Here is a 72089-nt window from a genome sequence, read left to right as displayed (position 1 = left end):
GTTTTAAAAAAATCAAAACAGTTTAGAAATCGTTTTAAAATTCAACTGATAATTCTACTTAAAGATTGAGGAGTATATCTTCCCATCATCGATGTTCATTCACCCTGCCACCACCACCGGTCCAAGATGGCGGTGCTGTTGCTGTGTCCCTCCTCAGTTATGAGGCGTCTAATCTTTATTATGTCTATGGCCACACTGACATGATCGCCTTTCACTAACTACTTTAGGAAGCCCTCTAACACCTTTCCTTAACCCCGTGACGTCATCCACGGGGTTAAGGTAAAGTCGATAGATAAGGCGTTAGGAGGGACAATCCGGACTCCGACAAACCCGGAAATATAAATACGATGAGTGGACACGCCCACATTACACCAAAAACCAACATAGCCAGTGGATTTCCTAATCAAACTAAATACTTTTGTTACCGAAACAAAGAAATGACATTTACAATATTGTACAAGAAATAAGAAATGTGTTAAAGGAAAAATAAATTAAATACTTCAAACTTATACTTAATGCAACAGTGCCATCTATTGGCATGAACAAAATTTGCTCAACATGACGTCTTTCAAGCAGGAATGGTGTGATCAGGTATCGACTAGTCACGCTGAACAGAAAGACCCGCGAACAGCCCTTGCTGATTTGCATTGCATTGCTTTTGTCTTTTCCAGACGGCTTGACTCATCGAGTAAATGCAATGACAAAAAGCAAATGGAAAAGACAAAGACAAAACAGGAGAAGCATTGACAAAATGGAATAAGCAAAGACAAGATAGAAAAAGAACATGACTGCCTTTGTATATGTTTTGTATTGTTGATTGTCTTTATATTTCCACATTTATTTCCTTTTAATTTTGGCACTCCTGTGATTCCATAGCTGGCGACAGATCAATGTGATGCTATTTCAAGATTCAGGGAGCGTTTAAATATTCATCGACATAATGGAAACTCTTCATTTCCATAACTTGAGAACAGTGTGCATGGTTTCACAGCTGACACACAACAATTCAATTGTCCAAAAAAAAATATAAAGGGAGTTTGACAGTTCATTGTCCAAAGTGCACACAAAGCCAACCAACTAATTTCAACAGAGAGGCATGCCGTCAGTGTTTCCAGCTGAGAAACATTTCAAATAAATAAAAAGGGTGTGGTGATTGTTCACAAGAATCAAATCAGGAGTGTCTTAAAGATCATCCTGTAAGAATGGACAACACACCCAGTAATTAAGGTTGTTACGCACACATTTTTCATCAAGTACTTGAACACCTGAACAATATAAAAAGGCAAGTGATGCTCAGCAGAGACAGATCCAGCCTTCAGGAAGACTCCTGAAAACTCCTGATCATCATGATGAAGCTGATCCTCTCTTTCGCTCTCCTGTGGGCATTCTCCAGAGCAGGTAACCAAACTTATTTTACAATACAACTTATGCAGGTACAACACAAGTTCATTTATTATTAACACGGAAATACAATTTAGAAATTGTAAAAGAAAGTTTAATGATAATAATAATATTATAACATGTATCCATTAGTAAATCTGCTGAAGCTGTTAAGTTTTACTTTGATTTCTGGAATTAATGACGGATCAAAATAATAGATGAAACATAATTAGTTATTAATTCCTATGAGAGATATTGAAATGTGACAGCACAGGGAAAAACCTCTGGAGATAGGAATTCAAGAACAAAAAACTAAACTAAAACTGTGAAAGTAGTTATGTACATATGTATAAACCAGGATTAAAGCTCAATGTTAAATCTAAATGATATTCTGACAAAGGCTTCAGACATTCAGGATCTTCAGACATTTCACCGTTCACACATTTCTTTTCATAAAATAATATTTTTTCTATGTTTGTTCCCATTACAGCTGGAGCAATCCAGTGTGACGTATGTACAGATGTCAATGATCTGAGGTGTGCTTTCGGAGAGACAGTTGAATGTGCGCCTGGAGAAATGTGTTTGAATGCCTTCATCACAGGTATTCTTTTCTTCATATCATCTTTTCCTTTTCACTGAACTATTGAAAAATTCAACATGTGTTCCATGAAATTCACAATACTCTTTTTTTGACAACAGAAACCGGTGGAACAGAGAGAATCTACAGGGACTGTGCAGGTCCCGCTGTTTGTCCAACCACAGGCACACAGACTATTGCAGCCAACCTGGGTGGGATACACACAGTTGCAAATGCTGAGTGCTGTGATGACGTGAATGAATGCAACTTGAGGACCCTAAGCTGTAAGTATATTTGGATCAGAAGAATTGTGATGAAAAGAACAAACAACAAATATTTCAAAATACTTTTAAAGTTAAAAGGCTTAAATATTCACTCTGTGGTTTCATCTCTTTTGTTTCAGTCCCTGCTATTCCTGCAGTAAATGGAATACAATGCAATGGTTGTGATCCCAGCACTGATCAGTGTGATGCAGTAGTGAGTTGTAGAGGAGAGGAGGACACCTGCTTTCAGTCAGATAGTGAGTATTTTTATTGTACATTTAAAAAAAAATCTCTGAATCATTTTTACTTCTGTTTAAACTTGTTTCATGAGTATAAGGACTTAAAATCACTGCATGCCTTTGAACAGGAAAAAGATTGATATACATATTTCAAAGTTATCATGAATACACTTTTTCTTTCTCTATACATACAGAAGACTCTGAATCTGTTTTCTTCGTACTTTAATCATCGACATATATTTGTCTGGCATGACTAATGAAGAAATTGTTTGACTCAAATTCAATCTTTTCATCCACAGTCTTGATAGATGGCCAACAGATCCGTGTCAATGGATGTGGAACTTCAAATGTGTGTGACATCGCTGTTGACATCAGAAATCTGCCTTTCATGGAAGAAGTGGGAACAGTTATTTTTACACCAACCTGTTTCCTTTTTACCACAACAACTACACCTGCCCCAACCACAACTACAACCACTCCTGAGCCAACTACAACCACAACTACAACCACTCCTGAGCCAACTACAACCACAACTACAACCACTCCTGAGCCAACTACAACCACAACCACAACCACTCCTGAGCCAACTACAACCACAACTACAACCACTCCTGAGCCAACTACAACTACAACTACAACCACTCCTGAGCCAACTACAACCACAACTACAACCACTCCTGAGCCAACTACAACTACAACTACAACCACTCCTGAGCCGACAACTACTGTTACTGAATCAACAACAGTTTACACTCCGTCACCTGAACTGTTAGCACAAATAAAAGCTCTGCTACAGGAACTACAGCAACTGTCAGCCAAGATAAACCTTGAGCTGCTCCAGCAACAACAACTGGTGCTTTTCAACCTGCATCTAAAGCTGCTTGGTGACCAAAACAAGCTGCTGGAACAACAAGAAGAACTGCCAAGTGACCACCACCAGCAAATTCCACTTCACTACCAGCAATGCCTGCTTGTAAACAACCACCAGGTGCTCCTGCATCAGCTCCACCTTTCTCTCTGTGGGCAACAGAACCTTTTGGGGCTCTTCCAGAAAGAACAACAGGTCCTCCACCAACTCCAAGAACTACTCCAGAGCCACCACTATAACCTGCTGCCCCACTACGCCAGTCACCTGCAGAACTACTGTGACCATAAGGGCTCTACCACAGCTGAAGATTAGATATATTCTGCCCTCCTTTAAATCATTTAGAGATCATCAACATGCATAATCACTGTGGTTAACTTTTGGATTTCAATTTTGATTTTTCTTCTAGAACTTTTTCTTTAAGACAGTTCAGTGGTTTTAATCAATCAAGTGTTTCTTAATGGTTGTTTGCAAGTATCAGATGGGATTTTTCTCTTTTGACAAATATCAAAACAAGTGATTTCATTACACCTCAAAATGAATCATCTTTGAATGATTTAAGTAAATCAGGTTCTTTCTATGCTTATGTTGTAAGTCTATTCAATACTGCTCCAAGTTTAAATTGTCAGTTCAATAAAGAACATCTGCAAGTAATTATGATTTTGACTTTTTTGTTTCACACCTTCATGACAAAAGACTTTTCTATTTGAGGGGATGCAGTTGACAGACAGACAGACAGACAGACAGACAGACAGACAGACAGACAGACAGACAGATATGAAGAGAGAGACCTTTAATTGTCTTTAAAAATGCACACATGAACACAATTCCATTTCCATTGGCTCAGATAGCAACACTCAAAGCACAAGCACTTACAGTATTGAGAAATGTGTGCAGTCAGTTGGTGGCTGTGTGCAGTGAATGGAATTTAATGTCTTATCAATTGAGAAAAACTGTAAAAAAATTAAAAAAATTTATAAAAAGTGTCTAAGAACAAAACAGCAGTCAAGTAATAAAATATTGAGGTCTCAAGATGCATAAAACACTGATGTTGCATTGAAATTATTGCGCTGGTTTATTGCATCATTCTCAAACCTGGCAACAGACTATAAGGGAAGGCAAGTGAAATGGATTTATAAAGCACCATTGAAACACAAGGTAATTCAGTGTTCTACAAAGAAATAAAAGAAATATATAAACATTTTACATAGAAATATACGAAATATAATAATATACATTCATCAAAGCTTAAACCCTTCTATGGGGTCCATTTGAAGACATTCAGTTTTTATCATTCACAAATAAATGATTAAAATTCCAAAATAAAATAGCTGAATTTATTTTATTTGCTTCATATTTCATGACTTTTAACTGATTAAGCATAAAATTATCATGATGACATTTCTTCCAATTCACTGAACACATATTACACGTATTGGTGTTCCACTGGGGTCAATTTGACCCCAAACTGTTTTTGCTGTGTAAAGCTTGTTGGTCTGTCTGTGTGACCGAACATTCCCACACCTGCAGGTGCAGAGCTGATACTTTTGATACAGGGTGAGGTATTCCCGCAACAACATTGGTAGTTCATGCAAAATAAGGGCGGTGCAAACACATCAAAGCTTGCCTGACAGCTCTCTATTCAAATCCTTCCTCATTGTGATCTGTGTGTGCTGCAATCTGCACTGCTTTCTCTCTCTCACCTGAAAATGTCCATTGGGAAAAGGTTTACTGTCCACAAGGATTTGGAACAGCTCTTTGGCTGTGAAAGTGACATAGAGGAGAAAATGTCTGACACAGAAGATTGTGTTGAGGAGGATCCTTCACATCTGATGAGAATAGGCGTGTTGACCCTCCCGTTGTCTCTCAACCACTAGCAAACACCATTCCTTCCAAGAATGTAGAGATAATATGCTCCCTTTCCCCATTTCAACAGCAGGGTAGAATATAGCCATGGTCCCACGCCAGAGCGGGGCGAGGCGGGAGGGTACAGTACGGCAAAGCGCACAAAAGCCCGACTCTGTTTGCGCGGTCCCACCGCACACGTACGGTAACATTTAGGCGGGGTTGTGAACAATGCGGGTATGTGTCGGGCAAACAACAGGTCAGACGGCCATCTGAGTGAAGCCTTGAAGGCCCCTGCATACTCCCTTTTTGAACCCATAAGAACAAGAAGAAAATTCGTCAGTGACGTCAGCCAGCTGCTGAAAAAAAAGCTTTTTCGGCAGGACCGTTCATACTCCGATAAGAAGCTGCCGAACTCGCAGGCCACGCCCCCTCACAGCAGCCACACGTCTGTGATGCAGCGTTTAAACTTTTCAACTGCAGTTTATTTCTGGCCTCCAGTGCTTTCACAAATACATTTCTCTGAACTTTTTCAGTAATAAAAGAAAGTTTTTGTCCGAGCGCGATGTTGGTCTGGTATTAACTACAGGAGATGACAACTGTTCGTGATGCGTTCAGGTGCATCATGTAAAAGCCTTGACATTTTAACGAGCTGCGGCGCTCGTACAGTAGCGATGTTGCAAGCTAAATATGATTAAAATATGACTGATAGTCATGAGCAAACTGGAACACGCGTGCGCAGTGCAGAAGTTTCAGCTTTAGACTCAATTAGACATTGACAAGTAGTGATGGCCATTATACACATTTTTTAGGCGGTTTTTAACAACACATCCACACATTTTTGACGGCTGGACGGCTCACTCCCTAAAACCATGATCACAACTGGTCTTTCATGTTTCTTGTATTTCCTCATATGCTAGATACAAAGACATGCTGAAAGAGGACTGAAAACAAAACAATTAAAGCATTATTCAACAGAAATATCTGACCATCAAAGTAGACACTGTGTTTGTCTCACTGAAACTGCTAACTGGTTTGACATGAGAGGAGCCTGATAACTAAAAGCACCGCCTCTTCATCAACTTTTAGAAAACCTCGGAACCTTTTTCGGAACCAAAAAATAACCTAGCAGAGCTGAAAGTGATCTGGGTAATATGGGACTAAGTAATAGCTCTTTAAGATGTGTTGGAGCTTGGTTGTTGAAAACTAAGTTAAAAGTATATATACTTTTGAAATTTGAAATTTCTTTCCAGATTTCAGAGGAAGCCAATGAAAAGAAGTTAATATTGGAGTCATGTGATTTCTCCTGCTGGTTTCCGACAGTACTCTCACAACAATATTTTGAATCAATCAAAGACTTCATAAGCAGGTGCTGCTATCACGGTGACACAAACAACAGCAGCACAACAATCCTGCTCCACGGCAATGAGGGACAAAAGGAGGGAGTGCAAATTGTGAGTGATTCATATTTTGCTTCAATAGTCTTTTGGAATGTGAAGCTCGTTTAACTTGCAGCACTGAGAAATGAAAGCATGAAACCCAAGTCATTCTTGTTATTGCACATAGACACACACGCAGTATTTCGTCTCTACTCTGTTGTGACTGTTTTTGTTTTTGTTGTTGCTGTTCTTGTTCAACTTCTTAAACGTGTAAACTTGTATTTTTGCTTCACCTCCAAGGGCAAAATCAGGTAATAAACTAGTAAAAGGTACAACTTTGAAGGGTAATAGCATTAATGAGAAAGAATATCAACTTTATGTGAACTAGATGTGATATTCTTTACAACGCAAACAATAGTGCAAACAAACTATTATTAATAGCAAGCTTGTCGAATTTCAATGCAACTTGGTATTCAATTGGATTGACCTTCAAATTTATTTGGTAGATCTTGACAAGTCCTTATTAATTGTGAATTTGTGGCATACTGATTATACCAATGCCTCGGATGCAACAGGAAACATATATGGACATATATATAAGCAGAATTGACAAGTGATGAAGGACTCTTGTATCAATGATCTTATCGTTACTCAGCTGGGTTCCAAACACTGCATCTTGTATCTACGATGAGGGAGTAGCCAGGGACCACTGAGGTGAGGATGGTCCCCCTCGCCGATTCACATGCTGTTCAACTCTTCAACAGAAAGAACACTGATCATATCACTGATATGGGGGAGGCACATATCAGCCTCCCCCATGGATACCAAAGCAAAATCAACAAATGTTGACCAGTTTGATAATAGAACGTGTTAGGTTGATGTGATGCACCACTTTTTAAGTTTATGAGCACTGGAATATACAGTATGTTAATGAAAACCTGGCAAAGCAAAAGCAGGATGAACAAGAAATGAATGCTCATTGAGGAGTTGCAAGTGTTCAAGAAGATAAAGAAAAGACGAGAACAAGACAGCGTTGTTGTAGTATGGAGTTCAAGAGTAGTGTAAAGTAGTATGCATTGTGCAGGAAGATTTTGCCTGGCCCGAGAACAGACCTCCTCTCTGGCATTATGGAAAATCAAAAGCAGAAAACTTCTGAATCACATTAGTTTTTACAGAAGCCATTTTATTTAATGACCAGGCAAACTTTAAACCGGATTACACACGTCTTACACAAAAAACTAACCCAATCAACTAAATATATGAAACTGATTTGTCTTCACCATGAGGTAAATTATATTGATATAAAACAATTGGTTGAAGAGAGAAAAATCACCCAATTAAAGCTGAAAATAAATGCAAAGAGAACCACCATCCTAATCTAAGTGCCAATATTTCAAAGAAAGCTAATTTAGTTGCAGTAGTTGTGTGGAAGTGAGACGTTCTGGTTGATTGTGCCTGTGGGGATGTTGACAGCTGATTTTCAGGTGATGGTGGTGGTTGTACAACAGCACTTGTACTTGGTGGAGAACCAGTTTTTGTTGTTTGAAGAGCTGCAGCCGGTGCGATTGCCCGCAGAGAGAAAGATGGAGCTGATGGAGCAGCAGCTGGTGGTTGCTTCCCAGCAAGCATTGCTGGTAGTACAATGGCAGTTGGTGGTGGTGGTGGTCAATAGGTAGGTCTTCCTGTTGCAGCACCAGTTGTTGGTGGAAGTCAAGCAGATGTAGATGCAGTTGGAAAACCAACCAATGTTGCTGATGGAGCATCTCTTGTTGTATCTGGGCTGACAGCCATTGTAGTTGACGCAACAAGTTTTTTATTGGGATTAACAGATTATGTGGTGGTGCCGAACTTGTTGTCATCTCAGCAGTAGTTGGGGCAGGTATGGTTTTTGTGGTAAAAGGATAGCAGGTTGGTGTACTAAGAACTGCACTCACTTCTCCCAGGAAAGGCAGAACCACAGTTACAGTATGACCTTAGATACACTCCCCATCTCTTTTGAGTCTGGGACCACAACCTTTGTATCTCTAATTGTATATGACGGCAGGAGACACCAAATGCGTGCCACTGTGTTACTGTTAGGTGGTATACTTTGTGCCCAATAGGGACAATCAGTTCTGAACTTGTCGGCACATACCGTTCAACAATTAATTTACCTTCCTGATAGTGTGTCTTCAATTGCAAGCTTGTGCTATGATGTTGGGTAAGAGAAACATCTCAAATAGTTACCTGCACCCTTGAATTATCAGTATCTGCTTGATTCAGAGTACTTGCCATCAATGCATTAACTCTGAGACATGATTATTTAACTTGTTTGATTCAATGTAGTTATAGTAACACAAATCCTTTCTACCCACTTCCCAGGCTCTTTGTGTCAAATTGGGTACAGCGCGTTGACGTGTGGTGACGTAAAATTACTTAAATTGGCCAATAAGTTGCCGGTTGAAAAGTGGAAAATCAAGGCAAAAAAAAAGGTTTATGAAGTTTATCATTACCCCTTGTGATATTTTGTAATTTCAGTCATCCTTTTATAAAAAAGAAGGAATGCATTCCATTTTTTTTTTGTTTTTTTTGAAAAGCAACACGAGAACTGTGTGTTCAGCCCTGGTCACTACAGTGAGGAAGAGGAAGAGAGTTATCCACCTCTGAGTCTGGCTCGACAGAAAGTCAATTAAACATTGTTGCCCAGTTTTATTTTTGACTCTTGCCACACCTGTTCTTGTCACGATAACTATAATTTTCTATTATTATATGCAATTAGTTGGCCCTGCTGAGGGAAATGGCAACTAAAACGGTCTCTTTTGATCCGAAACCGGGATCTTGATGATCAGTCACTTTGATCGTCTGTGGTACGGATCCGAGATCTGCTTCCCTCGCTTCGTACAGCGTGAGTGCATTGCGGCCTGACAGCTCGGTGTTTGACAGCGTGGGAACTTTTTGAAATCGCCACCAAGACGAGTTCTGACAACCCGGAGTGGCTCGCTTTTTGCCTGGATCCGGGTGTCAGCGGTGAAGACAGCAAAATGCCCCCGAGGAAAGCACCGTCAATGGAGGAAGTTGAGGAGATAAAACAGGCTCTCAACTTCATCACGGAGGAACTTTCTGCTGTTAGGAAACAGCAGAAGAGCATCATGGATCTGGTCGGAGAAGTAATGCAACTTCGAATACAGAATGCTGAGAAGGATAAACGCATTCAGCATCTGGAAAGCAGAGTCGCGGACCTGGAACAGTACACCATGGTGAATGACGTGATCGTCACCGGGCTCAAAATCAAACCCCGGTCATACGCGCGGGCGGTGACCCCGGAGAGCGAGGGGGGGGGAGCCCGGTGAGCTGGATGTTAGCTCCACGGAGAAGCAAGTGGCTGGGTTTCTACGGTCCAAGGGGATCGAGTTGGACTGTAATAACATCGAGGCCTGCCACCCTCTGACCAGGAGAAACGCCAGTGAGAATCCAGCGGTAATACTCTGGTTCACAAACAGAAAATACAAAATGGCCCTGCTGAAACAAGGAAGGAAGTTGAAGGGAACCAATGTTTTCATGAATGAGCACCTCTCCAAACATAATTCTGATATAGCCTGGAAAGCACGACAACTCAAAAAACAGAGAAAAAAACAAAACACATGGACTTCAAATTGCAAAATATTCATAAAACTGAACGGGACCCCCGAGGAAGCCAGAGTGATCTGCATACGCAGCGTCACTGAACTAGACAAATATCAATGAATGTCTCTGGATTATACTGCATCATCATGGCATGGACTGGATTAAGACTGGATTGGACATGGAGGTAACAAACAAAACTCAAACATGGCTTCACGCACTGACAGAACTAACTGTACACCTGGGGACATGAACCACATCGCACAGAGGATACGTGACTACCAAGAACTGGAGCTGAAAACTTTTGAGTACACCGATTACAACATTCTGGACGTGGAACAGGATCTAGACCCGGACAATAACTTTTTCTCCACCATTAACAATAATTGCTGCTACTATACAGAAGATCAATACAACCAGGATGTCAAATCTATGGGTAAATTATCAATTATTCATTTTAACAGTAGAAGCTTATATGCAAATTTCAAAAAAATTAAGGACTATCTGAATACTTTTTCACAACCTTTCAATAGCATTGCAATATCAGAAACATGGATGAATATTGAAAGAGGAATAAACTTTGAAATGGAGGGTTATGAATTCGTATATAAAAACAGAGAAAACAAAGGTGGTGGAGGAGTGGCTTTATATATAGATAAAACATTAGATTTCAAGGTTCTAGAGGGAATGACAACTGTGGTGGATAATGTTCTGGAATGCTTGTCAATTGAAATTTGCAAGAAAAATACGAAAAATATTATTGTGAGCTGTATATATAGAACACCAGATTCTAGCATCGGAACCTTCAGTGAATGGATGGAAAGTATGTTTTCAAATATCGATAGCAAAACAGTTTTTATATGTGCAGATTGGAACATTGACCTTTTAAATGCCAGCAACCATAAATCTACAAATGACTTTATCGATACGATGTACAGTATGAGCTATTTTCCGAGAATCACCAGACCCAGTAGGATTACATCTAGTTCTGCTACTCTCATTGATAACATATTCACAAATGACATTGATAATAAGGCAATTAGTGGATTACTGATTAATGACATTAGTGACCATCTCCCAGTATTTACAGTTAATAATACAAACCTTGGAAAACAAATAGACAAAAAAACAGAATACAGACGAGCAAAGACAGAGGAATCCATAAACGCACTAAGAAATGGACTGTTGGAACAGAGTTGGGATGCAATATATAATGATAACAATGTTGACCATATATATAATGAATTCTTAAAAATATTTACCTTATTATATGATAAACACTGCCCAATTAAGAAATACAACAAAAAACTAGCATCTAATAGTAATCCGTGGATATCAACAGGATTACAAAATGCATGTAAAAAGAAGAATACACTTTACAGAGATTTCATTAGACAGAGAACTATAGAGGCAGAACAAAAATATAAAAAATATAAAAATAAGTTAACTAATATTATAAGAGTGAGTAAGAAAGATTATTATAAAAGAATATTAGAGGATAATAAAAACAACATTAAAGGAACGTGGAAGATACTAAATAATATTATAAGAAACAGTAATACACACAATAGTCTACCTAAGTATTTTATTGATAAGAATGTGGAAAATTATGACATGAATGAAGTAGTTGACAGATTTAATGAATTCTTTGTAAACGTTGGACCTGAACTAGCAGAACAGATCCCTGATACTGGGAGTTATGGAGAGCATATACCAGAAAGAAATCCTTGTTCTTTGTTTCTTAAAGCTGTGACAGAACAGGAAATATTGGATATTGTCACTAAAAGCAAGAATAAAAAATCTACAGATTGTAATGATATTGATATGTCACTAGTGAAAAGGGTAATAGAAGGCATCTCCAAACCATTAACATACATATGTAATGTTTCATAAAATGAAAATAGCCAAGGTCATACCTCTATATAAAACTGGGAACAAGCATCATTTCACTAACTATAGACCGGTCTCATTATTACCACAATTCTCAAAAATACTGGAAAAACTCTTTAACAACAGATTGGACTCATTCTTAGAAAAACACAACATACTTGCAGAGAATCAGTATGGATTTAGATCAAATAGATCAACAACACTGGCAATAACTGAAGCAATAGAACTAATCACCAATGCTATAGACCACAAGAAATATGCTGCAGGGGTGTTCATAGACCTGAAGAAAGCATTTGACACAATCAACCACAACATATTAATCAATAAGCTGGAAAGACATGGTGTCCGGGGAATAGTGCTTGATTGGGTCAAAAGTTATTTAAGTGGGAGACAGCAGTTTGTAAAGGTGGGTGACTATTCCTCATCATGTCTAGAGATTGTTTGTGGCGTCCCCCAGGGGTCAGTATTGGGTCCCAAACTTTTTATTTTGTATATTAATGATATGTATAAGGTTTCTAAGGGGTTACGGGGTTAAGGTAAAGTCGATAGATAAGGCGTTAGGAGGGACAATCCGGACTCCGACAAACCCGGAAATATAAATACGACGAGTGGACACGCCCACATTACACCAAAAACCAACATAGCCAGTGGATTTCCTAATCAAACTAAATACTTTTGTTACCGAAACAAAGAAATGACATTTACAATATTGTACAAGAAATAAGAAATGTGTTAAAGGAAAAATAAATTAAATACTTCAAACTTATACTTAATGCAACAGTGCCATCTATTGGCATGAACAAAATTTGCTCAACATGACGTCTTTCAAGCAGGAATGGTGTGATCAGGTATCGACTAGTCACGCTGAACAGAAAGACCCGCGAACAGCCCTTGCTGATTTGCATTGTATTGCTTTTGTCTTTTCCAGACGGCTTGACTCATCGAGTAAATGCAATGACAAAAAGCAAATGGAAAAGACAAAGACAAAACAGGAGAAGCATTGACAAAATGGAATAAGCAAAGACAAGATAGAAAAAGAACATGACTGCCTTTGTATATGTTTTGTATTGTTGATTGTCTTTATATTTCCACATTTATTTCCTTTTAATTTTGGCACTCCTGTGATTCCATAGCTGGCGACAGATCAATGTGATGCTATTTCAAGATTCAGGGAGCGTTTAAATATTCATCGACATAATGGAAACTCTTCATTTCCATAACTGGAGAACAGTGTGCATGGTTTCACAGCTGACACACAACAATTCAATTGTCCAAAAAAAAATATAAAGGGAGTTTGACAGTTCATTGTCCAAAGTGCACACAAAGCCAACCAACTAATTTCAACAGAGAGGCATGCCGTCAGTGTTTCCAGCTGAGAAACATTTCAAATAAATAAAAAGGGTGTGGTGATTGTTCACAAGAATCAAATCAGGAATGTCTTAAAGATCATCCTGTAAGAATGGACAACACACCCAGTAATTAAGGTTGTTACGCACACATTTTTCATCAAGTACTTGAACACCTGAACAATATAAAAAGGCAAGTGATGCTCAGCAGAGACAGATCCAGCCTTCAGGAAGACTCCTGAAAACTCCTGATCATCATGATGAAGCTGATCCTCTCTTTCACTCTCCTGTGGGCATTCTCCACCAAACTTATTTTACAATACAACTTATGCAGGTACAACACAAGTTCATTTATTATTAACACGGAAATACAATTTAGAAATTGTAAAAGAAAGTTTAATGATAATAATAATATTATAACATGTATCCATTAGTAAATCTGCTGAAGCTGTTAAGTTTTACTTTGATTTCTGGAATGAATGACGGATCAAAATAATAGATGAAACATAATTAGTTATTAATTCCTCTGAGAGATATTGAAATGTGACAGCACAGGGAAAAACCTCTGGAGATAGGAATTCAAGAACAAAAAACTAAACTAAAACTGTTGAAGTAGTTATGTACATATGTATAAACCAGGATTAAAGCTCAATGTTAAATCTAAATGATATTCTGACAAAGGCTTCAGACATTCAGGATCTTCAGACATTTCACCGTTCACACATTTCTTTTCATAAAATATTATTTTTCTTTGTTTGTTCCCATTACAGATGGAGAAATCCAGTGTCACGTATGCACAGATGTCAATGATCTGAGCTGTGCTTTCGGAGAGACAGTTGAATGTGCGCCTGGAGAAATGTGTTTGAATGCCTTCATCACAGGTATTCTTTTCTTCATATCATCTTTTCCTTTTCACTGAACTATTGAAAAATTCAACATGTGTTCCATGAAATTCACAATGCTCTTTTTTTGACAACAGAAACCGATGGAACAGAGAGAATCTAAAGGGACTGTGCAGGTCCCGCTGTTTGTCCAACCACAGGCACACAGACTATTGCAGCCAACCTGGGTGGGATACACACAGTTGCAAATGCTGAGTGCTGTGATGATGAGAATGAATGCAACTTGAGGACCCTAAGCTGTAAGTATATTTGGATCAGAAGAATTGTGATGAAAAGAACAAACAACAAATATTTCAAAATACTTTTAAAGTTATAAGGGTTAAATATTCACTCTGTGGTTTCATCTCTTTTGTTTCAGTCCCTGCTATTCCTGAAGTAAATGGAATACAATGCAATGGTTGTGATCCCAGCACTGATCAGTGTGACGCAGTAGTGAGTTGTAGAGGAGAGGAGGACACCTGCTTTCAGTCAGATAGTGAGTATTTTTATTGTACATTTAAAAAAAAATCTCTGAATCATTTTTACTTCTGTTTAAACTTGTTTCATGAGTGTAAGGACTTAAAATCACTGCATGCCTTTGAACAGGAAAAAGATTGATATATATATTTCAAAGTCATCATGAATACACTTTTTCTTTCTCTATACATACAGAAGACTCTGTATCTGTTTTCTTCGTACTTTAATCATCGACATATATTTGTCTGGCATGACTAATGAAGAAATTGTTTGACTCAAATTCAATCTTTTCATCCACAGTCTTGAAAGATCGCCGACAGATCTCTGTTGCTGGATGTGGAACTTCAAATGTGTGTGACATCGCTAATGACATCAGAAATCTGCCTTTCATGGAAGAAGTGGGAACAGTTATTTTTACACCAACCTGTTGGTTTACCACAACAACTACACCTGCCCCAACCACAACCACAACCACAACTACTCCTGAGCCGACGATTACTGTTACTGAATCAACAACAGTTTACACTCCGTCACCTGAACTGTTAGCACAAATAAAAGCTCTGCTGCAGGAACTACAGCAACTGTCAGCCAAGATAAACCTTGAGCCGCTCCAGCAACATCAACTGGTGCTTTTCAACCTGCATCTACAGCTGCTTGAGTACCACCAACAACTGGTGCTCCAACAGGAAGAACTGCCAATCGACCACCATGACCAACTGTCTATGTTCTACCAGCAATGCATGCTGGTAAACCACCAGCAGCAGCTGCTCCATCAGATCCACCCTTCTCTCTGTGGGCAACAGCACCTCCTGCAGCTCTTCAAACAACAACAACTGATTTTCCACCAACTACAAGGACTGCTGCATGGCCACCACCATCATCTGCTGCCCCACTACTACAGTTACCTGCTGCACCACCCCGCCACATCTGTACAGTAGACATCCTTATGGAGTTTTACAGAAACTTGCCTTGTGTAATTAGTCTCACTTTTCCATTTTAATCAATTTTCTTTTACTGTTCTGTCTTTAATATATGTGCTGTATATATCTTGACAGGCAGCTAAACTCTTTTCTAACTCCAAGACTCTGAAGACGTTGTCCGCTTGTCCACAGGTTTATTGAAGTTGCAGAAAAGTGTGAAACTAAAACACACAAAAAACATAATCAGCCTTGTGCAGTATTTATATGTCCATATACACAATGTAAATATACACATTCACATGAAATAAATCCGTTTTTATCCTTACTGTATTTATTGTATTCTAACCTCAAATTAACAGTTTTTTAACCTTATCAAAGAGCAAAAGTATATATTTGTATTTAAGCCTGTGCACTTCTGAAAGATTGCTACATTACTAGGCTGAACACATTTCCATCAATCACACAATTAAAGCTCACAAAATGAAACATTCATTCTAAAAGAGAATCATCTAAGAATAAACATACGAACTACACAATCAATACATACCCAAGATGCTATCAAAGGCTTGAGACGTATTGCAGATGCCACTGATTCGAACCACGTTACACTACAAGCCACGCTGCTATTTTCTCTGAATACAAGTCACGTGACACCACTAGGGAACACTCCCTTCCTGTTCTTTCTTAAAGGGACCACAGCACAATAAGAGAATCACTTCCTAATAGACTTATTAACAGAAATACACTTTAAACAGATGAACTGTGTAACAGCACATTTACTATCTGATTTCTCTTCTCCCCCCCAAAAAATCGAATCATTACCAATTACGTCAAATGGGTACAAATCAAGTTCAATCGTCTTTTCTTAATGTTTTGATTTAGTCATCTATATGCTGCTGTCATTTCCTCAATCAATCAATAAAGCTACTTTTGCAATTTCATATGATTTCCCCTTTTTCTGTTTCTCACTTTCAAAAAGGCATGATCAAGGCCTTTTCTCGATAAGGACACAATGGAATATAGGTTGCAACAAATTTTAGACCAAGATCTAATGTCGAATTGAAGCTTCTTGATTTGAATTGTGGTTTGCTACCAGCAAATTTCTAATATAGTGAAAGATTGGAGAGCAGAAAACTATTATAATATTTTCGTGAGCCAACGTTGCTCAGCATATCCCGCCTGTCTTTTTACCTACACCTTCAAGATTAGTTATGTAGTTGTTGATGAAGGGAGTAGGCCAACTCATTCGCTAAGAGCATGTCGCTGTGCATTACTGTTACTGAGGTCACTGCAAGAGTTTTTGAGTTTTCTGAAAGTGCCTTCAAAGGGTTTCTGTGTTATGCTGGTGCTGATAACATTAAGGAACCTAACTAGAATTAATGTGTAATTCGGACTTGTACGTCTCTCTCTCTGCATGACCGTTCCCCTACAGATGATGAGGACTAGATATAATGTGTTTGAAGTCTCGCTGTCTTGCCAGCTTTGAGGATTCTGCATTAGAAAACTGTGGGCCACTGTCACTCACCGTCTTATTCAGTATGAAAAACCTCACAGATGTCGCATGGTGGAGGGGTGGCTTTGTTGTCTGTGAATGATTTCATGAGCATTTTTATCCACGTCTTATTTCATTATATGTCTTGGTGGTTCTCGTTGGTTTTAACTTGAAATGGTGAGTTTTATTGTTTCACTTCCTGTTGAAGCATCTGTGATTGTGCCAATAACTGGCACCTGTCAAACACTCTCCTGACACACTGACCGATAGTGCTGAAGAACAAGTCATGTTGTGGTTCCCCATGAAGTATTAGGGAGTAAGTTATTCTTTACTTGTGGACCTGGAATAAAGCGGCCAACTGTGAACATGTACTATGGGGTGTTTAACGTGAAATAAGAACACTACGATTGGCGAGGAGGATTCAAAACAGAACGCGCAGTTAAATCTGACGAAAGGGGGAGAACGAAAAGAAGACGATGACTGCCCGGAACATAGAGATGCAGCTTTGGATCTCCTATCTGCTCGCTGCTCACCTCCATCACAAGTGATGCTGGACACCTTGGACCTCTGGAGCCGATATGTACAGAAGTACCTTCACCTTGATCAGCTTCTCGTCTTCTTTTCACCCCGGCTACTACAATAGTTGGGGACTGCATCATTCCTGCAGCCTCCCTGGAGCCACATTCCTAGTAATCTTGGAGAAACTTCTTTCTGAGCTCATTCTCATCCTCTATTAAGAGGCTGATGCTCCATGTGGGTTTGAATTACTCTTCTCCTGGACAGTCTGAGCTGACCAAAAGGGATTTTAACAAGGTTTTTATCCTTTTAAATGGCTGCGGATGATTTGTGTTTATCTCTAGACCCTTTCTATCACTGAATGCCATGTCCCCCAGTCTCATCCATACCTCTAGCTCCCCCTACTGTCTACATTATATACTTTGACATGACTACTGTGATCACCAACGGACCTCAGATCAGACAAACTACAAACATGGCTGGGCATGGAGTCCCCACCAAATTTTATCTCCATATTTTCTATTAGGAAGGGTAGGAAAGGTGGTTGTACTGCATCAATTTAGTCTGCTTTATTTTGCAGTTGCTCACTTGTGGAAACACTCCACAGTCATTCCCATACACAGGAAAAGTACAAACAAAGTACTCAGTGACTTTAGACCTGTGGCTCTCACCTCCCTCATAATGAAGGCTTTTGAGACAATTATTAAACAACACATCATCGGAGAAAATAACTCACAGATTGACCGTCTCTAGTTTGTTCAAGCACAGGTGTTGATGATACCAATTCACTCTGGACATTTTACACAATCACCTGGAATGTCCTCACACTTCAGCTTGACTCCTGTTTGCCGTTTTCTCCTTGGCATTCAATGGCTTCCAGCCTCACATCCTGGCTAATAAACGCTCCTTGTACTCCCACCTGGATGATCAACTCATCCTGTGGCGATACTGGACTTATTAACTCACAGATCACAGAGAGTGCGGGTCAACATCACCTTCTCTGATCTACAACACACCTTCACTAACTCCCCAGAGGATAGTGTCCTCTCCCCACTGCTCTTCATTCTCTACACAGATGACTGCAGATCCACACAGCCCAACACAGACCTCATGTATTTACTGCCTTAGCCTTCTCAACCCCATGGCTCAGTTCTCCAGGATTTTGTGGTTTGTAGAGTGGTGTGACAACTGTTGTCTGGAGCAGAATGTAAAAAACAAACAAGGAGATGGTAGCAATCTTTTCTAACCAGCAGATGGCACTGTCTACAGCTGTCCCCACCACAAACCATGGAATGCCTCTTGAGCTTTGAGCTTGTGGAGGAGAAAAATTATCTGGGTACAATCTTTGACAATCGGCTGAAATTTTCTTCTAACACCAGAAAATGTCAAAGGCAGTATCTCCTTAGAAAGCTCAGCTCTATTGAAGGAAGGACATTCTCTCCAAAGCCTGTCTGCAGTATATGGACATTTAACATGTAGGTTGGAAAACTGGATAATCCACAACCCCAAGAAAAGAAGAACATTAGGCAGAATGTAAAAAAGAAACTGTAGGATGGCTCACAAGAACAAAAAAGACCAAGCTGAGCAAGCAAACTCAAAATCAGCGATCACGGACCACTACCATGAATCACCATGTAACGTTTTCTTCCATAGCTTTGTTGGGATTTATGGTTGGTTATTAGCATTAAATTACTGTAAGTAATAGATTATTGAAAGTAATAAATCACTGGAATTAATTTATGAAAAATTGAAATTATTAATGGAAGTAAACGGTCATTTACTCATTAACAACTCCTAAAGTAATTGAGTAATTACTTTAAAAAAAAAGAATAAATTATCAAAAATAATTTATTAATAAACAAATTATTAATTTGCATAAATTTGTTATTTATGTATTAATAATAAATTAGGGCACCACCAGATAAACTGGAAATAGCTAATACCAAAATATCAGTCTTGTTTGTAAAAAGTTTATGTAAGTTAGTTAATATTTCTGCATAAAATATAATAATCTTAAATAAAATGGAAGGTGTGAGATCCGAGCACAGACTGTTACAAACCAGTGAATTGTCAATAATAAATACACAAGAATCACCAAGAAGCGTTCAATTCAGCTAACAGGCGTTTATTATCAAAATGTACTAATTCATAAATAATTCTGAAATCATCTCATAAATCAACACATTCAAGTAGCAAACGACATCTAACACGGAGATCTAATCTATTAAACAGCAAACACTACGTACAAAGAGTGTGTGAGTGTGTGTCTGTGTGTGTGTGTGTGTGTGTGTGTGTGTGTGTGTGTGTGTGTGTGTGTGTATTGATGAGTGTGTAATGACCTCGAACGCCCAGGTGGAGGCAAACGTTGGCGGGTCAGTGTGGTGACCGTGACGACCACTAGGGGCGTGCGGCGGATGAAACAGAGGGAGAGCGCAATGGCTTGATGTGTCCACCAGGTTGATGTCAAGAGGGATTGCGATGACTCGCTCTTTCTGGGGACGCGGCGGTTGCTTAGCGGCCAGATAAACATGACGTCTGTCGAGCGCGCATGTGCGAGGCCGGTCTCGGAGCGAGGCAGTCTACTGAGGGCGTAACGAACGGGCGGTTCCGTTGGCCTGGTTCTGTGTGCCTGAGTCCTAAGTGGAGGTCGGGACCTGCAGTTAGAACTCTTGTGATCGAGGCAGATGTGCTCTTGCAGCAGATAACAGTTGGGTTTTACGTGCAGTTGTGTGTGTCTGTGTCCTAATCTGATCAGGTAAGGGGGGCTCATGGCTGCGGGGGATCACAGGCAGATCAGGATTAGTAGAAGGAGGAGGGTGAATGAGAGAGAAAGACAGAGAATTCTGGTGACGCTTGGTTCTGAACCCTGGTTCCTCCACCAAGAACTTCCAGTGGACTGGAGCTCACTTGGACCTCTGGTTCTGAGTTGGAAAACCCGATTCCCGGACTTGGTTGGTGCGCGTGAACGCGCGTACACAAACCTATGAGATGCTGCGGCCTTCTGAGCGGCACATTGAAACACACATCATGTTAACAGAACATCATTCTACCAATATATCTGCCCAGACAAAAGCTCTCACCATCCATGGTGCTGTTGGTTCTGTGAGGCTGTGGTAACTGGTTGTTACCGGGTCTGAATTCAGAGGCCTGGCTTCAGCTGCAGGAGTGGACAGCAAGGCAGATGATTTGGAGAGGAGACGCTGGCTCTGGTCTCCAGAATCCCCCCCTAAAAAAGGAAAACATTGAGGAAACAGAAGACGTAGTCCAAACTGGGTCCTGCTCGTCCAGCGGGCTGCCGTTGGTGTTTCTTTTGTTCCCACTTGATGCTCTCTAATACCATCCTGAGGCAAGCAGAGACTTGTGTCTCCCTTGATGGTCAGATTGAGAAGCAGAGAGAGTTGGTAGGAAAAGTTTCACCAAGCTTGAATTTCGGATCCCTGTGGTGTTTGGGTCAGACTCGACCATCCTCATTGGTTATCAAGCTGGGGGTTCGTAAAACTTCCGGGCTCTCTGGCTCGCTCCCTGCTGTTTTATGGCCTGTTCATTGTTGCTGGTGTTTGTCTTCTGTCACAGAAAATGCTTGGAGGAGTTCAATGGAATCTTCAGCCCAACAGCATGCTTCAAATGAGACATAAAGTTGAAATTTTTCTTTGGCTGTAGATTTGGCACTTGTGAATATGATGGCAAATGTTTAACCCAGTTAACCCCTTTCCTCTGACATTTCAGGAGGTCATACATGATCTATTTCCTGAGCATTTCGCGGGTCCTCTCTACCGTTCCTTGGCTTTGGAGATGGTACAGTGAAGTCTCAAGTATTCTCACTTGCACTGATTCCATCAGCCTTCCCACTGCTCCCCTAAACTCTCCTTGATCGTGCTGAAAAACCTGGAGTGAGCCATGTTCACTGTAGATATGTTACTAAGTTGACTTTACTTTATAATGATTTCAGCCATGTGTATTGACTAAAGATCCATTCCAGTGAGGATATATTGAAATGTGACATGAACGTATTTGATCTTACTCTTTTCCATATCAAGGAGGTCAAACTGATACCGATCCTGTACTTCTTTGGCCCAGATGGGCCTCGGAATAGGCACATTTCCAAATGTGTTCTGGTAGCAGCTGGAGCCCTTCAGGGCTTTTTGAACTTTCCTTTCACTAATTCCAAAGTATTGATCATTTAAGGTCGGCACACAGTACAGGATTCTTCAAACCTTCACAGATTTAGAGACCACACACTTGAGTACTCTTGATGTTTCTCAGTACTCTTAAAGTTTTTCATAGCTGCTCCAGGAAAAATTAATGATAGGACGAAGATATAGCAGTAAGTTAGCGCTGGCAACTTCCTCGTGTGATCCCCTCGTGTCAAAATTAAAGATGGATGAGGCTGTCCGATCATCTCAGCTCAGTTTCCGTGTGTTCCCACTTTAAAATGCAGCATTGTTTGTCATGTTTTACTGTAGTTTTATTGACAAGATAAAAAAGAGCGGTCTGTCGTTCACCAGAAGCTATATTGTCTGTCAGTAGATGTCGAAAAATAAAATACAGAAGTAACAGAAGAATTGAAAGTGAATGGGGTGGAAAAAGATTAATAATGGTGAGTTATCATGGTAAGATGGTGCTACCCCCAGAAACAATAAAAAAAAAACACACACAAAATAAATTAACAAACATAATAATGTAATAATGTCCAATATCTTTATGCCGACAAACTGACATTGAGCCTTGAACTGTATGTGCCTCCTTGGGGCGCTTTTACTGATTAACAATATAAGTGACTGACATAAAATTAAACCAGCATCGTTTGATGTCCGTGGTTTGGGAGGCTTTTTAAATTTAAATTGTCCATTGACAGACTTGCTTGGTCATCGGCTAAAGTCAGTTCAGGTTTATTTTCGTGTTTTCCTACAAGATGTGTAATTGTGTACGTTTCAAAAAGAGAAATTTGGCTGAAAAGTTGCAGGTCAGGTTCAACTTTCTCCATTATAGTTACGGGAGACCGGGGATGGTTGTAACACTATTTGCTTCAGCACTTGTAACTCACTGAATCTTTGAACTAGAGTTCTCAAACCTTCATACAAAGTACCCACAATTGTTTTCTACAAATGGCATCAATTCAAACCTCTGCAAGAATAACACAGACAGCGTGAGTTAATGTCAAATACATTGTGTTCTTTTGTTACACCCTATCCCACCACAGGGGTAGGTTGTAACACATGCTGCGGTAGGTTGTAACAATTAGACAAAAGAAGCAAAAACCGAAGACAGGCCATGTAATATGCTTCAAAAAGAGGTTTTGAAATACAAGAAGAATCTGGAACGTTACTGAACCAGTCAGGCCCTGCCATCTGCTTTTCATCTCATGTTTGTGGGTGTTTATGTTATCTATAACAATACAAACTTTCTGAGCTAAAATAAAGTGGACTAGATAACCTGAGTACAAAGACACAACCAGTTTTTCAATTTATTTTGCACCTACGCTAGTATTCAATTCTTCTCTGGTCTAACCTGTCATATTACTGACTAGCCTGGCATATGCTTTGTCCATAATCCATAAGTCCATAATAAAAGTCTGCTGCCTGAGTCAAATAGTCAGCCATTTCCTCCTGCTCCTCAGAAAACTTTGTTGCTTCTCCAGTAACCTACACTGGGAAGACCACTGGAGCCCTGGTCTCTCAGCTTCTGCAGTGTTTTGCAGTATCTGCTTAGTGTTCCATGGCAGATCCCATGTGCCTTCGCCACTGATCTTCCTGACTTGCCCTTCTTTGTGACCTCATCAGATGCTTTTTTAAAAGCATTTGCAGGCACACCTTGATCAGTCTTTCTTTTCCACTGCCTAGGCATTCTGTAAAAGCATTAAAATCAAGAAAGTGGTATTAATTCTATGTAAGAGGATGGTTGTAACACTTATTAAAGATGTGTTACAACCCACCCCACCCGCCTGCCATTGTTTAGCTCGCTGTATTAGCATCGTGGTTTGAAATCTGCAGGGAAAACATGCATCACATTTTGCCTATGAAAACTATGAGCAATAATATAGGTACTAAACAAAATATAGTCTTGGTCAAAGAAATTACTTTCATACCTCAAAATTCCTTTTTTCTCTGTAGAATCTGCATACATCTGTTTTCAGCCTTGATAATCACCATGTGGGATCAGGGAGGAAGTGGGTAAACACTGATATCATCATATGACTTCTATCTTCTCCCTTTTTGGTGGAACTGGTGGTGTTTCAACTCTCCCCATGTTAGAACCATCCCCGGTCTCCCCTACTATTAAATGCACACAAACACACATGTAGTCAGAATTTTATAGATGTGTTCTGATTTGTTAATGGTTTATAAATGTTTAGACATGCTCATATTTATTCAGGACTTAAAATCAAAGAGCTCAAAAAAGTTTATCTTTTTTGAGGCACAATCCTAAATGATTTGAAAGATGGACTGATGACATGAATCATGAAAATATACCTGTGTTTGGCTTTTGTTTTCTCTAAACTGTCAGACTTACTTGTCATTTCAAGTAAACCACCCCCAAAATATATTGAATATATCATAGTAATTCAAGAACAATGAAGAGCCCTACAGAACAACTTTTCCACCAGCTGCCACTGGTAAAATCCAACAAAAACGAAATGTAAACTTCACAAAAACATAGCCAAAATAAAGTTAAAAGTGTAAACAATAAGTTAAGTACAATCATCTCAAATATTCTGAGCATTTAACAGTTTCTTACGTGTACATTCTCACAGGCATTTCAGCCATGTTGCCTTTAGTCAGTCTCTCGTAGCTGTGATAGAATTACCCACAATGCCTCGCCATATCTACACCGCGACAGAACTGCAGTTACACTTTTAGGACAGTAGGTGTCAGTGCAGCCCAACTTAAAGCGTTAGTGTGTCTGTGTTCACCAACATACACTTCAGCATGGAAGGATATAGAAGGCACTACGATCAAAGGGATCCCCATAACTCCATTATTGTGTGACACCAGACTACAGGCAGAACAGGAAATCCCACAAGGCTCAATGACAGAGAGTTTTCCGAAGTCCTGGCAGGAAATAGTTCAAATGTTTGGGGTTAAAGAAGCATCCAAAATGATGAGGTGGTGTGCCTATGGCTCAGATTTTATTCCTAATAAAAACAATGGTAGATTTAAGACCTGGATCACTAAAGGTTTAACTACATATTCTTCATAAGTCCAGGAAGGAGCATTCAAGAGCTTTGAAACCCTACAACAGGATCATGGACTGGAAAGACAGGATTTCTTTTTAGATACCTGCAAGTGAGAACCTACTTTGACAAAAACCTCAAGGAAGAATTGGGGAAAAGTGAGAAATGGAAATATTTTTTATCATTAACAAAGCCCAGATTAGGTAACAAGATCATCTCCAAATTATATTAATCCATACAATTATCTAAACCGCAGAAAACAGAATACAATAACAATAAATGGGAAAAGGAAATATGGGTACCAATTCCTCAAGACAGCTGGGAGAAAATATGCCATCTACAATGGGTCACAACTAGGTCACACACGGAGGGAATTCTGCTGGAAAAACATCTCAAGATTTTTCATCACACCCATTCAGAAGAGACATCAAGGCAACGGTGATGCTTGTTGGAGGCTCTGTGGGTCTGACGGGGTCAATCATTGCCATATAATTTGGGGCTGCCAGGTAATAAGACCTTTTTGGACTGAGATCCACCAACATATTACCAATGAGTTTAATGTGAACATTCCATTAGAGTGTGTGAACATATATTTGGGATGTTTGTTTGATACATGGAACACGAGGGATAAAAAGCTGTCGATAGTACTGTTGGCAGCCAGCAAGAAAGCCATCACCAGGAAATGGTTAAAAGCAGATCCTCACACCATTGAGGAATGGATAGAAATCATCTATGGAATTTATGTGATGGAGAAGATATCCTCTTCCCTCAGAGTTGAAAAAGACAAATTTTACCAGGTCTGAAGTAAATGGACTGAGTACGTGAAACCAATCAGGTCTGATCGAACCCTAACCCCAGTTATTCTCTTTCTTATTGTGTTCACTTGTAATATTGTTTAAAATGTATAAAGAAATATAAAACAAAACACGGAAGGGCAGTATGGACAGAATCTAATTATTACCATTCTCTTCTATATTTTGGAGTCAATGTTGATGTGAATAATATTTGTGATGGAAATTTGCCTTTCTAAATAAAAAGAGAATCCCCCCCCAAAAAAAGAAAAGAAAAAGAAAGTTTACAAAAACATAGCAAAAATAAAGTTAAAAGTGCAAACAATAAGTTCATCATCTCAAATATTCTGATCATTTAACAGTTTCATACGTGTACATTCTCACAGGCATTTCAGCCACGTTGCCTTTAGTCAGTCTCTCTTAGCTGTGAAAGAAGTATCCACAATGCTTCGCCATATCTACACCAAGACAGAACTGCAGTTACACTTTTAGGACAGTAGGTGTCAGTGTTGCATCATAGAGCTGAATTGAATCCGGCCCTTTTCAACTATGTTACATAGCCTCGTTTCCACTGCACAAAAAGTGCCGGGATGGAAGGGAGCACTACGGAGCAGTACGGCAAAGTATAACCAAAGCCAAATCTGGTGAGCGTTTACTCTGCAGAAAATAGTTAAAATGTAGGCGGGGTTGAGAGCTCTGCAGATATGTGGCGATGCAACAGTAATCTCAGCTTGGGCGTCAGATCTGGACCTTATCAATCCTCTGTTGTTGTTTACGTACTCCGCTTAGCACTAGTTGTTTTGTTAACTTTTTCTTTTTTTTGAAGCCACAGAGCTGCAGCTGCAACTTTCGTGTAGGTTCCGAGAGAGCTAACTTCGGCCGGTGTAGTTGCCAGATCTGTCCGGTTTACCAGATCTGTCCGGGGCGGGACTTGCGCATGCGCCTGAGCTACCAGAGCTGTCCAGGGTGGGGCTTGAACCCACGCACGGTGATGGTATATGTCTATGCCTACAACGGCATTTGGGACTTGAGAGGAAACATATACTCACTATGTGACTAAGGTCGGCATACAGTGGCTATGTAGTAGCCTGTTCTACATTCGTACACGTCCATCATATTTAACTTTCCCTCTTTTACTTCCAATTAACGTGCGTATGAGTCTACTTCCTGCTACTATATAGCCACCACAAGCAGGAACGGTGTGATCAGGTATCGACTAGTCACCCTGAACAGAAAGACCCGCCCACAGCCCTTGCTGGTTTGCATTGTATTGCTTTTGTCTTTTCCAGACGGCTTGACTCATCGAGTAAAATGCAATGACAAAAGCAAATGGAAAAGACAAAGACAAAACAGGAGAAGCATTGACAAAATGGAATAAGCAAAGACAAGATAGAAAAAGAACATGACTACCTTTGTATATTTTTTGTATTATTGATTCTCTTTATATTTCCACATTTATTTCTTTTTAATTTGGCACTCCTGTAATTCCATAAAAACACAGCAAAAACAGTTTGGGGTCAAATTGACCCCAGTGGAACACCAATACGTGTAATATGTGTTCAGTAAATTGGAAAAAATGTCATCATGATAATTTTATGCTTAATTATTTAAAAGTCATGAAATATGAAGCAAATAAAATATATTAAGCTATTTTATTTTCGAATTTTAATCATTTATTTTTGAATGATAAACACTGAATGTCTTCAAACTGACCCCATAGAAGGGTTTAAGCTTTGAAGAATGTATATTATTATATTTTGTATATATTTCTATGTAAAGCTTTTATGTATTTCTTTTATTTCTTTGTAGAACACTGAATTACCTTGTGTTTCAATGGTGCTTTATAAATCCATTTCACTTGCCTTCCCTTATAGTCTGTTGCCAGGTTTGAGAATGATGCAATAAACCAGCGCAATAATTTCAATGCAACATCAGTGTTTTATGCATCTTGAGACCTCAATATTTTATGACTTGACTGCTGTTTTGTTCTTAGACACTTTTTTTTTTTTTTTTTACAGTTTTTCTCAATTGATAAAACATTAAATTCCATTCACTGCACACAGCCACCAACTGACTGCACACATTTTTCAATACTGTAAGTGCTTGTGCCTTGAGTGTTGCTATCTGAGCCTTTGGAAATGGAATTGTGTTCATGTGTGCATTTTTAAAGACAATTAAAGGTCTCTCTCTTCAAATCTGTCTGTCTGTCTGTCTGTCTGTCTGTCTGTCTGTCTGTCTGTCAGTCAACCGCATTCCCTCAAATGGAAAAGTCTTTTGTCATGAAGGTGTGACACAGAAAAAGTCAAAATCATAATTACTTGCAGATGTTCTTTATTGAACTGACAATTTAAACTTGGAGCAGTATTGAATAGAATTACAACATAAGCATAGAAAGAACCTGATTTACTTAAATCATTCAGAGATGAATCATTTTGACGTGTAATGAAATCACTTGTTTTAATATTTGTCAAAAGAGAAAAATTCCGACTGATACTTGCAAACGACCATTAAGAAACACATGATTGATTAAAACCACTGAACTGTCTTAAAGAAAAAGTTCAAGAAGAAAAATCAAAATTGAAATCCAAAAGTTAACCACAGTGATTATGCATGTTGATGATCTCTAAATGATTTAAAGGAGGGCAGAATATATCTAATCTTCAGCTGTGGTAGAGCCCTTATGGTCACAGTAGTTCTGCAGGTGACTGGCGTAGTGGGGCAGCAGGTTATAGTGGTGGCTCTGGAGTAGTTCTTGGAGTTGGTGGAGGACCTGTTGTTCTTTCTGGAAGAGCCCCAAAAGGTTCTGTTGCCCACAGAGAGAAAGGTGGAGCTGATGCAGGAGCACCTTGTGGTTGTTTACAAGCAGGCATTGCTGGTAGTGAAGTGGAATTTGCTGGTGGTGGTCACTTGGCAGTTCTTCTTGTTGTTCCAGCAGCTTGTTTTGGTCACCAAGCAGCTTTAGATGCAGGTTGAAAAGCACCAGTTGTTGTTGCTGGAGCAGCTCAAGGTTTATCTTGGCTGACAGTTGCTGTAGTTCCTGCAGCAGAGCTTTTATTTGTGCTAACAGTTCAGGTGACGGAGTGTAAACTGTTGTTGATTCAGTAACAGTAGTTGTCGGCTCAGGAGTGGTTGTAGTTGTGGTTGTGGATGTGGTTGTGGTCGGCTCAGGAGTGGTTGTGGTTGTGGTTGTGGTTGTAGTCGGCTCAGGAGTGGTTGTAGTTGTGGTTGTGGTTGTAGTCGGCTCAGGAGTGGTTGTAGTTGTGGTTGTGGTTGTAGTCGGCTCAGGAGTGGTTGTAGTTGTGGTTGTGGTTGTAGTCGGCTCAGGAGTGGTTGTAGTTGTGGTTGTAGTCGGCTCAGGAGTGGTTGTAGTTGTGGTTGTAGTCGGCTCAGGAGTGGTTGTAGTTGTGGTCGTGGTTGTGGTTGTAGTCGGCTCAGGAGTGGTTGTAGTTGTGGTTGTGGTTGGGGCAGGTGTAGTTGTTGTGGTAAAAAGGAAACAGGTTGGTGTAAAAATAACTGTTCCCACTTCTTCCAGGAAAGGCAGATTTCTGATGTCATTAGCGATGTCACACACATTTGAAGTTCCACATCCAGCAACAGAGATCTGTTGGCGATCTATCAAGACTGTGGATGAAAAGATTGAATTTGAGTCAAACAATTTCTTCATTAGTCATGACAGACAAATATATGTTGATGATTAAAGTACGAAGAAAACAGATTCAGAGTCTTCTGTATGTATAGAGAAAGAAAAAGTGTATTCATGATGACTTTGAAATATATATATCAATCTTTCTCCTGTTCAAAGGCATGCAGTGATTTTAAGATTTTACACTCATGAAACAAGTTTAAACAGAAGTAAAAATGATTCAGAGATTTTTTTTAAATGTACAATAAAAATACTCACTATCTGACTGAAAGCAGGTGTCCTCCTCTCCTCTACAACTCACTACAGCGTCACACTGATCAGTGCTGGGATCACAACCATCGCATTGTATTCCATTTACTGCAGGAATAGCAGGGACTGAAACAAAAGAGATGAAACCACAGAGTGAATATTCAAGCCTTTTAACTTTAAAAGTATTTTGAAATATTTGTTGTTAATTCTTTTCATCACAATTCTTCTGATCCAAATATACTTACAGCTTAGGGTCCTCAAGTTGCATTCATTCACGTCATCACAGCACTCAGCATTTGCAACTGTGTGTATCCCACCCAGGTTGGCTGCAATAGTCTGTGTGCCTGTGGTTGGACAAACAGCGGGACCTGCACAGTCCCTGTAGATTCTCTCTGTTCCATCGGTTTCTGTTGTCAAAAAAAGAGCATTGTGAATTTCATGGAACACATGTTGAATTTTTCAATAGTTCAGTGAAAAGGAAAAGATGATATGAAGAAAAGAATACCTGTGATGAAGGCATTCAAACACATTTCTCCAGGCGCACATTCAACTGTCACTCCGAAAGCACAGCTCAGATCATTGAAATCTGTACATACGTGACACTCGATTGCTCCAGCTGTAATGGGAACAAACAAAGAAAAATAATATTTTTTGAAAAGAAATGTGTGAACGGTGAAATGTCTGAAGATCCTGAATGTCTGAAGTCTTTGTCAGAATATCATTTAGATTAAACATTGAGCTTTAATCCTGGTTTATACATATGTACATAACTACTTTCACAGTTTTAGTTTAGCTTTTTGTTCTTGAATTCCTATCTCCAGAGGTTTTTCCCTGTGCTGTCACATTTCAATATCTCTCAGAGGAATTAATAACTAGTTATGTTTCATCTATTATTTTGATCCGTCATTCATTCCAGAAATCAAAGTAAAACTTAACAGCTTCAGCAGATTTACTAATGGATACATGTTATAATATTATTATTATCATTAAACTTTCTTTTACAATTTCTAAATTGTATTTCCGTGTTAATAATAAATGAACTTGTGTTGTACCTGCATAAGTTGTATTGTAAAATAAGTTTGGTTACCTGCGCTGGAGAATGCCCACAGGAGAGCGAAAGAGAGGATCAGCTTCATCATGATGATCAGGAGTTTTCAGGAGTCTTCCTGAAGGCTGGATCTGTCTCTGCTGAGCATCACTTGCCTTTTTATATTCATTTGCTGAAATAATTGAAGAAAATTAAATGCGTAAGCACCTTAATTACTGGGTGTTTATGTACATTGTTCGAGGATAATCCTTCAGATACTCCCCATGATTCATGGGAACAATCCCCACACCCCATTTATTTAGAAGAGATGTTCCTCTGCTCAAAACACTGAAGGCCTCTGAGTTAAAAACAATTTAAAAAATTGTTGATTGTCTTTGCGTGCACTTTGGACAATGAACTGTCCACCTCCCTTTATTTTCCATTTGACAATTGAATAGTTTTGTGTCAGCTGTGAAACCACGCACCCTGTTCTACAGTTTTACATTATATCTATGAATATTTAAACGCTCCCTGAATCTTGAAATAGCATCACATATATGGCTACAAACAGATGCAGCAAGCATCAGGGTTTCACGTTATTTGTTGATGTGTTTGTTTTTTCACACATTTAAATTGAATCATTACACAACAAATCTTTTTAAATTCTCATTAACGTGAAGGACTCCACTCAGCAGGAGTGGTCCAGATCACGTCTTTAAAACGTCATTTCCACACTTCCAGAAGACGTCTTCAGGGAGGCCAGAATGAAAGTTTGTTTGTACGTCTCTCCTGGACATTGCATTGAGGCCCTGTCTGGACGTCATATGAACGTCCAGACAGTTTGAAAGTTTGAGAACTCTCACTCAAACATTCAGTGAGTTACAAGTGCTGAAGCAAAAAGTGTTACAACCATCCCCGGTCTCCCCTATATTCTAAACTTTAAAATATATTTGGGTTGCACCCATAGTATATGTGTCAGTGTTTTGTTGTGTTGTTCCCCACATTGCATCAGTTCAATAGCTAATCAAGAGTAATTTTTTTTACCGTAAAAGTATAATTATGTGTATAGAAAGAGATAAAGACAGAAAAACAGAAGATAAAACAGTGCTATGTGAATGTACCATACCGTCTCCACGCGATAAAACAGACCTCCAGAAATGTGGATACTTCACCGATAACAAAAGGTTCAACTGAAGAAAGGAACGATACAAATTAAGGGCATCAGTAATTTACATGTTGAAAACCGTGACGTAGTACCAACCATAGTACCAGGAGTTGTTGCTGCAATGGAAATAAAGAGCAGCAGTGTGTAGAGGAGAGGATGAGTGTGTTTTTACCAGAGTGCGGATAAAAAGTTTAAATACTTTTACATACTCAAGTAAAAGTGTTTTAACTGTAACATAATATTTCTAAAATAAAAATAAAAAGGAGGCTTACAAAAAGATTACTGGAGTAAGCGTATTTGAATTACTGAAGTGATGAGTAATTACTGAGTAATCGTTCATTAAATTACAAAAGCTAAAAAATAGAGTGAAACAATACGACATGAAAGTAGAAACAAATGCATCTTAACAAAAATACATTGAAGCAACCTAAGCCAAATCTTTTTAAATCCTTTTTATATGAAGTGATAACCGTTAAAAAACGTGTTTCACATTAGTTTAAGTTCATTTGGACCTGTGCTTCTCCATTCTCTCAACCCTGTGTTTGGGTGACTTTATTTTGGTCAAAAACTCAGGAAACTGTCTTTATATTAATGTTTTATTAAAGGACATTTATTTCAATTGACCTGGTGCTTTATGAAGAATACTGCAGTACTTTGTCATGTTAGACACATCCCACAAGAAGCTGCCCTGGGCTGTTATTCTTGAAAAACCAAAAATATTGGGCGTGCCTGGTCAGCCTCTAATTCTGTAGAACTTGACTAGAGTTCATCCTGATTCTGAATCACTTTAACTGGTTCCTTTCAATGTGGAGGAGTAACAGCTTGAGTTTGAAAACTCAGTTCAGTTGCTTGTATCCACGACCTCAGTCTTTAGGTCGTGACCCCTTCTGCGCTTATCTTTCAATTAAAACCGCTGGAATCTGTTGATCGACTTTTCTGGGGTCGGTCGGTTCGATTCTGTTCCCAATTCACGTGAATATATGAATTAGTTTCTCTATGTGTGTGTGTGTGTGTGTGTGTGTGTGTGTGTGTGTGTGTGTGTGTGTGTGTGCGTGTGTGCGTGCGTGCGTGCGTGCGTGCGTGCGTGCGTGCGTGTGTGTGTGTGTGTGTGTGTCCGCGTTGATACCTACATATGATAACAAACTGCTGCCGCAGTATTGTGAGATGTTGTGCATACATTCAATTATTCCTTTAGTCAAGGTGGTTGTAGTATTAATTTAAGCCTGGGATTTTCAAAACTTGTGTTGAGGGTCACATATAAAAGCACTCTTGAGAAAAAGTAAGTGTGAAAACCAAAAGAGGAAGTGCAAAACCAACTATCTATTCATTTACACGCACACTGAGAGAGACAGAGACAGTGTTACAGTATATTATTGCCACTTTTTTCATGTAATAAGTTTACAACTTTGTTTCTAGAAATATCCAAAATCTCAAAGTGGTGGACCTGCACTCTAACAAAACCCAGACTTATGTTTGATGTTTATTAATTCATTAATCAATTAATTAATGTTTTTATTATTTTGCTGATCTTGGAGAGAAACCGTTTCAGGCAAAGCTAAACAGACGTTAAAGAAATAGTCTTTGAATTTAAATAAAGTCTCTGTGTGTTGAGTCGACATTAATTCCATGGTTTTCCCTCAAAAAATATCCATTAAAAGCTTCAGTCTTCAGTAGAAAAACAATGCGATTAATTCCAATTAATTACAGAAAATTGTGCAATTAATGAGTAAATTTTTTTAATCGATTGACAGCACTAATATATATATATATATGTATATATACATATACATAAATATATCTAGATAGATAGATAGATAGAGAGAGAGAGAGAGAGAGAGAGAGAGAGAGAGAGAGAGAGATAGATAGATAGATAGATAGATAGATAGATAGATAGATAGATAGATAGATAGATAGATAGATAGATACACATATACTGTACATCCCACATCCCACAGCAAAATACATAAATTAATATACCAAATTCTCCCGATTCACCACATTCCTGACAGATTACTAATAGAAAGTAACAATACGCAAGGCGCACAACATTCCGCCGTAGGGCGTAATTTTGCACATTACTTTGCAACACCGCAGAACAATAATGGTGACGTGTGTAAGGACTCGTGATGATCCGCCACCGTTTCGTGCTCTTACTTGTAACACATGAGTAAAGGTCGCGACTGTCCGTGACGGCACGAGACTCCTCGACCCTGAATCATATAATTCAGGTCAATATCGTGATCCACAGTCAGGAATTGAGATTCTCTTGTTTGCTTGTTTGTGTGTATTTATTTTTTTCCTCTAGATGTTTCTTTAAGTTGGAGTCTTGTGATTTTTACAGCCAATAGCTTGCCTTGCACTGTGATGAGCCCATTTACAAATTAGAACTTGATGTTGGTTTGTTATCCAGTGGTGAAGGTGTTAGCACCCAGCCATTGATCGAGGCTCCACAGGTTTTTCAATCATGTTCCTTATCAAGAATCTTTGTTTTGAGTTTGTGTTGTCAAGTCTTGCACTGCTTGCACACTGGCTTCATCTGAATCTATCAATTTGAATACAAAAATGAAACCTTGCTAATTAAGGCTTGTTTTCTAAAGATAATAGTAACTGAATCATACCTTTTTGTTTTTCTGTGAGGTAATGGATTACATTTGTTTGTTTGTTTGTTATCTGAATTGTGTAACACAGCATATAATCCCTTCCTCCCTAAGCCTAGAAAGCCACCACCTCAGTTTTTTGTAGAAGAGAAGTTTTTACTGTCTCCGATATTAAAAACATCTAATCATAAAGATAAATGAACCCAATATTGAATTGTTTTATCTGTATCCATCAGTAATTCGGTTGACCTATTTCAATGAAACCAATATGAGACCTTGGAATTCTAAAATGTATATATGTACGTACGTATGTATGTTTTAAAGGAAAAGGAAAGAAAAAAAAAAAGGAACTCTCAAATGTAGCTCGGTGTCATGGTGGTGATAAAACTGTAGTTTTTCCATCTTAAAAGTCAGACCAAATCTGTTGTATATTTATTTTTTTAAAAGAACCTTTATGAAACATTATAGGAAACAAGTCAAAATCCTCTCAATTAGCAAATTGTGAATTGTCAAATTTTTGGTTAATTGACTAAACTTTGACCAAGACTACATTCAAATGAATGTGATATTTTGGAGGTTTTCAGGCCATGGGTCAACCCAGGACTCGCTGGAGAGATTGGTCAGGGAGCGACCTGGGGTACCCTCAGAAGAGCTGGAGGAAGTTGAAGGGGGTCTATACACTGAACAGGAAAGAAGATGGATGGTTGGATGTTAAATGTTAAAATAAAAAGCTGATTAATTGAACCGACCAAACTTTTCTGCTTTCACTAAAAGATAAATCAAACAAGTTGAAGGTTTTGATTACGAACACCCCTTCACCCTTGTAGGGTAGTTTCTTCACCATCCTCAAACTGTGGTCCTCTACCTCTGCTAGACTCTCGGGAGTTCCTCATTTTTAGAGAGATGTTCCACCAGGTACTCTGTCGCAGCCACTTGGTTGTGTCTCTCCATTTATGCTGATCCTGCTTGCATATTCCTTATATCCTATTTAGGGTTTCAGGGTAGGGAGGTGCTGAAGCCAGTCCCAGCTACCTAAGAGTACACCTTCGACAGGTCGCCGGGACCTTTAGTCATCATTCTAATATTTCTAACCCCCTACAATGACTGTATTCCACCATAAGGGCCACAGATACAATGCTGTGTCTAGATGACTTTCAACATTCACACACTCTTTCTTTAGAAACTACCATTCTAGTTAATATCTGTAATACAAAGATAGCTTGGTGAGATATGAATGTAATTTCTCTCCATTATTTTTGAGCAGCTCTAGAGTTGAATGCAGCATTCTTCTATGGACGGCGAGCAGGTGTACCTCAGACCAGGTGAAGAGTGATGACAGCTGTCTCAGTGACAGTTGGGACAGTGAAGTGGAATATCTTAGTTACTTGCAAAAGAAGTTCCAGATTGGCAAGATGCTCTTCCTGATGGTGATTCAATAAGACTGCCCATTCAGTATTTCAGAGACTTTTTTTGGTGCTGAACCTTTGTACAAGATTGTGGCACAAGGCAATCTGTACTGCAACAAACTGTAGTGTACATCTTGCATTCGCCCCGGTCAAAGTCCAGTGCATGCCGAGTACAGCAGGTGGCAGAAGTAAGGAAAGAAAATCAAACATGTCATTTTACTGCACGGACTACATGGCACCCAACAATAATGACAGGCTTTTCAAAATTAGGCTACTTATTGACTCACTTCTACCCAAATTTCCCACTTTTTACTGAACACAAATTGTTGTACGGTAATGAGCAAATGGTTCCATTCAAAGGCAGATCAACTCTGAAGCAACGCATTCAGAAAAAAACATTCAAATAGGGGCTCAAAATTGTTGTGCTTTGTGACATTAAAGATCTGCGGCCTCCATGAACTATTTTCACCGGGACAATTGATCCTGCATCAGGCCAAGCAGACATTGGAGACAGTGGTAACATTGTGCTAAAGGTGGTACAAGTTATCCATGATAATGTCAACCACCTGCTGTACTTTGATTCCTCCTGAATCTGTTTTTTTGCTCTTACAAACAAGGGGATCCAAGGGGATAGACTGACTTGAAAAATGTTTTAGGAATTTCTGGCACTGAACTGGTTTTATTCTTACTTTCAAGATAGGGACTATTCTGTGTCAATAAGTAATTCTGAATCTGAGCATATGAAAATCACTTTTGGGGTTCTTCAAGGCTCCATCCTAGGGTCCCTCTGGCTCAGATCATGGAACATTACACCATCTTCTACTATAATTGTGCAGATGACACACAGCTCTAACCCAGAAAGAACAGAGTTCCTTGTTTCTGGCCCCAAATAAGAAAGGTTATAAAGGTGCTACTCATCCAGAATGCCGCAGCCAGAGTCCTCACCAACACAGAGACGGTGCAGCACAGACAAGCTTCAATCTGCACTGACTGATGTGTCAAAGGATTGAAGTATTAAACGTACTTCTTGTCGATAAAACTTTTAACGGTCCTGGGTCTAAATACATCTCAGATTTACTTGAAGAATATGAAACATCCAGAGCCCTGAGATCTTCAGAAAAAGCTTTACAAAGAGTTTGAAGAGTCAGAAGAAACAAGGTGAAGCAGTGTTCAGTTCCTACACTCATCACACGTGGAACAAATTTCCTGAACTCGCTCACTTCTTTCAAATCAGGCCTTAAAACATTATTATTTGATCAGCCTTTCAGTTAAGCAATTGATTGTAATTATGTTATGAGTACATTTCTCTTTATAGAACTTTTATTTTATTTATTCTCCTTTTTATGGCTTTCTTAATCAGCTTCTTTCAATGTATTCCCTTTCTTTTCTTGTGTCTGAATCCTGTGATAAATAAAATTGCTTTGTCTTACCAAAAAACACAATCCCCTTGAATATAAAACTGAGCGAAAATGGTAAAAATCCAAGGTAAAAATCCTAATCACTTACAAATGTAGTTTTATTGAGCTGAAAATTAAAACTTGGAGAAGCAGTGGATAAAATTAAAAGTCAAGTATAGGATGAAATCAAATTACATACAAAGCATTTTGACTTAGATTATAATCCATCCATCCATTTTCTTCAGCTTATCCATTTCCAGGTCACGGGGGTGGCAGTCTGAGGACCGTCACCCAGATCACATTGCACCAATTAAGAACCTTCCTGCAGGTGGTGAGCCCACGGGAAGGTGGCACCCGGCGTGAGACAAAAACCCACTACTCTGAGATTGTGAGTCTCATGCTCTACCAATTGAGCTAGCCGGGGGAGTAGATTAAAATCCTTTCCTTTTAATTTACCAAAAGAGATAAAAGTCACAATTAAAAGATGTAAGTGAACCACAGTGATTGTTGCAAAAGTGAGTAAGGACATACCTTTATTGATTATTTGAGAAGCATAACTTTAATAAAAGAGAAAATGAAACGAAAAAACATAAAAAAAAAATCAAAAAACTTGATTGACTAAAATCGCTAAACTGTCTTGAAGGACAATCATTTCATAATTCTACCAAAGAGAAAAATCTAAATTCAAATCCAAAAGTTAATTACATAAGATGAATAAATTATTGAACAGAGAGGGACTGGTATCTAATTTTCAGCTGTGGTAGAGCCCTTATGGTCACAGTAGTTCTGCAGGTGACTGGCGTAGTGGGGCAGCAGGTTATAGTGGTGGCTCTGGAGTAGTTCTTGGAGTTGGTGGATGACCTGTTGTTCTTTCTGGAAGAGCCCCAAAAGGTTCTGTTGCCCACAGAGAGAAAGGTGGAGCTGATGCAGGAGCACCTGGTGGTTGTTTACAAGCAGGCATTGCTGGTAGTGAAGTGGAAGTTGCTGGTGGTGGTCACTTGGCAGTTCTTCTTGTTGTTCCAGCAGCTTGTTTTGGTCACCAAGCAGCTTTAGATGCAGGTTGAAAAGCACCACTTGTTGTTGCTGGAGCAGCTCAAGGTTTATCTTGGCTGACAGTTGCTGTAGTTCCTGCAGCAGAGCTTTGATTTGTGCTAACAGTTCAGGTGACGGAGTGTAAACTGTTGTTGATTCAGTAACAGTAGTTGTCGGCTCAGGAGTGGTTGTAGTTGTGGTTGTAGTCGGCTCAGGAGTGGTTGTAGTTGTGGTTGTAGTTGGCTCAGGAGTGGTTGTGGTTGTGGTTGTAGTCGGCTCAGGAGTGGTTGTAGTTGTGGTTGTAGTCGGTTCAGGAGTGGTTGTGGTTGTGGTTGTAGTCGGCTCAGGAGTGGTTGTGGTTGTGGTTGTAGTTGGCTCAGGAGTGGTTGTAGTTGTGGTTGTGGTTGGGGCAGGTGTAGTTGTTGTGGTAAAAAGGAAACAGGTTGGTGTAAAAATAACTGTTCCCACTTCTTCCATGAAAGGCAGATTTCTGATGTCATTAGCGATGTCACACACATTTGAAGTTCCACATCCAGCAACAGAGATCTGTTGGCGATCTATCAAGACTGTGGATGAAAAGATTGAATTTGAGTCAAACAATTTCTTCATTTGTCATGACAGACAAATATATGTCGATGATTAAAGTACGAAGAAAACAGATTCAGAGTCTTCTGTATGTATAGAGAAAGAAAAAGTGTATTCATGATGACTTTGAAATATATATATCAATCTTTCTCTTGTTCAAAGGCATGCAGTGATTTTAAGTCCTTACACTCATGAAACAAGTTTAAACAAAATAAATAAAATAAAAATACTCACTATCTGACTGAAAGCAGGTGTCCTCCTCTCCTCTACAACTCACTACAGCGTCACACTGATCAGTGCTGAGATCACAACCATCGCATTGTATTCCATTTACTGCAGGAATAGCAGGGACTGAAACAAACGAGATGAAACCACAGAGTGAATATTTAAGCCTTTTAACTTTAAAAGTATTTTGAAATATTTGTTGTTTGTTCTTTTCATCACAATTCTTCTGATCCAAATATACTTACAGCTTAGGGTCCTCAAGTTGCATCTATTATCGTCATCACAGCACTCAGCATTTGCAACTGTGTGTATCCCACCCAGGTTGGCTGCAATAGTCTGTGTGCCTGTGGTTGGACAAACAGCGGGACCTGCACAGTCCCTGTAGATTCTCTCTGTTCCATCGGTTTCTGTTGTCAAAAAAAGAGCATTGTGAATTTCATGGAACACATGTTGAATTTTTCAATAGTTCAGTGAAAAGGAAAAGATGATATGAAGAAAAGAATACCTGTGATGAAGGCATTCAAACACATTTCTCCAGGCGCACATTCAACTGTCTCTCCGAAAGCACAGCTCAGATCATTGACATCTGTACATACGTCACACTCGATTGCTCCAGCTGTAATGGGAACCAACATAGAAAAAATATTATTTTATGAAAAGAAATGTGTGAACGGTGAAATGTCTGAAGATCCTGAATGTCACATTAGCTTGTCCTATATGGGATAAATCTTGTGCCAGTAGGAAGTGAATTTTAATTCTTTAAATCTGAATCAGAATGGTCCAATATGAATGCAATTTATCTGCATTTGTATCTCAATGCATCTGCATTCGACTCGTCTTGCCTGACCAGGTCCTGGATGTGTGGCACAGAATATTTATGGAAAAAAGGGAATCTTACTTGAGGGAAGTGAAAGTCAAAAGTGAGAATGAATTAGGGAACAGAATTTTTCAACTGACTGAAATACAATTTAAATTTTTATCATGACACACATTCAAACCAAGTTATTCAATATTTATCCCACAGTCTTGTACCTGCATAAGTTGTATTGTAAAATAAGTTTGGTTACCTGTTCTGGAGAATGCCCAGATGAGAGTGAGAGAGAGGATCAGCTTCATCATGATGATCAGGAGTTTTCAGGAGTCTTCCTGATGGCTGTATCTGTCTCTACTGAGCATCACTTGTCTTTTTATATTCATGTGCTGAAATAATTGAAGAAAAATAAATGCGTAAGCACCTTAATTACTGGGTGTTTATGTACATTGTTCGAGGATAATCGTTCAGATACTCCCCATGATTCATGGGAACAATCCCCACACCCCATTTATTTAGAAGAGATGTTCCTCTGCTGAAAACACTGAAGGCCTCTGAGTTAAAAAAAAATGTAAAATTAGTTGATTTTCTTTGCGTGCACTTTGGACAATGAACTGTCCGCCTCCCTTCATATTTTATTTGACAATTGAATGGTCGTGTGTCATTACCTTTTTAAGCTTGTCATATATAAGTGACATGCTTCCAAATTTATTGTCAGAGTCAATGTGATTTAGAGTGTGTCGTTGGTTTTGTGTATCAGACCCATACCTGTCATGAAAGAGGTTTGGGTTCGATTCAAGGTGGTGTCATATTTTAGTTATTTATTTCATTGCGTCACGTCATCCAGGGGTCTTATCTGGACGTTCATATGACGTCCAGACAGGACCTCCATGGAATCTCCAGGAAAGACGTACAAACAAACTTTCATTCTGGCCTCCCTGAAGACGCCTTCTGGAGGTATGGAAATGACGTCTTAAAGACGTGATCTGGGCCACTGTTGCTCGCTGGGACACGCCCTGTTTTGTTCTCTTTTGTTACAACACCTATCATTTCACTACACCCTAACAATCTTGAAAACTGAAATGTACGTCAGCTGACAACAATGAATAGCTGTCTCTCTGAAAAAGCTGGCGTTCTTGCATGTATTATGGAAAATGCATTTATGTGAAATTTGTATTACCTATTAGCATTATGGTTGTTTTCTCACTAATCAAATAAAATGTCTATATTCTAAACTTTAAAATATATTTGGGTTGCACCCACAGTATATGTGTCAGTGTTTTGTTGTGTTGTTCCCCACATTGCATCAGTTCATTAGCTAATCAAGAGTAATTTTTTTTACCGTAAAAGTGTAATTATGTGTATAGAAAGAGATAAAGACAGAAAAACAGAAGATAAAACAGTGCTATGTGAATGTACCATACCGTCTCCACGCGATAAGACAGACCTCCAGAAATGTGGATACTTCACCGATAACAAAAGGTTCAACAGAAGAAAGGAACGATACAAATTAAGGGCATCAGTAATTTACATGTTGAAAACCGTGACGTAGTACCAACCATAGTACCAGGAGTTGTTGCTGCAATGGAAATAAAGAGCAGCAGTGTGTAGAGGAGAGGATGAGTGTGTTTTTACCAGAGAGCGGATAAAAAGTTTAAATACTTTTACATACTCAAGTAAAAGTGTTTTAACTGTTACATAATATTTCTAAAATAAAAATAAAAAGGAGGCTTACAAAAAGATTACTGGAGTAAGCGTATTTGAATTACTGAAGTGGTGAGTAATTACTGAGTAATCGTTCATTAAATTACAAAAGCTAAAATAGAGTGAAACAATACGACATGAAAGTAGAAACAAATGCATCTTAACAAAAATACATTGAAGCAACCTAAGCCAAATCTTTTTAAATCCTTTTTATATGAAGTGATAACCGTTAAAAAACGTGTTTCACATTAGTTTAAGTCCATTTGGACCTGTGCTTCTCCATTTTCTCAACCCTGTGTTTGGGTGACTTTATTTTGGTCAAAAACTCAGGAAACTGTCTTTATATTAATGTTTTATTAAAGGACATTTATTTCAATTGACCTGGTGCTTTATGAAGAATACTGCAGTACTTTTTCATGTGAGACACATCCCACAAGAAGCTGCCCTGGGCTGTTATTCTAGAAAAACCAAAAATATTGGGCGTGCCTGGTCAGCCTCTAATTCTGTAGAACTTGACTAGAGTTCATCCTGATCAGATTCCTGAATCACTTCAACTGGTTCCTTTCAATGTGGAGGAGTAACAGCTTGAGTTTGAAAACTCAGTTCAGTTGCTTGTATCCACGACCTTAGTCGTGGATACAAATTCATGACCATAGGTGAGGGTGGGGATGTAGACTGACTGGTAAACAGAGAGTTTTGCTTTACAGTTCAGCTCCGTCTTCACTAAAACAGTCTGTAACAGTGACTGCATTACTGAAGCTGCCTGTCTGCAGCCGTTCTCACAATCACTCTACTCTTCACTTGTGAAAAAGAACCCAAGGCCTCTCCCCCTACATGGACAGCGCATGCCATTCTTTTCTGTGAGAGAGCCATGAACTCAGACTTGGCAGTGAAGAGTGTATCCGCAAAACTTTCTTCGCTTTTGGGGGGTCTGTTTACACAACACCGGTGTCGATCCACTGTATTCGCTAAGTTTTTAAACCGACTCCCAAGGTGGAAATATTTTGTCACATTCGCGATCCCTCCCTCCTGTAGAGACTGCTGGAGCGCTGTTACTGTGCATGAGCATCTCTCCCCTCCTCCCCGATGACAATAGTTCCTTCTGCTCATGCGCCTGTAAACAAACATGGCGGACCCGTACTGGTATGACTCGTATTCTAGTTTCATCGTCCATATCAGTAGTTTAATAGTTGAGACTCACCCCTGATAGCATACGATTTGACTTGCCAAGTATACAGACGCAGCTCTCACACTGGAAGAACAAAGACTTGCTAGCACACATCAATTTGATATTTTATACTCCCTAAACACCTTTCCCAGTCCCAAAGCACTCGATGGATGAATTCCTATGTCCCATCGATAAGCTGTGAGAGAGTGAAGAGCTGGTCCCTTGTTCCAAGGACTGGGTAGAATCTGAAATATTCCTCCTTTATTTGAGATGTAAGCTCGAGACAAAAGTTAGTTGCACTTGGTATGCAAATATTATAATGCAAAGCATTATAAAATAAAATAAAAAAAACACCAAAACAAATATGTGACAGAAATACAATTTTTAATCTGTCAATGAACAATTGTATGGTGTTGTTTTCCAAAAATGTTATGATGAAAATATGAAATAATAAACAATAGAAAATGTAATGTTCATCCATCCATCCATCTTCTATAACGCTTATCCTGTTCAGGGTCACGGGGGATCCCAGCCTACTGTGGGTCAGGGCAGAGTACACCTGGACAGGCCGCCAGTCCCTCACAGGACAAACAAATAAGAGACAGACAACAACTGTCACGACGAGTGAACACTGTTTATTTACAATATATACAGTATTAAAGGAAAAAAGGGCTTTGGTGGTCATGGAGTCTGAACACAGGCAGGCAGGCAGGCAGGCAGGCAGGCAGGCAAGCAGGCAGGCAAGCAGGCAGGCAAGCAGGCAGGCAAGCAGGCAGGCAAGCAGGCAGGCAAGCAGGCAGGCAAGCAGGCAGGCAAGCAGGCAGGCAAGCAGGCAGGCAGAAGGAAACAGTCAGCAGCTGCTCTCAGTAGTTTTCAGTGGCCTTCATTAACTTCCACACAGCTGAATCCACTTGGCCTTTACCAGCCAGCCTGAGAGAGGCACGGGGCAGGTCCAAGCCATGGGTCTGACCTGCAAACGCAGCAGGAGAGGGAGGAGCTACTGCAGGTACACACAAACCCAACGTTCCCAACCAGGCACGCAGGCCTGGAGAGCCAGGGCTGTGATATAACACACTCACATTCACACCTACAGACAATTTATTGTCACCAACTAACTGGACAGGTATGTTTTTGGCCAGTATTTGAACCTGAACCTTATTGGTGTGAGGTGAGATCATTTACCACTGCACCAGTTTGATGTATCATGAAATACATTTTGACCTTTTTCTATACACAATGATTGTTTTACTTTTTTTTCAAATAAAAATCAAAAATACCCAAATGGACGAGCATTAAATGTCACATGTTGCTGTTGCTCATAGTAGTGGGTGAGAGCAGTACATGCAAGATGATCTGGACTTTGCTAAGTTGAGTGGGGTACATGTTGTAGCCACTCACAAGGGTGTATATGGTGTTCTTCCATGTTGAAAAAAAAAAAAAAGACAAACAGTCCAGAAATTACTCTGTCTCCGTGTACCCCTCCTTGTAACTACAAACACTACACTGCTATGCCAACATAGCAATGGTACAATGCAGGGCTCTACATCAGAATGAACTTTTTGAATCACCTGACATTGTGGCTGATAGATTTTAAAAGTAACAAGGCACTTGTAATTTCCACCAGCCACTCTTCACTCTTTCTCCTCTCTTTCTTTCGCTTTTTGACTTTCCTCTTATGAGTATTTCGGAAAGCGTCTTTGCTGCAGTCTCTTCCTCCCATGCAGTGGCCCCTGCTTTCTCCTGTTGGGCCTTGGTGGTCTCCATAAGGGTGTTTAACCTTATGACCTCCTCGTTCTTCTGCCTCACTTATGTGAAGGTTGGAAAACCGCTCTATGAGGTCGTTGATGGTGACGCAAGATGTTTCAACGTCGTCCTGGCGAGACCGGATGCTGCTTCTCAGGTGCTGCAGCTCCTCCTGGGTCTCTGTCAGCTCTGCCTTGGTGGTCTCCATCAGGGTGTTGAACTTTTTCACCTCCTCGCTTGTGGCTCAATTCAACTCTGAGGTTTTCACAATCAATGTGATTAAAGTGTAGAGCTTCTGCCAGGTTGAAAAACTGCTCCTTAAGGTTCTTGAAGTTGATGCGAGCTTCTTCAGCTTCATCCTGGTGGGACGGCAGACTTTTTCTCAGGTGCTGGACCTCCTCCTGCATCCCTCTCAGGAGTTGGTCCTTCTCCTGGAGCTCGGAGTCCTTCTGCTGCAGTTCACACTCTGAAGCTGTGACCCGGCTCCTCCAGACCTCTTTTTCCTCCTGCAGTTTCTTGTTCTCATCCTCCAAGCTGCTGAAGCGATGCTGCAACTTGCTGTCGTCTGCAACCATTTCCACACTGAAGTTGCGGTAGAAGAACAAGGCAACAATTGCTTAGGGCTATGGCTATACATTGCATTTGACAATTATTATTGTATAATTGTGCTACTACAGTATTAATGTTATTGCTATTCTTAGAATTATTATATTCTCAAATTATTATTTTATTTTATATTTACTGGTATTCTCATTGTACGATTATTATTGGTATATTATTATATTATATTACCTTCTTAGAATTATCGAATGCTGTTTATCATTATTATAGTTTTTATTATTGGATTATAGTTACTGGATTCTTATATTATTATTGATATTATTATTAGAACCATTACTACGGCTGAGTATAGCCAGTAAACTATTTGCCAACGATAACAGTATTATCACAATACAGCGATTCTGCTCGGTATGTCATTGGAAATTTCATCCACGATACATTACGATATCTGTCTCGCTCAAGAAATTCAGAAATTATTGACTGCACTCATTTCACATGATTTACAAAACATTGTCAATCAATTTCACATGAATGACAGCCCAGTAAAACAAAGTGTGTACCGCACATTAACACACACTAAACAAAGTGTATACTGCACATCATGCACACAAACGAAGTGTATACTGCACATCATGCACACAAACGAAGTGTATACTGCACATCAATGCATACAAAGTGTATACTGCACATTAACACACACTAAACAAAGTAGCTACATGTATGACGTTTTAAAAAAATCAAAACAGTTTAGAAATCGTTTTAAAATTCAACTGATAATTCTACTTAAAGATTGAGGAGTATATCTTCCCATCATCGATGTTCATTCCCCCTGCCACCACCACCGGTCCAAGATGGCGGTGCTGTTGCTGTGTCCCTCCTCAGTTATGAGGCGTCTAATCTTTATTATGTCTATGGCCACACTGACATGATCGCCTTTCACTAACTACTTTAGGAAGCCCTCTAACACCTTTCCTTAACCCCGTGACGTCATCCACGGGGTTAAGGTAAAGTCGATAGATAAGGCGTTAGGAGGGACAATCCGGACTCCGACAAACCCGGAAATATAAATACGACGAGTGGACACGCCCACATTACACCAAAAACCAACATAGCCAGTGGATTTCCTAATCAAACAAAATACTTTTGTTACCGAAACAAAGAAATGACATTTACAATATTGTATAAGAAATAAGAAATGTGTTAAAGGAAAAATAAATTTAATACTTCAAACTTATACTTAATGCAACAGTGCCGTCTATTGGCATGAACAAAATTTGCTCAACATGACGTCTTTCAAGCAGGAATGGTGTGATCAGGTATCGACTAGTCACGCTGAACAGAAAGACCCGCGAACAGCCCTTGCTGATTTGCATTGCATTGCTTTTGTCTTTTCCAGACGGCTTGACTCATCGAGTAAATGCAATGACAAAAAGCAAATGGAAAAGACAAAGACAAAACAGGAGAAGCATTGACAAAATGGAATAAGCAAAGACAAGATAGAAAAAGAACATGACTGCCTTTGTATATGTTTTGTATTGTCGATTGTCTTTATATTTCCACATTTATTTCCTTTTAATTTTGGCACTCCTGTGATTCCATAGCTGGCGACAGATCAATGTGATGCTATTTCAAGATTCAGGGAGCGTTTAAATATTCATCGACATAATGGAAACTCTTCATTTCCATAACTTGAGAACAGTGTGCATGGTTTCACAACTGACACACAACAATTCAATTGTCCAAAAAAAAATATAAAGGGAGTTTGACAGTTCATTGTCCAAAGTGCACACAAAGCCAACCAACTAATTTCAACAGAGAGGCATGCCGTCAGTGTTTCCAGCTGAGAAACATTTCAAATAAATAAAAAGGGTGTGGTGATTGTTCACAAGAATCAAATCAGGAGTGTCTTAAAGATCATCCTGTAAGAATGGACAACACACCCAGTAATTAAGGTTGTTACGCACACATTTTTCATCAAGTACTTGAACACCTGAACAATATAAAAAGGCAAGTGATGCTCAGCAGAGACAGATCCAGCCTTCAGGAAGACTCCTGAAAACTCCTGATCATCATGATGAAGCTGATCCTCTCTTTCGCTCTCCTGTGGGCATTCTCCAGAGCAGGTAACCAAACTTATTTTACAATACAACTTATGCAGGTACAACACAAGTTCATTTATTATTAACACGGAAATACAATTTAGAAATTGTAAAAGAAAGTTTAATGATAATAATAATATTATAACATGTATCCATTAGTAAATCTGCTGAAGCTGTTAAGTTTTACTTTGATTTCTGGAATGAATGACGGATCAAAATAATAGATGAAACATAATTAGTTATTAATTCCTCTGAGAGATATTGAAATGTGACAGCACAGGGAAAAACCTCTGGAGATAGGAATTCAAGAACAAAAAACTAAACTAAAACTGTGAAAGTAGTTATGTACATATGTATAAACCAGGATTAAAGCTCAATGTTTAATCTAAATGATATTCTGACAAAGGCTTCAGACATTCAGGATCTTCAGACATTTCACCGTTCACACATTTCTTTTCATAAAATATTATTTTTTCTATGTTTGTTCCCATTACAGCTGGAGCAATCGAGTGTCACGTATGTACAGATGTCAATGATCTGAGCTGTGCTTTCGGAGTGACAGTTGAATGTGCGCCTGGAGAAATGTGTTTGAATGCCTTCATCACAGGTATTCTTTTCTTCATATCATCTTTTCCTTTTCACTGAACTATTGAAAAATTCAACATGTGTTCCATGAAATTCACAATGCTCTTTTTTTGACAACAGAAACCGATGGAACAGAGAGAATCTACAGGGACTGTGCAGGTCCCGCTGTTTGTCCAACCACAGGCACACAGACTATTGCAGCCAACCTGGGTGGGATACACACAGTTGCAAATGCTGAGTGCTGTGATGACGTGAATGGATGCAACTTGAGGACCCTAAGCTGTAAGTATATTTGGATCAGAAGAATTGTGATGAAAAGAACAAACAACAAATATTTCAAAATACATTTAAAGTTAAAAGGCTTAAATATTCACTCTGTGGTTTCATCTCTTTTGTTTCAGTCCCTGCTATTCCTGCAGTAAATGGAATAGAATGCAGTGGTTGTGATCCCAGCACTGATCAGTGTGATGCAGTAGTGAGTTGTAGAGGAGAGGAGGACACCTGCTTTCAGTCAGATAGTGAGTATTTTTATTGTACATTTAAAAAAAAATCTCTGAATCATTTTTACTTCTGTTTAAACTTGTTTCATGAGTATAAGGACTTAAAATCACTGCATGCCTTTGAACAGGAAAAAGATTGATATACATATTTCAAAGTTATCATGAATACACTTTTTCTTTCTCTATACATACAGAAGACTCTGAATCTGTTTTCTTCGTACTTTAATCATCGACATATATTTGTCTGGCATGACTAATGAAGAAATTGTTTGACTCAAATTCAATCTTTTCATCCACAGTCTTGATAGATCGCCAACAGATCCGTGTTAATGGATGTGGAACTTCAAATGTGTGTGACATCGCTGTTGACATCAGAAATCTGCCTTTCATGGAAGAAGTGGGAACAGTTATTTTTACACCAACCTGTTTCCTTTTTACCACAACAACTACACCTGCCCCAACCACAACTACAACCACTCCTGAGCCAACTACAACCACAACTACAACCACTCCTGAGCCAACTACAACCACAACTACAACCACTCCTGAGCCAACTACAACCACAACCACAACCACTCCTGAGCCAACTACAACTACAACTACAACCACTCCTGAGCCGACAACTACTGTTACTGAGGCAACAACAGTTTACACTCCGTCACCTGAACTGTTAGCACAAATCAAAGCTCTGCTACAGGAACTACAGCAACTGTCAGCCAAGATAAACCTTGAGCTGCTCCAGCAACAACAACTGGTGCTTTTCAACCTGCATCTAAAGCTGCTTGGTGACCAAAACAAGCTGCTGGAACAACAAGAAGAACTGCCAAGTGACCACCACCAGCAACTTCCACTTCACTACCAGCAATGCCTGCTTGTAAACAACCACAAGGTGCTCCTGCATCAGCTCCACCTTTCTCTCTGTGGGCAACAGAACCTTTTGGGGCTCTTCCAGAAAGAACAACAGGTCCTCCACCAACTCCAAGAACTACTCCAGAGCCACCACTATAACCTGCTGCCCCACTACGCCAGTCACCTGCAGAACTACTGTGACCATAAGGGCTCTACCACAGCTGAAGATTAGATATATTCTGCCCTCCTTTAAATCATTTAGAGATCATCAACATGCATAATCACTGTGGTTAACTTTTGGATTTCAATTTTGATTTTTCTTCTAGAACTTTTTCTTTAAGACAGTTCAGTGGTTTTAATCAATCATGTGTTTCTTAATGGTCGTTTGCAAGTATCAGATGGGATTTTTCTCTTTTGACAAATATCAAAACAAGTGATTTCATTACACCTCAAAATGAATCATCTTTGAATGATTTAAGTAAATCAGGTTCTTTCTATGCTTATGTTGTAAGTCTATTCAATACTGCTCCAAGTTTAAATTGTCAGTTCAATAAAGAACATCTGCAAGTAATTATGATTTTGACTTTTTTGTTTCACACCTTCATGACAAAAGACTTTTCTATTTGAGGGGATGCAGTTGACAGACAGACAGACAGACAGACAGACAGACAGACAGACAGACAGACAGACAGACAGACAGACAGACAGACAGACAGACAGACAGATATGAAGAGAGAGACCTTTAATTGTCTTTAAAAATGCACACATGAACACAATTCCATTTCCATTGGCTCAGATAGCAACACTCAAAGCACAAGCACTTACAGTATTGAGAAATGTGTGCAGTCAGTTGGTGGCTGTGTGCAGTGAATGGAATTGAATGTCTTATCAATTGAGAAAAACTGTAAAAAAATTAAAAAAATTTATAAAAAGTGTCTAAGAACAAAACAGCAGTCAAGTAATAAAATATTGAGGTCTCAAGATGCATAAAACACTGATGTTGCATTGAAATTATTGCGCTGGTTTATTGCATCATTCTCAAACCTGGCAACAGACTATAAGGGAAGGCAAGAGAAATAGATTTATAAAGCACCATTGAAACACAAGGTAATTCAGTGTTCTACAAAGAAATAAAAGAAATATATAAACATTTTACATAGAAATATACGAAATATAATAATATACATTCATCAAAGCTTAAACCCTTCTATGGGGTCCATTTGAAGACATTCAGTTTTTATCATTCACAAATAAATGATTAAAATTCCAAAATAAAATAGCTGAATTTATTTTATTTGCTTCATATTTCATGACTTTTAACTGATTAAGCATAAAATTATCATGATGACATTTCTTCCAATTCACTGAACACATATTACACGTATTGGTGTTCCACTGGGGTCAATTTGACCCCAAACTGTTTTTGCTGTGTAAAGCTTGTTGGTGTGTGTGACCGAACATTCCCACACCTGCAGGTGCAGAGCTGATACTTTTGATACAGGGTGAGGTATTCCCGCAACAACATTGGTAGTTCATGCAAAATAAGGGCGGTGCAAACACATCAAAGCTTGCCTGACAGCTCTCTATTCAAATCCTTCCTCATTGTGATCTGTGTGTGCTGCAATCTGCACTGCTTTCTCTCTCTCACCTGAAAATGTCCATTGGGAAAAGGTTTACTGTCCACAAGGATTTGGAACAGCTCTTTGGCTGTGAAAGTGACATAGAGGAGAAAATGTCTGACACAGAAGATTGTGTTGAGGAGGATCCTTCACATCTGATGAGAATAGGCGTGTTGACCCTCCCGTTGTCTCTCAACCACCAGCAAACACCATTCCTTCCAAGAATGTAGAGATAATATGCTCCCTTTCCCCATTTCAACAGCAGGGTAGAATATAGCCATGGTCCCACGCCAGAGCGGGGCGAGGCGGGAGGGTACAGTACGGCAAAGCACACAAAAGCCCGACTCTGTTTGCGCGGTCCCACCGCACACGTACGGTAACATTTAGGCGCCCCCTCACAGCAGCCACAGGTCTGTGATGCAGCGTTTAAACTTTTCAACTGCAGTTTATTTCTGGCCTCCAGTGCTTTCACAAATACATTTCTCTGAACTTTTTCAGTAATAAAAGAAAGTTTTTGTCCGAGCGCGATGTTGGTCTGGTATTAACTACAGGAGATGACAGCTGTTCGTGATGCGTTCAGGTGCATCATGTAAAAGCCTTGACATTTTAACGAGCTGCGGCGCTCGTACAGTAGCGATGTTACAAGCTAAATATGATTAAAAAATGACTGATAGTCATGAGCAAACTGGAACACGCATGCGCAGTGCAGAAGTTTCGGCAGTGCGGCACCCACATAGTTCGGCCAGGGTGGTTGGCACAGCCGAAACAAATGTCTTTGGCCAGAGGCAGCTCATTTTGTTCTGCAGGACCCCGCACTGCCGAACTTTCGTCTTGTTCTTATGGAGTATGAAGAGGACTTGAGCCTCCTTTTGCTGTGACACAGCTTAATGTGTCTCATTGCAAACAGCAGTGTCCAGCTCCCACTGAATCTCTCTTCTCCCTCTGATACTGGGATGGGGTGCGGTCTTGCTCTCCTTCACTGTAATAATCTCAAAGTCACTGCTGTCACTGTCCCCCAATACTTCTCTTTTGAATGTTTAGCTGTAAAACTCACAGACCCTCTTTGTAAACCTGAGAACTAGCAATAATACACTCACTTAACCCAAACTCTCCTGGTTATTGTTACTGCCTACTTCAACATCCTTCTCTTAGCAGAGTCGGGCCGTAACAATGTTCATCAGTATTCATGTCATGTGGATCGGTGTCATAGCCACCAGCTTGTAGCCTTTAAAGCATATCATTGCAGCATGCTTGTTGACTGGCACTATGCTGAACGTCCCACCCATCCATTTTCTCCCGCTTATCCATTTCCGGGTCAGCAGTCTGCAGTCCGAGCACTGTCACCCAGATCACATTGCACCCATTAAGAACCTTCCCTGTGAGTAGTGAGCCCATGGGAAGGTGGCGCCCGGCGTGGGACACAAACCCACGACCTTGAGATTGTGAGTCTCATGCTCTACCAACTGAGCTAGCCAGGGGCTATGCTGAATGTCTTTAGACAATAAAACACAATGTAATGTGACAGGGAGTGGTTTAAAAAGCAGAAAGTTTCCCTACCTAGTCCTTAAGGACAAAACCAGAAACACTGTCAGATCCAGTCACTTTGAGAATGTTGATGCTTTTTAGAGTGTGAGAATGTCAGTCAATAGGATAAGGAGTCTGACTGCTGGTGTGAGGTGCTGATCTGATGGTAGGCACCATTTATGGTTTCTGCTCCTCACATGCCAGAAGAAGTGGTTAAACTTCTCTGCCAAGTGAGGGATTGCCATTGCTGGGGGTTATTCCCCTGGCCGATTACATGGTGTATGTTCTGCCGAGCACAGCAAGGCTCTAAGTTGGAACATGGCTCTCAGTTTTCTGTTTATGGGCAGCATTGGCATGTCTGATGACCTGTTTGAGGATTGACCTGGCTGTACTGTACTGTACAGTGTCACCAGATTAAAAGTTCTTCACCAGTTCCTGGACATCCTTGGTCATCTATGGTCTGTTTTTAGAGAAGTTATAGACTTTTCTTATAGTGATCATATTGCACCACAAAAAGTTTCAAGTGTAACACAACGATGGTGAGAGGTGGGGGTCACTTCATTACATGTGCTTGTTTATGCCCTCTGTTGGCACATTGCTTCTATCTGCACCCCTAAACTGAACTGTGCACCTATAGACTTTGAACGCTGAAGAAGTTTCTATTATCCTCTTATTAGTTTTAAATTGAACATTAAATGCTTATTTGTTATCTGCATGTCACCTGGCGCTAGGTCCCAAGGTCTTAATATGTCACAGTCACACATACTTAAATTGGTGATGGAACAAGCGTGATTGTCAATATTGATATCAGAATCAACAACATTTTCACAGCAAAGAATATTTTATTCTTCAATGGAAAACATGTATGATGTGCAGATATCCAAATATGTGTCACCATTTTGGAAATGAAAAATTAGATGGCTCATAGGTCCCGAGAATTAATACCATCTGTGTATATGTTGTGTATATATAATTCCAATGCATCTGCAAAAGGAAATTCGCTTGTTACTAAACGTAATGCAAAGCAGGAAATCGGTTGCTTGTGTACTCGAGCTGATAACTCGCTATATTTTGTCTGAAAAAGATGGCTTTAGACTCAATTAGACATTGACAAGTAGTGATGGCCATTATACACATTTTTTAGGCGGTTTTGAACAACACATCCGCTAATTTTTGATCTTTCATGTTTCTTGTATTTCCTCATATGCTAGATACAAAGACATGCTGAAAGAGGACTGAAAACAAAACAATTAAAGCATTATTCAACAGAAATATCTGACCATCAAAGTAGACACTGTGTTTGTCTCACTGAAACTGCTATCTGGTTTGACATGAGAGGAGCCCGATAACTAAAAGCACCGCCTCTTCATCAACTTTTAGAAAACCTCGGAACCTCCAAAAAATAACCTAGCAGAGCTGAAAGTGATCTGGGTAATATGGGACTAAGTAACAGCTCTTTAAGATGTGTTGGAGCTTGGTTGTTGAAAACTAAGTTGAAAGTATATATACTTTTGAAATTTGAAATTTCTTTCCAGATTTCAGAGGAAGCCAATGAAAAGAAGTTAATATTGGAGTCATGTGATTTCTCCTGCTGGTTTCCGACAGTACTCTCACAACAATATTTTGAATCAATCAAAGACTTCATAAGCAGGTGCTGCTATCACGGTGACACAAACAACAGCAGCACAACAATCCTGCTCCACGGCAATGAGGGACAAAAGGAGGGAGTGCAAATTGTGAGTGATTCATATTTTGCTTCAATAGTCTTTTGGAATTTGAAGCTTAAGTTTAACTTGCAGCACTTAGAAATGAAAGCGCGAAACCCCAAGTCATTCTTGTTGTTGGGCTGAAGATTCTAGTGAACTCCTCCAGAAGTTTCTCTGACTGAGGAGAATCACCAGGGACAGTGAACAGGCCATAAAACAGCAGGGGAGCGAGCCAGTTTTAAGACTCCCCAGGTCGACAGCCAATAAGGATGATCGAACCCGACCCAAACACCACAGGGGTCCGAAATTCAAACCTTGGTGAAACTTTTCCAACCAACTCTCTCTGCTTCTCAATCTGACCATCGAGGGAGAGACATGTCTCTCCTACCTCAGAATGCTGTAGAGAGCACCCAGCTAGGAACAAAAGAAACACCGAAAACAGCGGACGAGCAGGACCCAGTTTGGACTACATCTGTTTCCTCTATTTTTCCCTTTTTGGGGGGTTCTGGAGACCAGAGCCAGCGTCTCCTCTCCAAATCATCTACCCCGCTGTCCACTCCTGCACCTGAAGCCAGGCCTCTGAATTCAGGCATCTGAATTCAGACCCGGTAACTACCAGTTACCACAACCTCACAGAACCAACAGCACCACGGACGGTGCTGTCCAGCCAGAACCAGACGGTGAGAGAGCTTTTGTCTGGGCAGATATATTGTTAGATTAGCGTGAAGCTAACATGCAATGTGTTCCAATGTGCCGCTGATAAGGCCGCAGCATCGCATATGTTTGTGTTCAAGCGCACCAACCAAGTCCAGGACTCTGGTTTTTTCACCTCAGAACCAGAGGTCCAAGTGAGCTCCAGGCCCACTGGGAGCTCTGTGTGGAGGAACCAGGGTTCAGAACCGAGCCTCGCAAGGATTCTCTGTCGTTCTCTTCTCTCCCCCTCTTTCACTAACCCGCAGCTACGCGCCCCCCTTACCTGATCAAGATAAGCTCACACACAACTGCATGAAACACCCCACTGTTACCTGCTGCAAGAGCAGATCTGCCTTAATCACATGAGTTCTAACTGTAGGTCCCGACCTCCACTTAGGACTCCGGCGCTCAGAACCGGGCCAACGGAACCGCCCGTTCGTTACGCCCTCGGTAGACTGCCTCGCTCTGAGACCGTCCTCGCGCATGCGCGCTCGATGGATGTCTTGTTTATCTGGCCGCTAAGCAACCGCCGCGTCCCCAGAAAGAGCAAGTCAAACACCTCTAGTGGTCGCGTGGGTCATCGCAATCCCTCTTGTCGTCCACCTGGTGGACACATCAAGCCATTGCGCTCTCCCTCTGCGCGCCGCTGCATGCCTCTAGTGGTCGTCACGGTCACCACACCCACTCACACTCATCACTCCAGAGCACGCGCATGCGCACACACACACACACACACACACACACACACACACACACACACACACACACACACACACACACACACACACACGCACACACACGCACACGCACACGCACACGCACACGCACACGCACACGCACACGCACACTCTTTGTACATAGTGTTTGCTGCTTAATAGATTAGATCTCCGTGTTAGATGTCGTTTGCTATTTGAATGTGTTGATTTATGAGATGATTTCAGAATTATTTATGAATTAATAAGTTTTTATTAATAAAAGCCTGTTAGCTGAATTGAATGATTCTTGGTGATTATTGTGTATTTATTGTTGACAATTCACTGGTTTGTAACAGTCTGTGCTCAGATCTCACACCTCCCCTTTCATTTAAGATTGTTATATTTTATGCAGAAATATTAACCAACTTAAATAAACTTTTTACAAACGAGACTGATATTTTGGTATTAGCTATTTCCAGTTTATCTGGTGGTGCCCCGATTTATTATTAATACGTAAATAACAAATTTATGCAAATTAATAATTTTTTTATTAATAAATTATTTTTGATAATTTATTCTTTTTTTTTTTTTAAGTAATTATTCAATTACTTTAGGAGTTGTTAATGAGTAAATGACCATTTACTTCCATTAATAATTTCAATTTTTCATAAATTACTCCCAGTGATTCCAGGAAGAGAGTTATCCACCTCTGAGTCTGGCTCGACAGAAAGTCGATTAAACATTGTTGCCCAGTTTTATTTTTGACTCTTGCCACACCTGTTCTTGTCACGATAACTATAATTTTCTATTATTATATGCAATTATACTCATCTAAAGTTATCGTCTTTTGCTTTGTCTCTATGGATTCAAAGAGGCACACCCGTTCTGCCAAGCACACCCGTGTGAGCTCTATTGTGTCTCTTCTCTATTTTTCTCATCAACCACTGTCCAGTCATATTGATGTATTAAACCTTTAGTTATCCTCCTCAGATTTGTGGCTCTTTCACCATCTTTGTTGCAAAAATGTATAAAACTCTTTAAAAATACATTAATGTTTTTAATGTATCAAGAATCACTAAACACAAATCTTCAATTTCTTTCAAAATGACCAAACAAATGGAAGTCTATATACAGTTTTCAATATTCATCCAAAGCAAAAGTATATTTTTCATATAGAAAGAATGCCGAAGATCAGCATATTTGATGAAGATCAAGTTGAAAAAGTTAATGAATTTCAACAAGAGGTTCTGAATTCAGTGACTTTATTTTATTTTTATTTTATTTATTTCTTTTTTAATATTGAATGAAATAATGGCTTGTTTGCACCCTGGTGGATGTTTGATTGTAAGGTAAAATACCTGCCTGAGATATGTATCAAATACAAATTTCCCTGTGCATCTACTGTATATTCTAAAGCTGGGGTATCCAGGCACAGTGCTTACTGGATTCCACGAGTCTGCAGGGACCTTCTGAGTTCAATGTGCAAATTGTTGATTTAGTTAAAAGCATTAAGAACAATATTTACAAAATGTTTTAGGAATATATTTCAGAATTGTGCATTTTCAAACAATTAAATAAATAGAAGTAAACAGAAATGGGGCCACAAAGTGTCGTAGTGGTTTGCACTCTTACCTCACAGCAAGAATGTCATGGGTTTAAAAAACAAAACACATGTTCTGCAGTGAGTTTCCTCTGAGTACTCCGGTTTCCTCTCACAGTTCAAAAATCTGCATGTGAGGATAATTGATGACCCTAAATTGCCCCTCGGTGTGTATGTGTGTATGTGTATGTGTGTGGTTGTTTGTCTCGTGTGTTTGTCCTGTGATGAACTAGTGACCTGTCTAGGGTGTATCCTCGCCCATGGCTGAACTCGGCACCAGCGCCCGGCGACACTGTACGGGATTAAAAGGATTGAAGGATTGGTGGTTGTCTTTACCTATATGTGTTTCCTACCATAGAAAATCACAGTAATCATTACTGATATCACATACACTTCTTCACATAAACTTCACAAACAATTATAGTTGTTTAGGGATAAACTGTGAAACTGTGATTGTTCAAGTTGTTTGCAACTTTCTATTAGGTAATACTCTCAGTTGTTTGTCAAGTTTTATTTTCAAGTTATAAACCTCATGAGATCCGACATAAAGCAATCCTCGCAGTAACAGCATAGATCACCATGACATCAACATCTGAACGTTGTGCCCTGCCCTCGTAATGAAAGCTGCAACGGCTTTCTTTTCAAGAGGACTATATAACAATGATAGAACAATAGTGGTTTGGCAGAAGCAATAAAACGGTGATTCATATTTAATAGTCTTTTAGAATGTGGAGCTTGTATGACTTCCGACACTTCAAGTCAAACCATGAAAACCAACTCAATCAAGTTATTGCGCGCGCACACACACACACACACACACACACACACACACACACACACACACACACACACACACACACACACACACACACACACACACACACACACACACGCACACGCACACGCACACGCACAATCTTTGTACATAGTGTTTGCTGCTAAATAGATTAGATCTCCGTGTTAGATGTCGTTTGCTATTTGAATGTGTTGATTTATGAGATGATTTCAGAATTATTTATGAATTAATACGTTTTTATTAATAAACGCCTGTTAGCTGAATTGAATGATTCTTGGTGATTATTGTGTATTTATTGTTGACAATTCACTGGTTTGTAACAGTCTGTGCTCAGATCTCACACCTCCCCTTTCATTTAAGATTGTTATATTTTATGCAGAAATATTAACCAACTTAAATAAACTTTTTACAAACGAGACTGATATTTTGGTATTAGCTATTTCCAGTTTATCTGGTGGTGCCCCAATTTATTATTAATACATAAATAACAAATTTATGCAAATTAATAATTTTTTTACTAATAAATTAATTTTGATAATTTATTCTTTTTTTTTTTTTAAGTAATTATTCAATTACTTTAGGAGTTGTTAATGAGTAAATGACCATTTACTTCCATTAATAATTTCAATTTTTCATAAATTACTCCCAGTGATTCCAGGAAGAGAGTTATCCACCTCTGAGTCTGGCTCGACAGAAAGTCGATTAAACATTGTTGCCCAGTTTTATTTTTGACTCTTGCCACACCTGTTCTTGTCACGATAACTATAATTTTCTATTATTATATGCAATTATACTCATCTAAAGTTATCGTCTTTTGCTTTGTCTCTATGGATTCAAAGAGGCACACCCGTTCTGCCAAGCACACCCGTGTGAGCTCTATTGTGTCTCTTCTCTATTTTTCTCATCAACCACTGTCCAGTCATATTGATGTATTAAACCTTTAGTTATCCTCCTCAGATTTGTGGCTCTTTCACCATCTTAGTTGCAAAAATGTATAAAACTCTTTAAAAATACATTAATGTTTTTAATGTATCAAGAATCACTAAACACAAATCTTCAATTTCTTTCAAAATGACCAAACAAATGGAAGTCTATATACAGTTTTCAATATTCATCCAAAGCAAAAGTATATTTTTCATATAGAAAGAATGCCGAAGATCAGCATATTTGATGAAGATCAAGTTGAAAAAGTTAATGAATTTCAACAAGAGGTTCTGAATTCAGTGACTTTATTTTATTTTTATTTTATTTATTTCTTTTTTAATATTGAATGAAATAATGGCTTGTTTGCACCCTGGTGGATGTTTGATTGTAAGGTAAAATACCTGCCTGAGATATGTATCAAATACAAATTTCCCTGTGCATCTACTGTATATTCTAAAGCTGGGGTATCCAGGCACAGTGCTTACTGGATTCCACGAGTCTGCAGGGACCTTCTGAGTTCAATGTGCAAATTGTTGATTTAGTTAAAAGCATTAAGAACAATATTTACAAAATGTTTTAGGAATATATTTCAGAATTGTGCATTTCCAAACAATTAAATAAATAGAAGTAAACAGAAATGGGGCCACAAAGTGTTGTAGTGGTTTGCACTCTTACCTCACAGCAAGAATGTCATGGGTTTAAAAAACAAAACACATGTTCTGCAGTGAGTTTCCTCTGAGTACTCCGGTTTCCTCTCACAGTTCAAAAATCTGCATGTGAGGATAATTGATGACCCTAAATTGCCCCTCGGTGTGTATGTGTGTAAGTGTATGTGTGTGGTTGTTTGTCTCTGTGTGTTTGTCCTGTGATGAACTAGTGACCTGTCTAGGGTGTATCCTCGCCCATGGCTGAACTCGGCACCAGCGCCCGGCGACACTGTACGGGATTAAAAGGATTGAAGGATTGGTGGTTGTCTTTACCTATATGTGTTTCCTACCATAGAAAATCACAGTAATCATTACTGATATCACATACACTTCTTCACATAAACTTCACAAACAATTATAGTTGTTTAGGGATAAACTGTGAAACTGTGATTGTTCAAGTTGTTTGCAACTTTCTATTAGGTAACACTCTCAGTTGTTTGTCAAGTTTTATTTTCAAGTTATAAACCTCATGAGATCCGACATAAAGCAATCCTCGCAGTAACAGCATAGATCACCATGACATCAACATCTGAACGTTGTGCCCTGCCCTCGTAATGAAAGCTGCAACGGTTTTCTTTTCAAGAGGACTATATAACAATGATAGAACAATAGTGGTTTGGCAGAAGCAATAAAACGGTGATTCATATTTAATAGTCTTTTAGAATGTGGAGCTTGTATGACTTCCGACACTTCAAGTCAAACCATGAAAACCAACTCAATCAAGTTATTGCGCGCGCACACACACACACACACACACACACACACACACACACACACACACACACACACACACACACACACACACACACACACACACACACACACACACACACACACACACACACACACACACACACACACACACACACACCCTCTTGCAGCAGCCATCAGAAAGAATGTAACCCACAAAATATGCAGATGACGTGTTTCTTTCCTGAAACAACACAGTGATTAGACAGATTCCCTTCATTCTCAGAATACTCTATTAATCGGAACAAAACAGTTGTCTTGCCTACTAACTTAATTTTTCTGTGTGCAACCAAAACTGTGTGCTAAAATGAAGGAGACCTCATAAAATGAAACTATTTTCTCATTCTGGGAATCGGGAGATAGGTCTATGCTCAGAGGAGGTGAGTGAATCTTTAACGGAATTAAACTGCATTGTCAGGAATCAACATTCAGTTCAATTTACCTGAATAAAATATGTTTGACTACAGTTATCTATCTATCTATCTATCTATCTATCTATCTATCTATCTATCTATCTATCTATCTATCTATCTATCTATCTCTCTCTCTCTCTCTCTCTCTCTCTCTCTCTCTCTCTCTCTCTCTCTCTCTCTCTCTCTCTCTCTCTCTATCTATCTATCTGTCTATCTGTCTGTCTATCTGTCTGTCTGTCTGTCTGTCTATCTATCTATCTATTTATTTGATCAGGACAGCGCATATTGATGAACAATCATATACAAATACAAATTGTACACAAATTCTAAATGTGCCAGATTATAGCAAAACTACAAATTTACATCTGTAGTCCCGAGGCACGTCACACAAACAATACAATGTATAAAGGGATAAAAAACACGATATAAAAACTATACAAATTACATTTATGTAAAATGAGTGCAGGACTGATTTACTTTAAGATAATGTTCAAGTTGTTTTTTAAAAGAGATGGAAGTTGGGCATTCTCTTATATCTGTCTTATATCAACACAGTTTATTCAAATTTTGTTCTTCTGTGTGGGATCTCAACATCTCCTCTGGAGGGCGCTCTGGGGCTGAGACCCCTCAAAGGTTTAGGTTTAATGTGGTTGGAGGGTAGGGGCGGGACAAGACCATGAAGTGCTTTGTAGACAAGGCAACCGTTTTTAAAATGTTTAAAATTTTGAAAATTAAGCATTTTGTATTTTTCAAGAATATTACAGTGATGATATGACCAAGGCTTTTGATCCACAATTTTTATGGACTTTTTGAAAAGGGTTTCTTTGGGTTTGCTTTTCGTTTTGCCAGTGAGTGACCAGGGTGTAATACAGTAATCTATATGTGAAAATATCATAGACTCAAGAAACATCTTTGCTGAGTTTATTGTTTGAAATTCTGTCAATTGAACTTCATTGTATTAGCCGTGAGTTTAAAGTGTTTTTTAAAGGAGAGTGTTGAATTCCAGTGTCGCCCCGAGATACTTGAACTCCTCAACAAGGTCAAGCTCAGTGTTTGGAACGGTTTTCAGTTTTCAGTTTCTCAGAAAAACAAACTGAACCGTGGAAGTTTGTACTGTCAAGCAATCTCATACATTATATCTATTTGTGTCAATGCTATTATATGAGCGCAATAAGCTGAAATAAATGTATTATTCCATTTATTTACATTTTAGTACTTTACTTTTACCATTTGTATAGACAGTTCATCGAATGTATAGATGATTGGTTTATTGTAAATTGTCTATGTTAATGAGACAGCATTTAAATGTATTTATCCATTATTCTGTTAATGCATTGTTGATCATTTGTTCAAGTAACTCTCATTCTATCATCATCATATTATCCTAATCTGACAGATACTATTGTACTAGTATTGTAAAGTTGTTTTTTTGTTGTTGTTTTTTCAGTTAGTACCATATCATAATATCATATTTGTGCTTTTTAGTTTCACTTTATGCGAAAACAATTTGAGTGACACTTTGTGTATGTGGGCTGCTGTACAAATATAGATTATCACTATCAAGAGCATGGTTACAATCATTAGTATCCGAGTGATCAGGCTACAAACGTAAGTTCTACTACTGATGAAGATTAATCAAAAATTCCATATAAGGACAACAATCAACTGTGGATCATCCTCACCGTGTATTGTGTTGTTATTCCAATGGATGACATAGGATTCAGTTTTTATCTTCTTAAACAAGGTCTGTCAGTTCATTGTAATGGCTCTTAGCTGTAGAAGAGAGAACCAGTCTGGCCTCTTTTCTCTAGTCATGACTGCCATCTTCTGCCCTTCAGTGGTAAGAGATAGTCTGCCATAGAGAAAACAATCCTTTATTTTTCATGGAAATTGTGAAGTTGAGAACCGTGAACAAACCATGTTCCTTTGGTGTCAATATTTTCATGGCTTGCAAAGAAAAAAAAAATCAAACATAAAAACACACAAAAAACCCAACAACAATGCTTTACAGGCCACTAAAAATTAGAAACCACAATCAGACATGCAAATTAAAATAAAGTAAGACAACGATAATATTAAATAAGTGAAACAAAAAGAAATAAAATGTACAGTGATTAAGAGAGATTAAAATGTATAACATTAATAATATGACAATATATCCATAAATTAAAATGCATATTATCTGAATTTAAAAAAAACAACTTTCAATGATATCTCATATTTTGTTTTGAAGAAAACTGAGGGACCTGGTTAAAAAAAGATTGGTTACCTTTGTTTGCTTCTGGACATCCAGAAGAGAAACACCGGAGGATCTGAGTATGTGCAGGTACTCAAATGGAGTAAACATCTGAAATCCACGAACCCAGCATGCTTTGAGCAGTTGACAAATGAGTATCAGTAAAATGTGAAAATCTGTTTTATATTGCACACGGATCCATCCATCCATCCATCCATCCATCCATCCATCCATCCATCCATCCATCCATCCATCCATCCATCCATCCATCCTTAGTCCATATGGGTTCACTGTGGCAGTAAAGCGAGCAAAGCATCCAAGATATCTATGTCACCAGCAAATTCCCCAGCTGTTCTGGGTGGACCCCAAGTCGGTCCCAGACCAAACTGAGAGATAGAATCTCTTCAGCGAGTACTGGGCCGGCCTCGGGGTCTCCGCCGAGTCAAAAGGGAAGTGACTAGGGGACGACCTCATCAGATGTCCAAACCACGTCAACTGGCTTCTCTTAATGTGGAAGAGCAGCAGCTTGTCTCTCCCAGACGACTGAACTCCTCACTATATCATGAAGAGTGAGCCTGTGGAGGAAACCCATTTCAGCTGCTTGTTTCTGTGATCTTGTTCTTTCAGAGATGGCCCAAAGTCCATGTGAATAAGTGAAGGTGAGGATGTAGCTTGACAGCAAACAGAGAGCTTTGCTTCAACAGCTCAGCTCGTCTTCACCGCAGCAGTCTGATACCTTGACTGCATTACTGCCGCCGCCTGTCTGAGTCTGTGGCCCCCTCACGGTCCCTCCTCTTACAAGATTGTTGAGAGTGTTCACATTTTGATTGTTCCTTTTTTGACAGCATCTCATAAGAAACACTTTAAAAAAAATAGTCATACAAGAAAGTCCCATCAAATAAACTCCTAGAATGATAACCTCTCTCCTTTAACAGCGTGGACCAGACAAAACTATTTTTGTTACTGCTTCCATTCTTACAGCTTCTTTACATGATTTAACCATTTCAGTGTTGCAGGGCCAGAAGTCTACCGATACTGACATTGGGTAAATGGCAAGCACCACCCTGAAAAAGTCGCCAGATCATCTCAGATCTACCTGTTACTTTAAAGGTAATGCCCATTTAACTTCAAATTATTCAGATGTAATATTGTCTTTCTCCAGCAGAGGGCACAAACAATAAATTCATCTCAAACGCCTGTGGCTATAAACTAAATTTGTTTTGATCAGTGTGTGAGGATATGCTGCTTTCTTGGTATTTTTGGTACTCGTGGTGATGGCTTCAGGTTTGATTGAATACAGGTGAACACATCAGAAAAAAAACTTCTTTCACCACATATTGTTTTTCTCCTCTCCCTTCTGGCCTCCCCTTAAATTCTGTCAGTGTTCTTTCTAATTTGTTTGTAACCAATATTAGTTGTCATGGTGCTTCCATTTGCAAAATTGTTGAATGTATAGTTTCATTCTCAATATTGTTTGATCAAGTAAATGCTAGGTGTTTATCTTTTCCATCCATCATACTTGTTAATCCCAGCCAGTGAAGGTACAATACATCACGGACAGATTGCCAGTCCTTCACAGGACAAACAGCGACAGACAATGACACACTCACAGTCATACCTGCATGAGATGCATGCTTTTGGACTGTGAGAGGAAGTCAAGATAACTGGAGAAAACCCACACATGCACAAGAACACACAAACTCCACAGTTATATTGTATTTTTCAGAATTTAGAAACATCTTAATAAATAGAGACTTCATGTATCAATATGGGCTTGCAACTTCACATTTGTGCATTTGTACCTGCGTTTGAACAGCTTGAACCTGAAACATCAAGTACCCATCCACACTTCAGATAGTGAAATACAGAGTTTGGGACTTGAACTCTTTTCTCTCCCCCACATCACTCCTGCTCTGCTCCGCAACTCATACTCACACATGCCAGACTGTTGCTAAGCAACTGTAAAATAAAGCCAGAGAGAGAGAGGGAGAGCGAGAGCGAGAGCAAGAGAGAGCGAGAGAGAGAGAAAGAGAGAGAGAGAATACACAAGTACTGCAATTCACTGCTGTTTGCTGGGCTGTGTGCATGATCCTACCACAGCTCCTAGCACCCATCTGTGGATCTGCCAGGACTTGTGACTTCTGATTTTAAATCAGTTGACCAATCAGACTTCATTATGGGGCGGGCTCAGCGGTTCCCTAGGTTACCTGTGTGACTGACACCCAGCCTCCTGCAGCGGAGCACACGACAATGTATCACTGATACTCTTACCTCCAGAGACTGTGGAGAAATCTGGAGGAGAGGAGGAACGCTGAGAAAACACAGGAGCAAGAGGAATGCTAATCATTTAAAGTCCTTCTACCTCTTCGTCTCGCTCTCTCTACCGGAAAGATGAAAGCTGGAGTGCTGAAAGAATCTGAGGAAAGAAGGCATTCCAAATGAAGGGGGATTTGTTGGTAAGAGATAACCCACGCCACTTTTCTATCTGTCTTGGCTTTAGAAGGGACCTGTCATTGTCAGCACTGAGAATTATGGAATAAACTGAAAGGTATTTGCTCTCTAAGCTACGTTTGTCTGTGAGTGTGTGTGGGTGAGACAGAAAAGGACAGATTCTCTGCATGCTGCGTGGCTGTACAGGGAGTCTTACATTACTGTACGGACCCTTAATTACACACGAAGTCTCCTTTATAGTCTCACTTATCTACGACTTTGGCTGAGTCAGTAGCTGCTACTTTATTTGAGAATATATACGCCAGAATGAAAACCACACTATATGTAAGCTGTATCAGTTGTTCCAGGGATACTGTTATCGCTGAGGCCAGGGTTTTTGCCATGCCTACTGTATCTGCATAGGAGGAGGAGAAACTAATTACATAACACTTCATCTATACTCTTGTATCAAGGCTGTGCAGCATTTTGCTGCCCCACTAGTCAGAAACACTTGGCTGCTGTGTGACGGGCTTCTTTCCTACTGCAACCTAGAAAAAACAGTAACAGTTTCTGCTGAACTTTAAAGGGGATTTGTGTGTTGGAATCCATTAATTTGTATATTCTGCCTCTATATACTGCTCTTAATTTACTTTAAAGCTTTATGATTTGGTATGGACAGGTTGAAAAGACGCTTAACATTCTGTCCCAATATGTCTTGTTACTTGTTATAACGTGTTAAGAGAGCCATAGGTCATGCGTGGGTATCAGATTGCTGCAAGTGCCTGGCATGTGTGTGGTGCCAGCCCTGTGCGCCACCAGGACTCCCTAAAACATCCATTAGTAACCTCTGGGTCAGACAACGGCCGAGCCGGCTGTTGCTCTCTGCCCCAGGACTCATCACTGCACCAAAGGGGACTTGGCTTTCTGCTCGGCTGCTCCTCTGCCAAGAGTCCTCTTCCCCGACCACCTGAGGACACTTAAACAGTCGGAGGCTTTTTTAGATCAGGTGTGAAAACTGTTACCTGCCGGCGGTTTTTTGTTTTTTGTCCTATTTGATTTTTGAGAGTTTTTTTTTTTCTCTTCTACTTTTAGCTTTATTAATTATCATGTGATGTCCTGAAAGCAAAGTTCATATTCCAACGGTGTAAATAAGGTCATATTTTTTATTCCTCTGTTGATTGAATATGTAATGGAACAAATAGTCAGGGTTTTCAATATTCTGTATTTTTATTATATTTAAAAAGATTTCGGGTCTTGTGTCCATCCATCCATCCATTGTCAAACGCTTATCCCGGGCCGGGTCGCGGGGGCAGCAGTCTAAGCAGGGATGCCCAGACTTCCCTCGCCTCAGACACTTCCTCCAGCTCTTCTGGTGGGACCCCAAGGCGTTCCCAGGCCAGCCGAGAGACATAGTCTCTCCAGCGTGTCCTAGGTCTGCCCCGAGGCCTCCTACCGGAGGGACCTGCCCAAAACACCTCCCGGGGGAGGCGTCCAGGGGGCATCAGAAACAGATGCCCGAGCCACCTCAGCTGGCTCCTCTCGATGTGGAGGAGCAGCGGCTCTACTCCGAGCTCCTCCCTGGTGACTGAGCTCTTCACCCTATCTCTAAGGGTGCCCCCAGCCACCCTACAGAGGAAACTCATTTCAGCCGCTTGTATCCAGGATCTCGTTCTCTCGGTCATGACCCAAAGCTCATGACCATAGGTGAGGGTAGGAACGAAGATCGACTGGTAAATCGAGAGCCTCGCCTTTTGGCTTAGCTACTTCTTCACCACGACGGACTGATACAGCGACCGCAAAACTGCAGACGCTGCACCGATCCGCCTGTCGATCTCACGCTCCATCTTCCCCCCACTCGTGAACAAGACCCCGAGATACTTGAACTCTTCCACTTGGGACAAGGGCTCTCCACCGACCTGAAGGGGGCAAGCCACCTTTTTCCGGTCGAGAACCATGGCCTCGGATTTAGAGGTGCTGATCCTCATCCCAGTTGCTTCACACTCGGCTGCAAACCGAGCCAGTGCACGCTGAAGGTCCAGGTTTGATGAAGCTAACAGGACCACATCATCTGCAAAAAGCAGAGACGAGATCCTGTGGTCCCCAAACCGGACCCCCTCCGGTCCCTGGCTGTGCCTAGAAATTCTTTCCATAAAAGTTATGAACAGAACCGGTGACAAAGGACAGCCCTGCCAGAGGCACAGGTCCGACTTACTGCCGGCAATGCGAACCAAACTCCCGCTCCGGGCGTACAGGGACCGAACAGCCCTTAGCAAAGGGCCCCGAACTCCATACTCCCGGAGCACCCCCCACAGGACCTCCCGAGGAACACGATCGAATGTCTTTTCCAGATCCACAAAACACATGTGGACTGCTTGGGCAAACTCCCATGAAACCTCGAGCACCGAGTGGAGAGTATAGAGCTGGTCCAGTGTTCCGTGACCAGGACGAAAACCGCATTGTTCCTCTTTGATCCGAGGTTCGACTAACGGCCGGATCCTCCTCTCCAGTACCCTGGAAAAGACTTTCCCGGGGAGGCTGAGGAGTGTGATCCCCCTGTAGGTGGAACAGACCCTCCGATCCCCCTTCTTAAAAAAGGTCTTGTGTGCATAATACAAATGCCAAAGTCATGATAAATGGATTTCACCTAAATAGTGCTTTTCGAGGCTCTCTGTCCATCCATTGGAGCAGTTTGAAGTTCAGTGTCTTGCTTTGATATGTGGACATGGGGAAATGGGGAATTGAACCAGCGACATTAACAATCGAGAGACCACCATTCTTCCAACTGAGCAACAGCTGCCCCCAGACACATTCTCCAACAAATATATAAATAAATAAAAAATCTGTTTTATAAAATGAATCTATCCAGTGGTTGTCGTGGTGAATGTGTGCCTGCAAATGTTCATCTCTTTATGTTTTCCCTGTGATGAACTGAAAGCCTCCAGCAGGCCATAACCCTGATCTGGATACAGTTGTATTGAAGATGGATGAATGGATGTAGATGTTTCTTTAAATACAGAATCACAAAGCTGAGTGGTCTTTCTAATCTTGCATGTTCTCGGTTTGGCTGTGTGATTCTTGTCCAAGTATTCTGGCTTCCTCTCACAATTCTGCTCATTGGGCTGCATCCTATTGGTTCCAGGCTTCACAGATAAAGTTTGGATAAAGTAACTAGAGATGTTTGAACAACCACTGAGGTTTTTTTTTCTCCTGTAGTCCATCAAACTTACATTTGCCATAAAATACTCCTAAAACACTTACACAAAACATTTTTACATTATGACATAAAACTCTTAGTATTTCAGTCACGTTACAAGACCTACATTGTTATCATTTGACAGGGAGCTCAGGTATAATCTTCTCTAAAGATGATTATTTAATTTAACTGTTTTCCATATTTAACCATTTTATTTATTTAACTGTGTGCATTCCATGGGTAAGTCGGCTTTGCCTGTCTGTGCCTCTTGTATATAATAGTTTTACCTTTGTTTTTTCAAAAATTGTTTCTGTCTTTTTTTGTATTAGAAATTTTTGTCATTTTACATATTTGTGATAGAACCCTGGTGGACAGTCACTGCATTTCACTGCGAGACTAGTATGTGTATGTGAAAAATAAAAAAAAATAAAAAAATCTAACCTAATCTGACCATCTTGAAGTCAACTGATTCACTCATCTAACGAAAGTCTTTTCCATCTTGTCATTACGTGAGCCTAACCGGAAATGTCTCTTTGCCAGATTGTCTTGTTCAGTGTCTCAAGATAGTCTTCATGAGCTCATATATCTGAGGCAGCGTTCATCTTTGTGATCTGATATCACTAAACACATCCAGCTAATAAAACTTTCAGCAAACTGCTTGGATCAAGGATGCAGGCCTCCTGTTTGCTCTCTGTGAATAAACCAGATATTCTATAGTGTCATGGTAGCTGCAGTTGGAGGTGTTTGGGTCTCTGGAGCTACTGCCTGTCTGCTTGCCTGCGTAGGAGGCAACATCTCATCTTCATAGTCCTGTCTACTGCAGATATGAAGCCGTGGGATTTGTTCTCGCCTCATTACAGTTCATAAAGCTCAGTAAATGGTAGAATGACGGAGAGGCAGAGGGGGTAGTGGGACAGGTCAGTCGTCACATTTGAGCCCACGACTTCAAATGTCCATCACAAATAGTCACTGGAATGCAACCAGGATTTACATGCATTCTTTTTTTTTAGGCAGTTTGACCGTTTATCTCTAAAGACAGAAATTTGACTACAGACGCATGGGCTCATCTTTGATGGCTTTAATGAGATAGGGTGCTTTTATGGGGATATAATTGATGATTTGTGTAATTTAATGGCATTTTTAATACAAACCTGCAGCAAAATACCAATATGTGTCCATGAAGAAAAAAATTAATAAATTTCTACTTCATTTTCAAACAAATACCTCACTACATTTTCATATCATGGCCTGGTGTCCACTCAGAATCACTGTAAGCACATTTAACTATACCAGGACATCAGTTATTAAGAACGGGTTTTAAAAGCGAATTACTAAGTGTTGTAGTCACTTTCATCTTACAGCAAGAAGGTTTTGTGAGGAGTTTACTGTGTGGGGGCATTGTCGGGTTGTTTTAGACCTGTGGAAGCTTGACAACATTACCAATCATCCAGAATGAGCTGCAACCCCCCAATCAAAGTACATCTTGCCTTTGGCTCGTCTCAACGAGAACAAGGTCGTGTTGAAATAAAGAAAAGTTTCATTTGAAGTGATTCGTCTGCCATAGCCAATAGTGCTACAGGTTGTTTTCTATGAACAGTGACATCAGCCAAATTATAATTGTATTTTCACAGGAATTGAAATATGAGTAAGTCCAGCAACGTTTCAATGCCGTACCGTCATGATATGGTGTTTTTTGTATTTGTGAATGAAATCAAACTAAGTTCAGATCAAATAAGAAGATGAAAATGTCATTTCAGTGTTGTCGTTCCTGAGAGGTGTGTTGTGTTTGCTTGTCTGCTACTACAGTTACTGTATAGTTGCATCACCTTCAGTGGGATTATGAAACTGAGAGAAATGAGCAGAGAATAGAAAGAATATGAGAGAGAGAGAGAGAGAGAGAGAGAGGGAGAGGGAGAGGGAGAGAGAGAGGACAGTCTTCTGCAAAGATGATTCATTTCCTCTCTCAATATCATTAAAGCAGCATCAAAAGAATTTTAGTTTGATTCAAATATATTCAGCAAATTGTATTTTTTTTTTATCAGAAAAGCATGCTACTCTTTGATCAACAAATATTTTCACTCTGCTTATATCTAAAATGTGGTTTTAAGACTTGGCGGTCGTTATGTCTGTGACTGACTAATTGTATTTGTCATGCATGGCGGGTAGTCTGTCCAACATGCGATGCCGGTCTCAATGGAATAAACCGGGTAGACGAATGTCCAGTAGAAATTAACTATACGAGAGATTTACCGATCACTGCCGTTTGGTTGCCTTGTCGCAAACAGCCAGTGTCTTTGGGATGACCAGATCAAGTAATTAACTGCATCAAGTAACTTAGTTTAGTTTGATATTCAAACATGTTTAAGAGATTAACAGGATTTTTTTTAGTTTTTTTAAATTACGCTTTTGTTTTAATCTTGAGTTATATGTGTTATAACACTGTCTGTACTGACGCTCACCTTTTAGCTCAAATAGATGATTTTGCTTAGTAAATGCCTTTATTTGATTTCTGAGGTGGGCCGGGTAATAGCAGAGGTCAAAGTCAAGTGCCTGAGTAAACAATTGCAATTGATAACATTTCTATCAAAGCAGGATTACTGCTACTGATGAGCAATTTTTAAAAACAAAAAACAAAAAACTAACCAACAAAAAATCGAACAAATAAAAACCATTAACATCAGAGATATAATTGCAGATATATGGTTGGTTGAGATCCTAATTCAAAATTGCCGGCGTTTGTATCTTCTTTTAACTTATGTTGTTCTATTAACATACTGTAAATATGTTGTGAACACTATTATCAGCCATCATTCAATCATTCTTTTGTGGCAAAAGATCAAGAGATTGCAGTTCTTTTTTACCACTGATTGTGATCAGTTAACTAATGATACAATGGAGACAGTTACACATTCAGAGTCAGTACATTTCGGAAAAGGACAAGCCGTCAAGACGCTTCAGCAGAGATCTAAAAATATAGCTGCAGGGGTGGAAATCCACCCGATGTATGTATCTGCCTCTGCATCTCATATCATCTGCCAGCAGCAACACAGAACTCAGCAGTGACTACAGTTTAAAGATGAGAGACAAAACGGACTGCAACTGAATGATCCCATAGTTCATCCATAACATGTTTGTCACATCTTATTATTGCTTGACTTTCTCCTGTATGAGTACTATAACAATTTTACTCTTTAGCTGTTGTAGATTTTTGCACAAGGCTCAAATAAGAAGTGAAGGATGGAGAAGTGTTGAACCACAAGCTCATTTCAATCCTGCAATATCAAGTACTACCACTGCAAATGCCAGTACTTTATTTATCCCCAGTATTTCTATATATCCCCAGTATATATAAAGTACTGGCAATACCAATGATAATTGTTGACCACAGAAATGTGCTGTCCACAATCTAAGCTCACAACTTTACTTTGAACTTCAGCAAATAAGTACTCGCATGTGAAAATGTCAAATATTGTGCTAATCTACACCTTTTCTTTTTTTTTTATTATTTTTTGAAAATAAAAGCAAAGAAATTTTAATTTATGTTCACAATTTTTTATTTGTTGCTGACCTCATCGCTGTGACAATCAAACTGTCCTTTGATTCTGCAGGACAAGCAAAGCTCAGGGGGGTATTCCAGAGAGGGTCAACAAACTCTGAGTCTCTCCCTGTCGACTCACCCTGAGATGGGAAACTCTGAGTTTCTGAAAACCAAGCTATTTTGCCATAAAACGAATAGTAGTGCAGCAGCAGAGAAGAGAGAGAGAGAGACGGCATGGGAGGAAGCTGCTGCATGAGTCAACACACAAGTTTGAATGCATTACGCCA

At 39.6% G+C, this 72089-nt stretch overlaps 4 protein-coding genes and 1 long non-coding RNA gene across 5 annotated transcripts; 3 read left to right on the top strand and 2 right to left on the bottom strand.

The window, feature by feature from the left end:
- Nucleotides 1-1271: 1271 nt before the first annotated feature.
- Nucleotides 1272-3978, top strand: LOC308115440 (uncharacterized protein). Its single transcript, XM_080472950.1, has 5 exons — nucleotides 1272-1398; nucleotides 1871-1981; nucleotides 2080-2241; nucleotides 2361-2477; nucleotides 2759-3978. Exons 1-5 carry the CDS (start codon nucleotides 1347-1349, stop codon nucleotides 3637-3639), a joined length of 1323 nt encoding a protein of 440 aa, XP_080329076.1. The 5' UTR covers nucleotides 1272-1346; the 3' UTR covers nucleotides 3640-3978.
- Nucleotides 3979-13596: 9618 nt separating this feature from the next.
- Nucleotides 13597-15991, top strand: LOC308115268. Its single transcript, XR_013935675.1, has 5 exons — nucleotides 13597-13718; nucleotides 14155-14265; nucleotides 14364-14525; nucleotides 14645-14761; nucleotides 15043-15991. It is a non-coding gene; the product is annotated as an uncharacterized lncRNA (long non-coding RNA).
- Nucleotides 15992-27959: 11968 nt separating this feature from the next.
- On the bottom strand, nucleotides 27960-30708 carry LOC308115265 (uncharacterized protein). Its single transcript, XM_080472691.1, has 5 exons — nucleotides 30612-30708; nucleotides 30030-30140; nucleotides 29770-29931; nucleotides 29534-29650; nucleotides 27960-29253 (listed from the first exon to the last, which is right to left on the bottom strand). The coding sequence occupies exons 1-5, from the start codon at nucleotides 30661-30663 to the stop codon at nucleotides 28286-28288; spliced, it is 1410 nt and encodes a 469-aa protein (XP_080328817.1). The 5' UTR covers nucleotides 30664-30708; the 3' UTR covers nucleotides 27960-28285.
- Nucleotides 30709-36374: 5666 nt separating this feature from the next.
- LOC308115266 (uncharacterized protein) lies at nucleotides 36375-40187 on the bottom strand. The gene is made up of 5 exons (XM_080472692.1): nucleotides 40026-40187; nucleotides 39464-39574; nucleotides 39204-39365; nucleotides 38968-39084; nucleotides 36375-38714 (listed from the first exon to the last, which is right to left on the bottom strand). Exons 1-5 carry the CDS (start codon nucleotides 40075-40077, stop codon nucleotides 37861-37863), a joined length of 1296 nt encoding a protein of 431 aa, XP_080328818.1. The 5' UTR covers nucleotides 40078-40187; the 3' UTR covers nucleotides 36375-37860.
- A 6542-nt stretch (nucleotides 40188-46729) lies between these two features.
- LOC308115267 (uncharacterized protein) lies at nucleotides 46730-49549 on the top strand. The gene is made up of 5 exons (XM_080472693.1): nucleotides 46730-47068; nucleotides 47541-47651; nucleotides 47750-47911; nucleotides 48031-48147; nucleotides 48429-49549. The coding sequence occupies exons 1-5, from the start codon at nucleotides 47017-47019 to the stop codon at nucleotides 49208-49210; spliced, it is 1224 nt and encodes a 407-aa protein (XP_080328819.1). The 5' UTR covers nucleotides 46730-47016; the 3' UTR covers nucleotides 49211-49549.
- The last annotated feature ends 22540 nt before the right edge of the window (nucleotides 49550-72089 follow it).

Source organism: Lipophrys pholis (assembly GCF_963383615.2).
Source record: "Lipophrys pholis genome assembly, chromosome: 10".
Taxonomy (NCBI): domain Eukaryota; kingdom Metazoa; phylum Chordata; class Actinopteri; order Blenniiformes; family Blenniidae; genus Lipophrys; species Lipophrys pholis.
The sequence above is the reverse complement of the archived record's forward strand: the minus strand, read 5'-3'. Positions and strand labels throughout refer to the sequence as shown.

Excerpts from the sequence above, each read along its gene's own strand:
- LOC308115440 (XM_080472950.1), top strand. The coding sequence starts at position 1,347 with ATGATGAAGCTGATCCTCTCTTTCGCTCTCCTGTGGGCATTCTCCAGA. Across the intron at positions 1,982-2,079 it reads TTTGAATGCCTTCATCACAG|AAACCGGTGGAACAGAGAGA; the intron begins GTATTCTTTTCT and ends TTTTGACAACAG. Across the intron at positions 2,242-2,360 it reads CAACTTGAGGACCCTAAGCT|TCCCTGCTATTCCTGCAGTA; the intron begins GTAAGTATATTT and ends CTTTTGTTTCAG.
- LOC308115265 (XM_080472691.1), bottom strand. The coding sequence starts at position 30,663 with ATGATGAAGCTGATCCTCTCTTTCGCTCTCCTGTGGGCATTCTCCAGC. Across the intron at positions 30,141-30,611 it reads GTGGGCATTCTCCAGCGCAG|CTGGAGCAATCGAGTGTCAC; the intron begins GTAACCAAACTT and ends TTCCCATTACAG. Across the intron at positions 29,932-30,029 it reads TTTGAATGCCTTCATCACAG|AAACCGATGGAACAGAGAGA; the intron begins GTATTCTTTTCT and ends TTTTGACAACAG.
- LOC308115266 (XM_080472692.1), bottom strand. The coding sequence starts at position 40,077 with ATGATGAAGCTGATCCTCTCTCTCACTCTCATCTGGGCATTCTCCAGA. Across the intron at positions 39,575-40,025 it reads CTGGGCATTCTCCAGAACAG|CTGGAGCAATCGAGTGTGAC; the intron begins GTAACCAAACTT and ends TTCCCATTACAG. Across the intron at positions 39,366-39,463 it reads TTTGAATGCCTTCATCACAG|AAACCGATGGAACAGAGAGA; the intron begins GTATTCTTTTCT and ends TTTTGACAACAG.
- LOC308115267 (XM_080472693.1), top strand. The coding sequence starts at position 47,017 with ATGATGAAGCTGATCCTCTCTTTCGCTCTCCTGTGGGCATTCTCCAGA. Across the intron at positions 47,912-48,030 it reads CAACTTGAGGACCCTAAGCT|TCCCTGCTATTCCTGCAGTA; the intron begins GTAAGTATATTT and ends CTTTTGTTTCAG. Across the intron at positions 48,148-48,428 it reads CACCTGCTTTCAGTCAGATA|TCTTGATAGATCGCCAACAG; the intron begins GTGAGTATTTTT and ends TTTCATCCACAG.